Consider the following 71,281-nt stretch of genomic DNA (forward strand, 5'->3'; position numbering starts at 1 on the left):
TCTTCAACGCCAGTTCTTTCAAGACATGTTTTTTCCAGCCGCCTCGCCATTGATGGAAGCAGACGAAGTAATGGAGTTATACGATTCTTTCTAGTTCGAGCTCCGGATCTTCAAGAAACAACCGGTTTCATCGAACCCATCAAATTTCGAAGAACACCCAGCTCATGAAATTGAAGAAAACCATCAAAGCCAGAGTTTTTACGGATTCCAACCAAGTACACCAGGTCCATGAGCAACGAGTTCAGCTCCAATACGAGCACTCTCTCGCTGGACTCTGTCCTCCACAGACCGAAGCTCTCCACAATTCTTTTCGGAAAAGAAGCCAGGGAAATCGGAAACTCGAAACAGATATATTCAGAAGAAGAACCACAGAAGAAAGTTGAAAGGAGGAGGAGAAGAAAGAAAAAGAGTGAGAGCAAGAGCTTGACGGACCTTCAGTTTGAAGAGCTAAAAGGGTTTATAGATCTTGGTTTTGTTTTCTCAGAGGAAAATAAAGATTCAAACTTGGTTTCAATCATTGCCAAGTTCAGAGCTGATGAGATGGCCAAGGCGAATGAGTTCATAAGGAAGCAACGGCAAAGAGATTGGGAAGTTGCTCAGCTTTCTCTCATTGAGGTGGGGAAAAAAATGTGGTGATTGATGACAAGTTCAGCACCGAGGGAGAATTTCACATATATGTTGATTTCTGGTGTTTCAATGACCATATGTCATCCGTTTAGGTACACTAGTTTCAAGTACATATATACAATCAACTTTGTCATGTTTCCCAATTGCAATGTTGCCGAATAAGTATTTGTGCTTTGTAACATTGTTTATTTATGTAGTATTGATTGATCGGTCGATCTTTAATTTAATTATTTGTGCTTCGTAACATTGTTTGCAAAATAAGAAGACAACCGCTCCCACTCTCGAGTACAGTTCCCTTCCCGGAACCGGAAAAACGGAGAGTTTGACTTCTATCTGTGAAAGTTTCAAGTTGGCTTTTCAGCAACTAGCTTGTTTATGAAACCATGTCAAGTTTACCATATCCATCAGCATTACTATATGGACTGTGCACCTGATAAAAAGAGAGTCATCACATTTAGATGAGGACCCAGTGAGAAATTTTTAATTGGTTGCCTGCTGAGTCTTTGTTTGAAGACTGCAAACAAAGTGTAGAAGATATGGATCAGGCCAGTCCTCTTTGACTTTCTCATCAGCCAGAACTTAACGATTTTATAATTCAAATCATATCGAAATTCTCACCGAGGTAGGTAATTTCTTACAGTTCGAGTAAGAATATATATTAAGATCAAGTTGATAAGTTTTTTGGTATGGAGATTAGAATATTTTACCTTTGGTAATCGTCGATGAATCTTTGCCCTATGAGAATTATTTGAGATTGTGGTAGTTCACACTAACGTGAAAAAAACTGGGATGAAAAAAAATGGCGTGGAAGAAGAAACGGGAGATTAAGCATATTGAACGGGGAACGAACGAGAAGATTTCTCGTATGCCACAATCATCATTTAATTCTAATTTTTTTTTAATTATTGATTTATTAAATGGTTTTTAATTTAAATTAAATTTTGATTAATTTAAATGATGTGTATGTCTATATCAGATACCATATAAAGTGATATATAAATGTGGTATAAAAACATGGTAAGAATATCATTACTGGCATTTTAAGTTCTTTTGAATTTGGTATCTAAACTAAAAGTCTTTTTAAATTTAGAATAAATTACACAAAACTACTTCAAGTATGGGTCGAACCACAAGCTAATATTTTATGTTTTAAACATTGCAATGTCATAACTCATTTTACAAATTCATTGCAATGTCCGACCTCGATTAATATTAAATTTGATTGTTAAATGATGAGATAACAGGTGCAAGACCTACGTCCTCCCCCAACTAAATAAAAAAATTAATTAAATATTAATAAATATAGAAAATCATTTTTAAAAATTATTTTAAAAAGCGGGACCCATATACTCACCCAACTATTTTAAAAATTAACTAAATATTAACAAAATAGAAAATCATTTAAAAAATTATGGAACCCACCCCCACCACCCAACTTTCCCCCACTCCATCCGTCCCCCTCCCTTTTCCCCTCGTTCTGTTCCAGAACCCCCGCACCATTTTTCCTCTGCAATTTTCCCTTGCAGCCCCAACCACAAAACCCACCCTGTTTTGAAAACGCCGTTGATGGCGAGGAGGGAACCTCATCAAACTTCAGTTGGTGTTGCGGGAAATGCCTTAGATTCGGGCCGGGTCGGGTTGTTTGGTGTACCTTCTGCATGCTCAGATCTGCAAACTCCAGTTGGTGTTGCAGATTCGGCAGATCAGACCTGAAATTGAACCGAGAAAAAGGTTCGCCTCGAGCCAGGGTGCACGGGTCAACGGAGGTGGAGTTCCAAGTGCTGATCTTGTTGGATGCGTTCTGCAAGTGAGAAACCAAGCTAGGTGGTGTTCGGCCATGGCTGCCATTTTTGTAAGTGAGAGCAGAGAGAGTGAGGAAGACAAGTGAGAGGCGAGAGAGAGAGTTAGGAAGAGGGTTCTTTTATTTTTTATTTAGAGAAAATTAATGAAAACTACTTGAAAACTTTGAATTTTAATGATAAGGATAAAATAAAGGGTAAAGTTAATAGTACCAGGATTGATTTTTTAGTGTAAAAATGTGATTTTTTTGTTAAAGTGAACAGTACCATGTACTTATCGTTAAAATTTCCTTTATTTAATGGTTAAATAAAGGTAATAATTTATTATTAATTAATTGTTTTTTCATTCTAGGCTAGGGAAGGAGTGGGTCTCGCTTCTGTATCATTATTTAATAACTAATTAACATAAAATTTAACGAAATTTTGATATTGCAACGAATTTATAAGTTAAAGTATAATATTGTAATGTTTAAAACATGAAATATGAAATTGTAGTTCAACGCATAATTGAGGTTAGTGAGTTCTCTGTCAAAACCCTAGATTAGAATAATTTATAATATCATTTTGTACAGCGATGACAACCCTGATAGATAGACATGACCGTTCACAAATCTAGTGAGTTCTCTTTCAAAACCGGGTATCATTGGGCTCCTTGCAAAGCTTTGTCCAAGGCTAGCTCCAACAAGCTATTCTTGTCTCCCAATCTTAATCTAGACATATGGCATACGATTTGGGGCTGGAACACTCCCTAAAATCAAGCTCTTTTTATGGCGATCGATTGATCTCAGGTGCACTCCCCAGTCCCACCCTGGACTGCCTATTTCGTAGGCAGCGAAGCCCCAATCCCTTGTGCCTTGAAACTTCAGCACATATGATCTTTCAGTGCCAAAGGGCTGAAAGGGTGTTAAAAAATAAAAGGCCATTATAAATAAATAAGAGTGGAGGAAAACAGGCCTTGTGCCTATCAAGCCCCCTTTGTATCACAAACAACCTGGGAGACCTAAAACTTGTAGAAAAAAGGAAGCTGATGAGATACCAAAAAAGGCAACAAAGTTGAGAAGATATGGCATTGTTATTAATTGCAACATTTGTGGTGTTGATGGTCATAACTCAGCAACTTGTCGCAACAATGAGCATGTATTTCTGATATTCTCAAATTTTGACTTGAACTTAATTTAGTTCTCATAGTTTCACACGCTTTTCATTGAAATTCCTAACTTTATTGCAGATGGATGGACAAGGAGGTAGAAGAGGAAGAGGAGCACGGGGAGGTAAGGGAGCAAGACGACAACGTGGAGAAGCAAGAGGACAACGTGGAGGAGCAAGAGGAGGCAGAGGAGCTCTAAACTTAATAGGGGTGATGAAAACCATCAATTTAAGTTTTTATTTTTATTTAAATTGGTAAATAAACTATTGTTAACATCATTGAATTACTTCAGGGTTTAGGAGGTAAGCAAGATCAAGGTGAAACTCATTCTCAAGTTCCAACTCAAGCTCATTCTGAATGTCCAATTCAATCTCAATCTCAAGCTCAAAGGACGACAAATTTTTCTGTAAGTACATCATTTTCTATTCTATAGGTATAAATGAAAATACAAGAGGAAGGTATGCATCTCAAGTGAAGTTTTTATATTTCAACTGATTTATATTAATGCTTTAACTGATATTTTTTTTTAGGTTACAAGAGAAGGGTATGTATCTCAAGCACAATGTGAAGCACAACCTCAAGTTGCTGCTTCTACATCACACCCTCAACCTTACTCAGCCATCAGTAATGAAAATAGGTTTAGGTACAAGATTCCAGCCAAACGAGGAAGGCCATGGAAAGTGTAGTTGATCTCCACGTGTCATGTGCATTTCGAGCAGAATGTTTGTGCTCTTGTTTTGATAACTAAAACCTTATTTTGCTTGTGTTTGGTTAAGTGGAATGCCCATGTTTTGTAATCGAGATTATATGGGTTATATACCTTATGGATGGTAAAATCTCTTATGTTTTCCAACTTCTTAAGGATCATTTTGTGGAATTGTATTGGGATTATGACATTATGAAAAGTATATAATTATCTTGAACATTTTTTATGAGTATTATGAACATCTTCCTATTAAACAAACAATTACAAAAGGTATAAAATATACTTACAGTACTTTGGACGATTCCCCCACTGTGCACCTCCAAAGGCATCTTCAACTCTCAAAACTTTTTGTAATCTCAATGATTTTGTCGAATCCACCATCAACAAACTATGAAGTCAATTCCCCCAAGTTTCAGTGAACACCCACCTTGCAAATCATGTGCAAACCCTAAATTTCTAAACAGCGACAGTGGAAAGGATATATTGTGTGAAAGTCTTGCTAAATGACTTTTCTGCCCTTAAAGAATTATCACATAACAGAAATATGGATGGAATATATGAAAAACTAACGGTAGGGGGCAAATTGGCTAAAAAAATTAGTTTGAGTCCTTAATTTTCCAATAGAAAAGTTCAGGGGGGAAATCGAAAGTGAGGTGAAAGTTCAGGGGGTAAATCGACAGTTTACTCCATTAAAAAAAAAGTAAATTACATTTTACCTCTTCAGGTTTGAGGTCCATTTTAATTTCTTACATCTTTAAAACATTTCAATTTCATACACTAACTTATCATTTTATTTCAATTTCATACATCCGTTAGAAAAATCCATTAAGTAAACCGTTAAGCAAACCTAAAGGGATAAAATGTAATTTACCCTTAAAAAAAAAAACAAATACCAAAAGCCTATGCGTCTTCTTCCCTTTCCAATTTTTTTTCCGACCACAAACATTTTCCACCATCAATTAACAACATATTATGTATTTACATTTGCAGTCCTCTTATTAGCTGGTTACTATAAAGATGTTGAATTTGATATTGATTGAACATTGGAGTCCTTTTAGTTGTAAATATCTTAATTTTACTTTGAGGTTTGATGACATGTTGAATTTTAGAATGGTTTGATGTACTAGGAAATGAAACCATCTTAAAATTGTTATTTTTTTCATTGTGCTCGCGCTAACATAGTCGAAAAATGCAAAAGAAAAAATAATTAAGTTTAGGCCCAAACCAACCGAACCGAACTAAATAGTACATTGTAATTTGTTTGGTCGCAATTTTGGGGTAAACTGGCCCATCGCCTGTCGTTCACATCCCTACTTCTAAGTGAGATTTCTCAAGTTCGACTCACAAAAATTGAGAGTTTGCTACCTAACTATTATGACTAGTTTTTATTTATTTATTTATTTATTTATTTTGTGAATTAAACCATATCCCCCTAAAGTAGATTATAGTTGCATAAAAAATTAATTAATTAAATTAAATTAAATTTAAAAAAAAAAAAAAAAAAAAAACTGACTTTGGTTACCCTAGTGAAATGAAAAGAGCTTTCTAGGTAAATATGGGAGAGTTGAAGGCCCCAAAATCACTTATGAGAAGAAACACCTCTCCATAAATCACTAAAAACTATTTTAAAATTAATTGTGTTTAAGTTGATTTTGATCACTATCTTCTCTTGTATGGAAATAATATTTTAGGATGAGGTAGCCAAATTCGAGACCATGTAATGGAAACCAGATATACCAAATTGATATTAGAGAATCTAAATATCTACAATGAAAGTAAACAAATGTAACACATACGAAGATGTTAATTACATGATTGCTAAGAATAATCCCTACACTGATGAGGGAAGATTATACCACCACACCTCGACGTCAAGAGCTCCAAAGCCTTCTAAATCTTGGAGGGGTGCAAAAGAAAAAGATGCGAGTGGGCAAAATAAAGATTTCTAAAATTCATTTCTTTTTCGAACATACTAACCCCTTACTGTAAAGACCCGCATGTATGTCAAAATCATACTATATATAAGTATGAAAAACAAAGCAGTAAAGTAATCAGGCCATGATAATATCTCAAATCACAAGTGTCACAAAATCATAATAACGCATCAAGCATTTCAAATACCAGAGTGAAGCACAGTGAAAAAAAATTTCAAAGAAAAGTTCACAATGCTCATAAATCACATCGTCGTCAACACATAAAGCATTTGCATAATCTAAGTAAAAGCAAAGTGAAGCATGATATAAAAGCATCATCAAACCAATTTGGAAAACATATAATATGATATAATTTAGAAGGAAAAGCCCACTCACACACCGTATGATCATAGTCGCCTTGCCGTGCACACTCTTTGTAATCCACGTGATCACGTTCCCAAAGTGAAAACAACCTTTACTTAGCAATGTAATTGAATATTTCATAGAGTATTGAAATACAGAGCTTGAAATACCATATTCAGTGTCCGAAAACATACCTCTACCGCCATACGCCATCATAAGCTATCATGCGTCGATAGGAAGTTGGCATGCGGCGGCACACGCCTTCACTCATCGGCACGTGCTGTCACAGGCTTCTACACGCCGGTGGCTGAGGCGATCGCCGAAATTGGAATATTCCGTCACCGACAAAGGAATATTCTGTGACCAAACGAAATATTCTTTTTGTATTAAAGAAAATATTGTGAAGAATATGCCTTCGAATATTTTGACCTCGAGTCGAAAATGGGTTGGGTCGTCGGGTCAAAATGGTTAGGAACAGATAGTCAAGTCGATCGGGTTGTCGGATTCGAATTGTCAGGTTGGCGGATTTGGACTGAGGTTCAGGTCGGGTTGATTCGATTCAAGGTGCCGCTGCAACCCGCCAGAAATTGGAGATTTTGGCTGGATTCACGTTTCTGCTTGCTGCGGCACCATTGTTGCTTCGATGTCTGATCCTAGGACATATTCCGACTCCAGGTATCAATACGAACACAGTGGTAGCAACAAACACATGGTGATTCTGGCCGTCACATCGTCGGCCTTCGGTTTTCTCATCGAAAATTGAGAAATTTTTCCCTCGTTGATCTGCATTTTTCCAACCAAATCACTTATGCAATACATCATGCTTCATCTGCTCGACGAGAGAAATCTAATGGTCATAGTTAGAGGCCTTACCTTGGCTAGAATTGGCGAGAAAGTCACTGGGAAAGTTGCTCCGTGTTAGAGCTAGTTGAATCAATATCTCGAGTTTGAATCTTGAGGAACAGGTACTATGGTTGGGTTTGTGGGTAGGGGAGAGTACAATGGTGGTGTTGGGTGAACTAATTCACTAGAGAACAAAGGTTATGTTCCCTTGTGGTTTGTGTGGTTTGCTTGGAAAACGTAGGCCTGACAAACGGATCGTATTTGTCGTGTTCGTGTTATTTTTGTGTAACATTTGTTATCTTAATGGTTGTGTCGTGTCACATCCGTTATCTTAATGGGTCCTTAACAGGTCGGGTCACTTTACCCAACAGATAAAGTAACCCGACCCGTTAAGAAAAATATTTTCTTTTCTTAAATTTGCACATACCACACATTGCCACATAAATATTACTTAAAAGCATTAAAAATACATTTGTCGTTTAAGTACTCCATCTACACTCGAAATAAGTGCCTAATAAAAAAATAATACATACACTACTAATCAATTACAAATATTAAATGTGCAAGGAATGCAAAATGAAAAAGTTTTTTGTTTTGAAGGTTATGAAGTCTTTCTCAAAAGTTTAAACCTTAATTTACAAAATCATCGATTTACATCGATCATCATGAAATTATATTGGAACTTTAGCTTAATCTCAACTGATCAAATGGTAATCAATTTTTTAAATTTAATTTAATATATATATATATATATATAATTATATTATATAATTATTATAGTTTTTAGGGGTATAAAATTGATAAATTAATATATATAATTATTATAGTTTATTCATACTTTTATTAAGTATAACATAAGATTTTATGATATCCACTAATGTAAATATTTTAAATTGAAGATCGAATTCATTCTTTGTAATCATATAGGGTCAAGGAGTGTAGCTGTAAAAAATCATTAAAATCAAAGTTAAAATAACCGTTAAATCGTGAATTTTCAATTATATTCATATAATTGAAACTAGTTTCGTAGAATGAGTATCCCATCAAAACAATATATTCACTAATACTTAAGAGTTTATTCTTACTTTCATTAAGTATAACATAAGATTTTGTGGTATCCACTATTGTAAATATTTTAAATTGAAGATCGAATTCATTCATTGTATTCATATATTCATATAGGGTCAAGGAGTGTAGCTGTAAAAAATCATCAAAATCGGAGTTAAAATACCCATAAAATCGTGATTTTTCGTTTATAACCGTTGAAAAGTTTTGTCCCGTTACTTTATCTCTGAATATTTGTTTTTTGCAATTTTTGGCGTATGCGATATCGAAGTATATAAAAACATGTTTGATGGTTGGATCATTGAAACTAGTTTCGTAGAATGGGTATCCCATCAAAACAATAGATTCACTAATACTTAAGAGTTTATTCATACTTTCATTAAGTATAACATATGATTTTGTGGTATCCACTATTGTAAATATTTTTAAATTGAAGATCGAATTCATTCATTGTATTCATATAGGGTCAAGTAGTGTAGCTGTAAAAAATCATCAAAATCGGAGTTAAAATAACCGTTAATCGTGATTTTTCGTTTATAAGCGTCGAAAAGTTTTGTCCCTTTACTTTGTCTCTGAATGTCCGTTTTTTCCAATTTTTGGCGTATGCGATCTCGAAGTATATACAAACATGTTTGATGGTTGGATCATTGAAACTAGTTTCGTAGAATAAGTATTCTATCAAAACAATATATTCACTAATACTTAAGAGTTTATTCATACTTTCATTAAGTATAACATAAGAATTTGTGGTATCCACTATTGTAAATATTTTAAATTGAAGATCGAATTCATTCATTGTATTTATATATTCATATAGGGTCAAGGAGTGTAGCTGTAAAAAATCATCAAAATCGAAGTTAAAAAAACCGTTAAATCGTGATTTTTCGTTTATAACCGTTGAAAGTTTTGTCCCGTTACTTGATATCTGAATGTTTGTTTTTTGCAATTTTTGGCGTATGTGTCGAAGTATATACAAACATGTTTGATGGTTGGATCATTGAAACTAGTTTCGTAGAATGAGTATCTCATCAAAACAATAGATTCACTAATACTTAAGAGTTTATTCATACTTTCATTAAGTATAATATAAGATTTTGTGGTATCGACTAGTGTAAATATTTTAAATTGAAGATCAAATTCATTCATTGTATTCATATAGGATTAAGGAGTGTAGCTATAAAAAATAATCAAAATCGGAGTTAAAATAACTGTTAAATCGTGATTTTTTGTTTTATAACCATCGAAAAGTTTTGTTCGGTTACTTGATCTATGAATGTTTGTTTTTTGCGATTTTTTGCTAATACGATCTCGAAGCATATACAAACAAGTTTAACGGTTGGATCGTTGAAATTAGTTTTGTATAATTCGTATCCCATCAAGTTCAATGATATATATATATATATATATGTTTATTAAGTAGATTTAAATCTATTTATTTTGTACGTATAATTGACTGGTACATGGAGTAGTACATCACGTGTCATTATAAAAATAGTGGGATATGTCATATGTGTGATAAAAAGTTAATAACTTAAAAAAAAAAAAATTTCTCACCCCTTTTATTAATTTTCATTTTTCCCTCTCTTTTTTGTTTCCTTTTCAACTTTTCTTATAATTTTCATTTTTCCCTCCCTTCAGCAACCTACCCATCTTTCCCTTTCTTTTTTTGTTTCATTTTCAGCTTTTCTTATAATTTTCATTTTCCCTTCCTTTTTCTTCAAAGGGTGCGCCATGAATGAAATGAAATTATGGAATCAATTGATGCATATTAATTAATAATTATTATAGTTTTTATAAAATTTAAATTTAAAATTTAATATATATATATATAATTATTATAGTTAATATTTTGGGGGTATAATTATTATAGTATATATAATTATTATAATTATTATAGTATTTTTTTAGGGTTATAAAATTATAAAATTAATATTCTGCTTGTCGTGTATTGTGTTACCCACGCGTGTTGTGTCGTGTCAGGTTATCGGATCGTGTTAGGAATTGACAGGCCTAGGAAAACAAGGAGAGAGACATGTCATCAAGTACTATAAGAATATGTTAAAATGATAGGTCATAGGTGTTACAGCCCAAAAGGTCAACCAAAGTCAACATTTTCACCTTTTAGGAACATTTTGGTCATTTCCCACCTTCAAGAATTAAAATAGAATAATTTTCGGAACGAGTTGTAACAAATTTCATGAAGTATAATTCTTTGGAAAATCAAGAACATTTTACTCAGTATTTGACATATTCTAAATTAGATTCCACATTTATTTGTTTAGTGTATTTATCATGAAGTGGTCACTCTATTCAATATTTGTCCTCTTTAATAAAAAAAAGAAGACCATGATTTGACAAACTTAATAATTATCGTGGCCATTATTGCATGTGGTAAAGTAATTCACTAATTTTCATACCGTAATTGCTCCCAATTTTAATACGTATCATTTTAGGATTCGATAAGTTCTAAAAGAGTTTTTATCAATAATGACCAAAATTTAACACCTAATTTTTTAAATGTCAATTTTTATAACATCTTTAAAAAATAACAAAAAACCCACTTAAATAGACTCAACCTTTGGTATGGGAAGGTTTTAGTGCATATCCTAGGGTTTTATTTCACCACAATTTCAGTTGGATGCATGATTTCTAATGAAGAACAAGTGGAGTGAGTAAAACTCCACAATCATGGTGGTTGCCTCTTAATGAAGGGTGGGTGAAACTAAATGTGGATGGAGCCATAAGGACAACGGACGGGACAGGAGGTGCAATTCTATTCTTCTCAGAGTTAGAACAACTCAAAATTTGGAGCGGTTGAGTGGCTTACTCACAACTCCCATCAAAATTCCATTGACCTCCCCTTTTCTATGTAAATGAGTTTTGAATTTTGAGGATATTTAAGTTTATTCGTGTGAGTTTTCTTTTATATTAATTTTTTTTATTTATAAAAAATGACATTTATGAATTAAAATATTAAATATTGACTATTAATGATAAATACTCGTTCTAAAAAAAGTAAAAGAAAATTAGAAAGGAAAAGAACAGGAACATTGGTAAAGAAAACAGTACAAGGAAAAGATGATAGCAAACAATCTAACGGCTGGACGTCTGTCGCACAATATCTAAATTGCCTAGCTTAGTAAGCAATGCGAATCCAAAGGGGACAAATGTCCTGTCCTAGTAATGTTCAATCCAAGCCACCCTTTGATTCCAATTTCTTCAGCTCTGTAGTAAGTAACCACTTCACATTCACCCAAACATATTGCTGAACAATCCGACTAATAAGTAGGCTATCTCAAACCGAAGGCTCGCCCCTCGTTTAAGTCCCTTTAAGATATTAATATTTTAATAAACAGTACATGATCATATTTGCCTTCATCCCCAACAGAGGACCAAAGGGCCAGAGGGCTCGTTTTAGCTCTATCACAAAAAATCATCTTCAATTGAGAGCTAAAAGGCTATAGTATGAAATGTGAAGAATTGAAATAAAATAAGGTAAGACAGTATGAAATGGTGAAAAATATGTGAGAAATGGTATTGGAAAAAATTAGAAATTAAATAAAAAAAACATCAAAAAAAAAATAAAAAATCAAAAAGGGCTATTAAAAAAAAAAAGTGAGCTAGGACAAAAAAAGTTCAGAAGTCCTAAACCTAAAGTGGGCTGAAAGAACAGAAAAAAAAAAAAAAAGAAAAAAAGAAACTGGGTTGGGCAAGTGGAAAAGAAAAAAGAAAAAAAAAACAAAATGGGCTAGCCAGTGGGATGGCTGATTGGCTAAAGATGGTCAGCTGGTTGGCCCTCTGGCCCGTTTTATCATGTGGGGCCCACGAGTCTTTTGACCTAGCCCTCGGTTGGAGACGGTTTTCAGGCTATTTTTGGCTTTCTGACCCTCTGGACTCTTCGGTTGGAGATGGTTTAATATCGTCTTCGTATCCCCCACTCAAACACGGAAAATTTGGAAAAATAGCCAAAATTTTAACTATGAATAGAATTTTAACCAACCATTATAAATTTTTACAATTCTAACCAAAACTTGGCATAAAAATACTATAATGCCCTCTAGTGTGTAGTTCACACCCATTTGCTTTGCTAGAGGTCGCACCATTTGTGAGGTTGTTTGGGCCCAAAATATTAGGTTGGGCCGAGTATAGAATTAGTCTGGCCTAGAAGGCCTTACAACAGGATTTGATTAGGTCGTGGGCTTCCAAATCCGGGTCGATTATGCCATACCGCAAGGCGAGTCGAATCCTGATGTAATGAGGAGTCCCGGCAAGATCAATAACCCGGAAACGAATCCGGCTTGATAAAGGACTAGGTTCACAATTATAGTGAAAGTAGGACTGGTCGAGTTGGTATTTGATCAGGAGAAGAAGACCTAGTCCGGGTAGGGTTTTAACTCGGCTTCAAACGTATCCAGTGCTATAAATAGAGGAGGCTGTGCATCATTCAAGCCCCTCCAATTCAACACACAAACTGCCCTGCGCAAACTCTCTCAACAACTTTGAGATTTTTATTTTCCCTTTTCGCTGACACATCTTCCGTTGGCATCAACAGCACTGTGAAAGCAACCGGTGATATCTTAAGTCGGCATAGATAGCTCTGTCATCGTAGAATCAGCCGATCTTGCAGTATCTTCCATTGGCATCGACAACACTACGTCGAGGACGGTTAGTTACCTATCCAAGTCTCGGTTGAGAAGGATTTTTGGATCCTTATTGATTGAGGTCATCTCATTAGCATTCTCGGCGAAGTGAGGTGTTAAAGTTTATTGAGCTCGACGTATTGCACGCCGAGTTATTTTATGATTGGGTACTCCCAAGTGGGATTTAGAGTTTGGCATTCAGACGGCCGAACCACGTTCACTATTAAGACTTATATTCGCTTTGAGCATTTGTGCCCTTACACTTTGGTGTTGATTCGGCGAGAGTTTACTTTGACGAATAACATCACTGTGACCGAATCCGACGACGGTGATTCGTGAACTTCGTAAGAATAGTAACCTTATCTTCAGGTTCGAGAGCCCAAGAGGTCGAGACGTGTTCCTTTCTCGGCCGCAATCGCAGGACGCAGAAGTCAGTCGCGCACCTAACGCAACATCAGCAAATTTACTCCTCGGTCGAGCTCGGCCGACGAGTTGGCACGCCCCGCATTCATCGAAGGACGTAGTTAGCTTATAGATTACTCGGCCTGCGTGCCACGTAGGCTTGGTAGTTTTTAGGGTCAACATTTTGGCACGCCTAGTGGGACACAGTGCTAAACTACGAAGTTCATGCCAATTGAAACACGATCGGTAAAAAAGAAAAGAGCTATGGGAAAATCAACAACCGATTTACCAACTCAGAATATAGGACACAGTGTGCCACAGACGCAGAATCCCATCAGCGCTGTAACACTTGAGTCCACGAGGGCGACTCGCCGAGAAAGGGAAGTTAATCTCGACGGTCAGTTTCGTAGCCTTGAAATCCCCAACAGGAACACCTGCGTTCTTAATGAAGGGATAATAGAGGAATGTGACGAGGATGGTGGCGAAGGATCTGATCCACCAACAAGGTCGTTTCTTCGAAAACGGCTTGACGAGCAATCTCGGATGATTGAATAGACGTTTAGTTGAGGAATCGATAAACTCCATGACATGATACGCAATACCAGTGAGGCACAAACCAGATTACTCGAAATACTGGTTAATAAGGTTAGCGACGGTAGGACTTTCGATCTTGCTCAACATTTGCCACCGAGAAATAATCTAGCACCAAGTGCGTCGGCTGAGTTAATCCCTGTTCGGCTCAAACCAATTAACTTGGAGAGAGGAGGATGATCGAATAGTAGGTCAGATGGATCCGACCAGAGAGTGGAAGTAACACCCGTCGATATGACCGAGGTCCAACGGATGATCGATTCGGCCATGAAGAAAGGGCCGAAGTTCCCTAAATTTATACATCCGTATCCGGCTTATGTGGAACAGTTCAAATACCCTAGAGGTTTCAAAATCCTGGATTTTAGCCTTTTCGTCGGAGAATCATCCTTGTCCTTGTTGGAACATGTGGCCCGTTTCACCGCGCAATGTGGAGATGTCAATAGCGACTTTCACAAGCTGCGACTGTTCAATTTTTCGCTGACCGGTTCAACATTTGCTTGGTATATCAACCTTCCATCGAAATTTGTCCAGAGCTGGGAAGAGTTGGTCGAGAAATTTCATGAGCAGTTTTATCGGCCAGGAATAGAAGTGTCAGTATCCTCGTTAGCAAGGATGGCTCAAGCATCCGACGAATCACCAATGGATTATCTTACCAGATTTAAATCAGCCAGGAATTGGTGCCGAGTATCTCTCCCTGAAGTCGAGTTCGTCAGACTTGCTCTGAATGGTCTTGACGTAGAATATAAAAAGAAATTCTTGGGGGCAAATTTTCAGGATATGTATGAACTAGCCCAGCATGTCGAGCAATATGATTATTTACTTCTTGAAGAGAAGATCTCGAAAGCTCCGTCCAGAGGGACAATTTACAAAAATCCCACTGTCAGTTATGCATCGGCCGAAGGTGAATGTGTTAGCGTGGATGCAGCCGAGATAATCATAGATAAGCCATACGTTTGCAAGGCACTGACTCAAATTGACTCCAATGAAGCCAAAACCCGCTCGGCCCCTGAAGAAACAATGAAAACATCAAAGGTCTATACTTTTGATATTACAAAAGCCGATGCAATTTTTGATCAATTGCTATCAGCGAAGATCATCAAACTTCGGCCTGGGCATAACATTCCCAAGGCCGAAGAGCTTAAAGGAAAGATATATTGCAAATACCATAATTCCAACAAACATACGACAAATAATTGCGTCGTGTTTCGAGACAACGTCCAGAGCTGGATTGATAATGGCAAACTGAGATTTCCAGAGAAGAAGATGAGCGTTGATATTGACCCTTTCCCCATGGCAACAGTAAATATGGTAGATGCATGCCTACCTAAGGACAAAGGAAAAGGGAAGGCCGAAGCTGTTGCGACGTAACGCTTTCGGAATCAGAACTCTTGGCCACGTTTCATGGCTGATTTTCGTTCAAACGAACCACTTACAGCTTTAACGGGACCTGCTATTGTCAAGCCCATGACAGATTACAACATTGATGAAGACAGTGGGACGGCGGTTTTATGCAGTAAATGTAAAGCAAAGGTCAACATCGAGCCAAAGGAAAAGTCCTTTCCGCCTATAAAGGAACAACCTATAGCCGCAACCCAGCAAAAGGTGACCAACGCAGGCCAACATCAAGGGGTTTTTGATAGGCTCGGTCCTAAAGTGAGGATGGAAGAGACACCTTCAGTCAGACGACGCCTCGATTTTGACGCTCCGTTTTATGACGATGACTACTATGTACGTAACTCTAGCAGCTCGGAATCATCGCAGAGCCAAAAAACCTTCAAACCTCTCGAACCTAGAGACCAACGTTGGTATACATATCACTCTTCGAAAGGCGTCTACACCGCACTGTCCAAATCCCAGAAATGTCGGCACTAAAGAATAGATTGCATGGCCCGTCGACGGGCAGCCCAAGAAACTTCCATCCCTAAATGGCAGCCGAAGGACACAATTGCCACCGACGATGAACGACCACCTCCAACGATTATGACAGAGTTGGTTCAAGGGAAACGGCTGGTCAATCAAGATATCGAAACCACATTCGAAGAGGCTGATAAACGGATCAAACTTCTTCTTCGGCCCGGGGAGATGAAGGCACGTCTCGAGCATTTCAGGCTAGAAGCTGAAAGCAAATTAACCCCGCCAGCCACACGAGAACCTTTGATCAAAATTCGACGGAATTTACATCCACCATTCCTCGAGGAAGCCTTGGAATATATGCGAGAGTTCCATAAGAAACATTCGGCCAACGATCTGTTTGGTTTGCCGAAAGCATGTCAAGACACAATCGATCTGGTTCTAACTTACCTGGATGCCGAGCGAATCATTCAGAAGACCTCAGACCCAGGATTGAAAGCTAGGTTCCAGCACATACGAGAAGCTCGTGTCCTTGGTTTTGAAGTCGACCCATATACTGATATCGATGCAATTGACCTTCCTTTCTCAATGGAGGACCTTCAGTATTTACGATATCACTTCGAAGTATTTTCGGCTGTTTCTCTCTTCGACCTTACGACCGATGAAATAACACGTGTCGCACGGCTAGATGCCTATCTCGACATCAGGGATGCCCGTATACACTACCAGGAACAAGTTCGGATCTTGGCTCCAAGCACACTATCGATCTCAGACTCACTTGAAACACTTACGCAGAACCAACAGGCTGCCGCATAGACACCGCAGGACCAAACCATTGAAGAAGGAGAAGAAGAGTCTCTTCGTCCAACTCTAACGGAAGCGGATGCCACAATCGCCGACCAGGAAAGAGACGAGGCTAGCGAAGAGGATCATAACCCGATGGGCCCGTCAGTCCTGGATAACATGGAAATCAGTATGGTCCATGTTTTACCCGCTGATTTTCAATCAAGCACAGCTCAACCGAATTTCCTCGATGGTGATGTAGTTGCCGAGGAAGCCGGTCATATCGATTTTGTACCTATTGCTGAAGTCGAGTCAACAACAAAAGATGATAGTCTGAAAGCAGCTTTGGCCGAATTGTTTCCTCGTTCATCATCGGCCAAACTTCATCATTTGAAGCCATTGTATGTAACGGCCCATATCGAAGGGTATCCAGTCTCTAAAGTTTTTGTCGACTGTGGTGCCACCGTCAATATCATGCCTGTAAACATCATGAAGGCCTTACGTCGCTCCAATAACGAACTTATTCCGTTTGGGATCACGATGAGTAGTTTCGTCGGAGACAAATCCCAAACCAAAGGGGTACTTCTGTTATCAGTAAATATTGCCGGGCGTACTCACATGACCGCTTTTTTCATTGTCGACTCCAAGACCGAGTATAATGCACTGCTCGATCGCGACTGGATTCATCAAACCAGCTGTATTCCTTCATCATTATATCAAATGCTCGTCTTTTAGGATGGTAAATCGGTCACCGTTCACCCGACTGATAGCCAACCCTTTGAAGCTAACATGATCCAAGCACGATATTATGATGACCATGTTGGCTACATCACCCTACAAGGCTTCAATGATGAAAGACGGCCGACTCAGATTTCTGTTCAGAAAGCTATCGAGGTTGGCACCGAGACTGTCTACCAGGATTCGACGAGACTCGGGTTAGCTAACTTCCTCCCCGACCCCGATGTTTGACACCGATCGGGAACAACGTCAGGCCGCGGTTTCTTATACTATGGAACGACTGCTGGCCCATTGGTAAACTATCTCTAAGCAACCACATTCGGGCGTCAACCTCGTCGAGTTCCTCGCTGAAGGAGATAATGGTCCTGTCTTATCTCTTGATAAAATTCAAATTGCTCCGGCCGAGCTTGAAGACAATCGGCCCCAAGTTAAGGACCCCTTGGAAGAAATTAATGTTGGGACGGCCGATGACCCACGGCCTTTGTTTATTAGCACTTTACTTTCCCAACCTATGAAAGCCGAACTTCGTGCCCTGCTTGAGGAGTTCAAAGATTGTTTTGCTTGGAGCTACCATGAAATGCATGTCTTAGATCGTACTCTCGTCGAGCATGAGTTACGTATTAAGCCTGGATGTAAACCTTTCCGTCAACACCTCGCCGATTTTCGACCGAAGTGCAACTCGGTATCAAGGACGAACTGGTTCAGCTTTTGAACACCGGGTTCATTCGGAGAGCTCGGTACGTTGAATGGTTGGCCAATATCGTTCATGTTTTAAAGAAAAATGGTGCATTGCGCATTTGCATCGACTTCAGAAATCTGAATCTGGCAACTCCCAAAGATGAGTATACAATGCCGATTTCGGATTTGTTAATAGATACTGCGGTAAATCATGCCATCTTATCTTTTATGGATGGCCATGCCAGGTACAACCAAATTTTCATTGCCGAAGCTGATGTGCACAAAACTGCTTTTCGCTGCCCGGGGGCACTCGGCACTTACGAATGGGTTGTCATGCCATTCGGCCTAAAAAACGCCAGCGCCACATACCAACGGGCAATGACTACCATATTTCATGATTTAATTGGAACCATCGTCGAAGTCTATATCGACGATGTTGTAATTAAATCCAAACACCGGCAGACACATCTCGATGATCTCCGCCAGGCTTTCCTCCGTATGCGTCAACACAACCTCAAAATGAATCCTGCTAAATGTGCATTCGATGTGTCAGCCGGTAATTTTCTCGGCTTCCTAGTGCATCACTGTGGGATTGAAGTGGACGAAAATAAAGCACGCGCAATCATCAGTGCTCCACCCTTGACGACGAAGAACAACTACAGTCCTTACTCAGTAAGATAAATTTTCTCCGTCGATTTATAGCTAACTCGGCAGGTAAAATGAAAGCGTTCTCTACGCTTTTGAAACTTAAGGACTCAGATAAATTTGAGTGGACAGACGAGCATCAGGCAGCGTTTACACAAATCAAAGTCTCCCTCACGACACTACCTGTCATTGTTCCACCCCGGCGCGGTAAACCTTTCAAACTATATATCTCGGCGGCTGAAGAGTCCATCGGCTGCCTCTTCGCCCAAGATAACAATGCCGGGCGGGAGCATGCTATTTTTTACCTCAGTCGAAATCTTAATCAACCAGAAATCAATTATTCTGCCGTTGAGAATCTCTGTCTCGCCGTGTTCTTCGCCGCCTCCAAGCTTTGGCATTACATGCTTCCGTCGGTCACACAAGTCATTGCCTAGATCGACGTCATCCGGTACATGCTTACCCGGCCAATCGTAAAAGGCCGAATTGGGAAATGGACAATGGCGTTGTCCGAGTTTAGCTTGCAATACGTGCCCTAGAAAGCTGTCAAAAGCCAGGCATTGGTAGACTTCCTTGCTCAACACCCTTCCCCCTACGGTTTTGGGGACACTGAGGTCGAAATCGGCATGGTTGAAACGCGCGATAACTACTGGATGATGTATTTTGACGGTTCAAGTACTTCATCATCGACCAACGTTGGCATTTTCATTCAATCTCCTAACCATGATCGTTGGTATTTTTCGCTCAAGCTGGATTTCGACTGCACCAATAATCAGGCTGAATACGAAGCCCTTATCATCAGCCTTGGCATCCTTCATGACTTGCGGGCCACCCGTGCCCTCATCCTCGGCGACTCTGAACTTATGATTAACCAACTTAATGGGTATTTCCGCTGCATGAGTTGTACCCTGGCACCCTACCACATGGTTGCCAGCTATTTGGCCGAATCCTTCGCCGGTATTACTTTCGAGCATATTTCCCAGACCCATAATACCGCCGCGGACGAGTTGGCTCAAATCGCCTCCGGTGCATATCTCATGGGGGGCAAGTTAGGCCCTAGAAATACCGGTGTTACGACAGCTATACCCGGCCTTGGTTAACCAGCAAATCCTCCGACGCGACGACGTGATACGCACCAGAGTCATGTCCTTACCTTCGTTGCTAGACCGACAAGACCCTATAGAGGTTTGTGCCATCGAGGCAATGCCAGATGATTGGAGAAAGCCTATTATGCAGTACCTTGACAATCCCAATGGAAAACATAGTCGCAAGACACGAGTTCACGCCACGAACTATGTCACGTACCAAAACGAGTTATACCGAAAGGGTGAGAATGGTCTATTACTGTTATGCCTCGACCCCCAAGAGAGTGCTTAAGCAATCATAGAAGTCCATGAGGGGGTGTGCGGAGCTCATCAGTCCGGACGTAAAATGCGGTGGTTGCTTCAGTGGCACGATTATTTTTAGCCAAGAATATTGAAGGATTGTATCAAATTCGCACGAGGGTGCATATAATGTCAGATTCATGGTCCTATACAGCGGGTCCTGGCCGAGTCATTACATTCGGTCACTAAACCATGGTCGTTTAGAGGATGGGCTATGGACGTAATCAGCAAAATCACACCATCTTCCGGGGCTACCAAGCACGCATGGATACTCGTTACAACCTATTACTTCACTAAGTGGGTCGAAGCTAAATCGTATGCCGAGCTAACGTCTAAAGAAGTTTGCGACTTTGTGGAAGAACATATTGTGACTAGATTCGGTGTACCAGAAACGATTATAATTGATAATGGCACAATCTTTACAGCCGAGAGGCTTAGAGAATATACGGCAACTTTGAAAATTCGGCTTGAACAGTTTACACCGTATTATCCACAAGCAAATGGGTAGGCCGAGGCAAGTAACAAAATAGTGATCGGCATTCTCGAGAAAATAATAAAAGAAAGGCCTGGCATGTGGCATTTAAAGTTAAACGAGGCTTTATGGGCATATCGAACATCGCTCCGATCGGCGACTGGGACAACCCCGTATGCACTAACCTACGGACACGACGCAGTGTTACCAGTCGAGTTAAGCATAAATTCGTTATGAATAATTGAACAAAGTAGTTTGTTCAGCGCCGAATATAATCAGTCCATGAGATAGGAGTTGGAAGACTTGGAAGAAGCGCGACTCGATGCCTATAACTTGTTGGTAGCACAAAAACAGATTGCCGAGCGAGCATACAATCAAAAGGTCCGACATAAAACATTTGGCGAAGGTGAATTAGTTTGGCAAACGGTGTTGCCCACAGGAATTAAAGACCCTAGGTTCGGCAAATGGTCGCCAACTTGGGAAGGTCATTTCGTCGTACATAAGGTTCTCGGCAAAGACGCGTATCATCTTAGAGACCGGACTGGTTTAGTTCACAAATTAGCAATCAATGGGAAGTTTTTAAAGAAGTACTATCTAGTCACATGGGAGATGCAGGAATAAAAATTCATTTCATTAAGGCCGATGAAAAAATACACATTGAGGTAATCGATCAGTTTACATTTAAGGTGAAGAAGGAAGAAGAGTGCCGAGAAGAGCCTTCAACTCCAGCCACCGCACCTCGCCCATTATGACCTCGGCCTGCTGGTTCTTCTTGTCCATTTTTAATTGCTCGACTCATTTTGTGCTGGCCGCATACTCGATTAAACAAGCTTTACCGCCCGACTCGAAATCCTTAGCAAGCTCGGAAGCAATGGTCGACCTTCGTTTCTCTAATTCGGCCATTTGACGGTTGAGGTCAGCCAAGGCCTCTCCTTTTGCCTTCAAAGCATCAATATTTGGACGGAGAGTATCTTGGACGGCTGTGGCAGCTTGCAGGTCTTGTTCAGCTTTCAGAGTGTTCTCAAAGATACTAAAGGTCTTTCGAACCCGCTCCAAGGCAGACGACGCCTGAACGATAGCCTCGCCGCTCAGTTGACCATCAGCTCCGAGGTCGTTTAAACAAGCACCGAGCAAATTAAGACCTTTACGTTCGAGTACTTGCGACGCCGAAAGAGACAAGACCTCTCGCAACCGAGCTAGAGCAGTTGAATCAACAGCTTCAGTTGTGGTGGCCGAAGGACCAGCCTCTCTAGTAATGCTGGACAAGAGGGCTTTAAATTCGACTTCCCATGAGGCCTGCACACAAAATCAGGGTGAGCTCAAGGAAATTATAAAAGATAACAAGAAGGTTTTGTTCTGTAAACCTGACGAGATGAGACTTCGGCCATGTCTTCAAGATCGTTGCTCGAACCTAAAGAACTTAATGGTCGAGCCCAATATCTTAGATTGCTTCTCAGCTCACACGGCCGATGGAGGTTATCTACGTTCGATGGCCACTGAGGCGGCCAAGAGACATAGTTAACACCCTTCGGTGCATAGAATTTTCGATGAAAAGAGTGTACAGGCACCTGACAGTTAGTACTTTCCTGGTTTAGAGCTCTATAATAGAAAAATAATCAAGGAAAGACGGTATAAGGTACTTATGAAGGCCGAAGTGGCTTCCTGCGGAGGAATATCGAGGTCCTGGTCCTGAGGATGAACGGACGTTTCCACCGTCGCCTCTGGTTCTCCAGCAGGTCGTTTGCCACGGTTGGTCATAGAAGGGCCGATTGGGACAGCCGCTTCGGACGCAGAGTCGAGGTCTGGTCCTATGGAGGAGCGGGCATTTTTATCGCTGCTGCTGGCTCTTCGGTCGGTCGTTTGCCACGGTCGGCCATAGAATGGCCGACTTGGGCGGCCACTTCGAACATAGGAGGAGGTTGACGGCGGGAACGAGGGCGATTCGCCAGTGGAACTTCGTCGTTCCCCTCACTATCTTCCAAGACGAAGACCGAGGGTTTTGGATTCGTAGGGGAAGTTCTCTTGGTCGCAGGGACTGCCTTTTCCAGGACAGGTGCAGCCTCGACCGGTGGAACATCAACTAGTTTACCAACCTTAGAAATAGGTCGTGCTTGGATTGTTGCTTCGGCTGGAATTGACCGTTTTTCGACCAAGGCTTGGGCGATGGGGGGAGAAGGGGAAACGCTGGGAGTCGTCTCTCATTTCTTCGCTAGCTTTTTGATCCGTTTGGCGGGCCGAGAAGGTTTGGTGGTCGGCTCGGCTTCTTGACGAGGCCGTTTGCTCAACAAGGCCTGCGCAGCAGTCTTTGCTTTCTTAGAAACAATCGATTTTCTCTCGGCTGCAGCCGCAGCAACCACCACCACTTTTTTCGATGATCGGCTACCTGAGAAAGTAAAAGCAAATCAGCAAAGCAGATCAGTAGTTTAAGGTTGAAGGAAAAAGGCAAAGTAAACCGTTACCTTGGGCTTGGGGGGCAGAAGCCTTCTTAAGTCGACCATCGAAGAGGTTATTCAAAACGGTTTCGACCGGAACATTAAAAAACTGCTCGGTATACTGTTCCCACCAATCACCGAAGGTGTCTGGACAACCTTGGAGATAGCCAAGTTGCCGAGCAAGGAAGTTGGGATGATACACTTCCCAACTCGCTCGGAGACCCTCACAGTCGAGAGGCAGGTTGCGGGCAAGCATGAAAGACCCCCAGGATTGACGAAGGTTAGCATCTTCGTCTGCACCCCATGCTGTTGTAGGAAGTCTGATCGATGAAGGGTACTCTCGACGACGACAGATCAAGAACTCATCATTATAAAGGTCGTCGAGAGCAAAGAAGTACCTGAACACTTATTCGGCTTGGTGAGGGGGGATTGGCCGAAAAGCCAGTTGAGGGCCAAGTGCTTCAGTAGGCGAGAAGTGAGCAATCGTCAGCCGAAGAAGAGTAAAGTAGACCTGCAGCCAGAGTTGGAAGACTTAGAGGGGACTATTCTGCTGCGGATCGACCTTATCCAGGGTCGTCTCGGCCAAGCAGCGTAGAAGGTGGGCAAGAATGTCCGGGCTGAGTGCTAGAGTATGACCGCTAGCTAAGGTTTCGGGCACTGGCATATTCTCCACCAAACACTTGTTAGATTTGGTACAACAAATAAATTTGTTGTACCAATAGAAGAGGAACGCCTCGTGTTCTCCTTCTCGCAGGGCCTCTTCTCATCGGCTGGCAAAATGGAGGTAGAGGGTGTTGTAGTTGAAGAAGTTCTTGTGAAGCTTATGGAACTCCTCCTTCGAGGGTGTTTGGCCTTCATGGCTTAGCGTCTCAAGGGCCCGTTTGTCGAAGAGCGCCTTCAAATTAAGATTCGACGGGTACCCAGGGAGGGCAGAGTCGACTAGGATTCCAGTCGGGGAAGTCCCCAAGATGGCAGTAAGGTCGATGATGGTGGGGCCAGTGGGGCCCGAGAGGGAGGACCATGGTGTTAGTGGCCAAACACCAGAAGCATAAAGCCGCTAGGAGGAGCTCCATGTCCAGAATAACCTCCATGGATGAAAGGTGAATGGCGTCGTAGATGCCTAGGGTTTTCCATTGCTCGCCGAAGAGTTTTTCCATTCTTACAACCCAGGCGGCCCAGGTTGTAGTAGTCGAGGGCCAAGAACCTTGAGGCCTCGCCACATCCCACTTCAACCAGTCGAACCCTTGTAGCAAGGGTGATAGGCGGTGCTCTTGGAGAAGTCCAGTGATGGTCGATGGCACCGCCGCCTTGAAGAGAGGACCCAAGATTTGATGAGGGGTGCTTATATCGCTCTCAAATCGGATGGTTTTGATTGAACTCCAATCGATGATTTTCTGGCATTGGTCACACTCCTTAGAAAGCTTAGAGATAAAGGAGGCCATGGTGAAACAAGAAAAGAACTTTATGGGTTAAAGATTGAAGAACGAAGACCCGGAAAGAAGAAATGCACTGGAGAATGATGGCGAGAAATTTCAGAAAATTTAAAAGCGTGAAAGAACAAATGAGATAATTTCGGTATTTATAGAACTGGGGAAGGAAGGGCAATCGTTCAAAATTCAAAATAAAGGGTAAAATCGACTGGAAAAAAATCGCTAATCATTATGAACATTCAGGAAATGCAGTTGAGAAGCCTGAGGGTCTCAGGTTTTGGGAGCGCACGATTGCGTGTGGCGACGAGATTTAGGGCAAAGGACGTTTTGGCGTCTGCACGATGACGAAAGGCTCGCGGATTGAGGTAGCACGGTCATGTTCAGCACTAATGTCACGATGGCACTACGATTCAGGGAGCCGCACGCCTTAGACGTCATTATTGGGGATTGGCCGTGTTAAAGGATGCCACGTGGTGTTTTGGTCAACAGGATCAAGATCGTGCAATCATGCTCAATAAATGCGCCTCGGAAATGGAGGACTTGGGCTCTGAGTGTAAGATTCGCTGCTTAGTGTAAGATTCGCTTCTTCAAGGTCAAAACTCGACCAAAGAATTCAGGCCAAGGACCTCAGAAGCGAGGGGGCAATGTTTGGGCCCAAAATATTAGGTTGGCCGAGTATAGAATTAGTCTCGGCCCAAAAGGCCTTACAACAGGATTCGATTAGGTCGTGGGCTTCCAAATCCGGGTCGATTATGCCATACCGCAAGGCGAGTTGAATCCTGATGCAATGAGGAGTCCCGGCAAGATCAATAACCCGGAAACGAATCCGACTTGATAAAGGACTAGGTTCACAATTATAGTGAAAGTAGGACTAGTCGAGTTGGTGTTTGATCAGGAGAAGAAGACTTAGTCCAAGTAGGGTTTTAACTCGGCTTCAAATGTATCCAATGCTATAAATAGAGGAGGCTGTGCATCATTCAAGCCCCTCCAATTCAACACACAAACTGCCCTGCACAAACTCTCTCAACAACTTTGAGATTTTTATTTTCCCTTTTCGCTGACACATCTTCCGTTGGCATCAACAACACTGTGGGAGCAACCGGTGATATCTTAAGTCGGCATAGATAGCTCTGTCATCGTAGAATCAGCCGGTTTCGCAGTATCTTCCGTTGGCATCGACAGCACTGCGGCGAGGACGGTTGGTTACCTATCCAAGTCTCAGTCGAGAAGGATTTTCGGATCCTTATTGATTGAGGTCATCTCATTAGCCTTCTCGGCGAAGTGAGGTGTTACAGTTTATTGAGCTCGGCGCATTGCACGCCGAGTTATTTTATGATTGGGTACTCCCAAGTGAGATTTAGAGTTCGGCATTCAGACGGCCGAACCACGTTCATTATTAAGACTTATATTCTCTTTGAGTATTTATGCCCTTACACTTTGGTGTCGATTCGGAGAGAGTTTACTTTGACGAATAACATCACTGTGACCGAATCCGACGATGGCGATTTGTGAACTTCGTAAGAATAGTAACCTTATCTTTAGGTTCGAGAGCCCAAGAGGTCGAGACGTGTTCCTTTCTCGGCCGCAATCGCAGGACGCAGAAGTCAGTCGCGTACCCAACGCAACATCAGCAAATTTACTCCTCGGTCGAGCTCAACCGACGAGTTGGCACGCCCCGCATTCATCGAAGGATGTAGTTAGCTTATAGATTACTCGGCCTGCGTGCCACGTAGGCTTGGTAGTTTTTAGGGTCAACAGAGGTTGTCAACCATTAAAGCTTCTAACCTAAATGTAGCTTTTCGTAAAGAGCCGGAATTTCCAACGGAGCTCTGAATATTTTCAATTTCTGGAGCTTTAGAGTGCTGTGCTGAGCCGTGCTGATTCTGAGACTGGGTCTTGCAGCTTCGATGGTTTGTGACTGAAATTGCAGTGAAGGAAACTGAGTCTTGGGGGTGTTAATTGGAGTTATTGTATGAATTGGTATTGTCCGTTGGGCACCCTCGCATCTTCGATGGTTTTAACTTACCCAGGGCCAAAGAACTGCCTTCCTTCTCTCCAGCCCCTACCCCCGCCAAGATATTTTGTCTTTAAATTTTCCAATTGTATGTTTTTCTTATACAATGTGATGCAACTACAATCATGTTTTCTAATGATCCTTTGCTCGTCTGTGACTACTTATTCAGCAGCAGTAGCAGCAGCCAACCATGCCCGGTCTCTTCGAAGTAAAATATGGGTTTTGAAAATAAACATGGTGTATTTGCTTACAGGTTCTCGACTAAAATTGCAGTGAAGGAAAACTGAGTCTGGGGGTGTTAATTGTAGAGCTTCTGAGTTGGAAATTAGTTGGGGAAGAAGAAGGGAGAGAGCGGGAGGGAGTTTGGGGGTTGTGGAAGAAAGATGAAGGTGAAGAGCACAAGTGACAACCCATTTTCTTTCCCTGTAATTGTGTTTAACTTAGTTTTGCCTTTTGTTCATAATTTTCCAAAGCAATTGCATAAAAAGCAAGGAAAATAAGGAAATGAGAAAAATGGGGAAGGGTTTTTACTTGAAAAAGGGTAAGGCAGAGAACAAGGAACGGTGAACTCCAGTAAAGTAAAGGGTATTATGATATTTTCATGTCAAGTTTTAAATAGAATTATAAATATTTATAATAGTGGTTAAAATTCAATTTATAGTCAAAACTAGGTATAATGCCCGCGCGTTGCCGCGGGTTTAAAAACAGTGTAACAGAATATTAATACCATTGATAACAAAAATATTAGAAACACTATAGAGATAAACAGTTAAATATGCACAACTTCATTGGTAAATATTACATCCATTTGTCATAGTTTAGTAGTTATAGCTATCATTCTACTGAAACCAGCACTTGGATACAAAAAATTACAAAATGCTGGTCTATGTACATGCAAAAAATATTACATTCATCTAACAGTCTGGTAGTTGTAGTTGTTTTTAACCAGAACCAGCAATGATATACAAAATATTAATAAGTGCTGGTGTATGAACATGCAAAAATATTGATAAGTTTCGAGTAAAAAGAGTTATTTGCATGCCATAAAACATCCGGAAGAGTTTTTTACATATGCTGATGAACCATACTGTATATTTTTTAGGGCACCAGATGAAGTTTTGGTTCTCCACTGTCAAAACAACCTAGTTGCAGAAAATAAAACAAACTATATTTAAATAACTTGTTTGGTAACTGTTGTTGGTCAACTAATCTTTGATTCAGTACTAAATCTTTACATGGCACACCAAAAAGCTTTTCACCAGATTTTCCAATTATGAGAGCATTGATTTCATTGGTGTGATGCTCAAGAACCAAATTGACTTTATACCTAGATTAAAAAAAAACAAAACTGCTTAAGGGAAAATAATCTTGAATTCAACTTATACAAATAAATATAAAACAGAAGAAAGCATTGATAAAACCACAAAAATCAATGTTTGTTTTTAAACTTAAATCTACAACGAAATTCATGGTTATTAAGTTAATTAATAGTTTGGATTTATGATAGCCATATTGGTTATGGTCTTCACATGTACTCAAGTGTAAACAAAAAGAAGCAGATTGTAGTCACTAAGTAATGAAGATAACATGGTCAAAAGTGCAAAAGCTATACCAATTTTGTACAAAAAGGGTAAATATGTGCTGCAATGAGTATGTTTTGAACAATGATTTAATTGTTGACCACATAGTATTTGAAAGTTGTTTAAATAACGTGAAAGCAGGAAAGGTTGGAATTTTTTGTTTAACATCACAAAATTTAAGCTAAGTATCACTCTAACAAAGTTTTGGATAACAGCTGCAGAAAAACAGCGAGAAAAATAATCAAGGAGGGTGAGGATATCTGACCTGATTTCATTCTTGATAAATGTATTCAAACCATGTGCATACAAATATGAGAAAAAATGTGAAAAAACAGATTTGGTAAATGTTAGATTATATAAAGAAAGAATAAAAGATAAGGATAACAAATATTTAAGACAAAGTTTGAGGAATGCATGTTAAACATTACCAAGGAGTTGGAATTTGGTTTGGATGCTTTTGGCAGATCAGCTGTCCAGTTGTCAAGTCTTTATGCATTTGTTTTACACAGTTGGCATACGCACTATACCACCATTGATAACGTGTGTCAAAACACTTGACACACACTTTACAGAAAAACGTATCATTCTGCAAAACAGTTTGTAATAGTTTTGTATAAGGAATACTAATTATGTAGACAATGTTTATTAAAAATGTAAAAGTGCAATCATATGTTTTTAAGATGAGTTAAAAACATGTAATTAGATTTTATACCTTGTGTAAATCAAGATCTAGAAAAGCGACTTCATCAATTGTGAACATCTTGGTTGTACGTAAAATTTCAGCCTCATTTACTTGTCTGGAGAAGGGGGCCAATATTTTCACAGGCTCGTTACAATTTGCAAACCTGTATGATTGAAAATGTAAAACTGTTTGAATAATTTTATGAAACTAATATTTCTTTTGCTTTTACAACAGTGAAAAGAGTTTAATTGTGTTAAAAGCTATAGAAATACTTACACCGACTTGTATGCATTAACTTCTGGGATGTTTGGATCAAAAAGGAGAAGTGAGCAATCAGTACTGTTCATCACAATTTTATCTGTGCATTGAAAATAATGATAAGAAAGTTGAAAGAAAATATTGATAAATGGTTTTACTGACACAGGCCAAGTATCAGAATGATATGATACAATCACTTACTGCACCATGACTTTAATTTAAATGGACGAAGTTTTAAAAAGCTGAAAATAAAAGAGAAAGTTAATTAATAACAGTGATTGACAATCAATTTATTAAGATATTTAAAAATTAATTAATCAAGTATAAAACAAAGATATATGATAAGTCACACGAAGTGAATATGATAAAATTATGTCATCAGAAAAGATTTGAACAATTTACACAAAGCTGTGTTAAAAAATAATAATAAATAAAGATACGAAAGATTGCTTCTAATTAAGTTAAGTACCTAGATAAAGCTTCACTTTTAAGCTTGTAAAAATGACAACAATTGGGAGAGGCAGTGCTTGGACAGATGAAGAACAAAATTCTTCAGCGACGTCTCCCCATAGTGTAACAGTGAGTTGTTGCCTTCTGTAGATATATTAAATCAGAAACAAATATATACATGTTTTTCAATATAAAGCAAATTATGAAGATAATCTATAATGAGAGTGATAAGAAAAAAGGAATAACCTGACATTTTGAATGTGTATATCACACTTGTATGCTACCCTTTGATTAATCTGTTTTGGCTCTAAATGTTGTATTGCAGTGAGATGACCAATGACATCTTCCAATTTAAAAGGTAAATATAAGCATGTTGTGAAAAATAATTTGGCAAAAATAAACTTTAGTGTTTTTAATCTCTATATATAGATACATATATAATATTATTACCTGTAAGAATGTCAACTTTGTTCAAGTGGGGATAAAGAGTGTTGTAATCCTGTAGGAAAAACCGGTGTCGAGGAATAGGTGGAAACACATTTTGAGAGCTTTTTGAAATTTGTTTTACCATTGAATATAAGCTGAGTCTCATGCGGCACCACATTGTACTGGCCCTTCATTCTAGTGGTCCGAAAATTTGTGATTTCATAGCTACCACCAGGTTCAATTTTTAAGCTGTAGTCTCGTAGTCAATGTCCGATGTGGAGCCTTGAACCGCATGTTTCTTTACTATTGGTTATGCATATAAAGTGAATCCAAAAAAAAAAGGGGGAAAAAAACGAACAAAGTTAAAAAGGAGATTAATAAACGGAAAAAAATAGATATTATTCATCAGTATGCATATATTAAATTGTTAACATGGAGAGATTATTCATCGCTAAGTCTTAAAAGAAATGATTAAATAAGTAAAAATATTAATTTCTCAGACATCAGTTATATAACAATACTATCTTGTGCAAGTAATGTAGATAAATAAGGAAAGATAAGCTAACTTAAATCAAAATTTGATAACTATGCAGGAGTAAAGACTTAAACAAAATATTGATTAAGAAAAATTCAATGACTTATGAAAGTTCAAAAAGACACAGAAAAAAAAAATTGAATAGCCGTCATTGGTTCAAAGAATATAACTGAGCTCATACTATTATCCAACTACAGTTATCCATATCATAAACTGGGGGAGAAACAACATTTAGAAATCATTCAAATCAAGAAATACCTAATAACCCAAATTAAATTTTAATCAAACAAATGAAAACATACCAGCCAAATCAACAAAACCATAAAACACTTCACTCAAAAATCAATTAAGACTTAAACTTGAGATTTCATTAGAGAGTAAGTGTACCTAAAGCTGTGTTCTTTATAGTTGCTAGAGCGCAGGACGACAATCATCGCTTTCTGAAAATAAAAAAGAACTAAATCAAATGACACAACCCAACAAAAAAAAATTAAAAGTTAAAAATGCACGCTAAAAAAGAAGGGAAAAATAACCAATAAGAACTTGTAAGACCTGAGAGGTTTCAAACAAAAGGAATCTGGAGCAGTGCAACACTTCTCAGCCACCTAAAATTTAATCAAATTGCTATATCAGAACCATCATAAACATAAGAGGCAACCAAATTGATATAAACATAAGAGGCAACCGCATTGGTATATCAAAATAAAACGCAGCTTATAATTTGGAGAACCTAAAATTTAATCGAACTGCTATATCAGAATCAGAACCATCATAAACATAAGAGCCAACCAAATTGATATATGAGAATAAAACATAACTTATAATTTGGACAACATAAAATTTAATCCAATTTAAACATGACAAATGAACAGATAAAGATGCTCCCAAATTTTTCGATCACAAATGGACCAAACAACTGATGACAACTTTAAGATTAACTACGTAACAAAGTAAACCTCACCCTCGACTGAAAACAGACAGTGCACCAGCCAAGTTACCGTCTTCTCTGTACAAACAAAACCTGCAAAACCAATCATGAACCAAAAAAAAAAACAAATTATATACCATAAGCTTGAAAAACGTTGAGAAAGGAAATTCCAGAAAGAGAAAACAGATGGAAGGCAAAGACTCTTCAATTTTAAACCAAAAAAAAAACAACATATTGTGTAGACAAATTGCTGGGTTCAACAGCCCGTAATTAACAAAACCAAACAAAACCCCAAATTGATTTCAAAAAAAAAGAAAAAAATTAATAGAAAACATTCCACGCCGTTTATATCTTGCATCCCTTCTATAATTGTTTCCATCTGAGACCACATAAAAACCTCCATATTCAATTTAACCACCCATGAAAATCCATAAGAGAAACTGGGTTTAAAAATTCACCCAAATAAAGATTTAACTTTTGTATTCTTTCGAATCTATCAAAATCAAACTTCCCAGTTTCAAACAAAAGAAAAATTAAAAGTTGAAAACCCTTACACTGATATGGTGTTGAGTGAAGAAACGAAGAGCTGAAAAGGACACAGACCGAGATTTGAAAGGGACGACCGAAGGCGACAATGGAAAGAGGAAGAGGAAAACGCACAGCTTACAAAACGATAGAAATGCATAATTTGGTATGGGAAACTGAACAAAAAGCAAAGTGGGTATAAACTAAAAACCAAACCTCACGATGACCGACACGTGGGCTAGGTAAAAAAATCACTGACACGGCATGGAGAAGGAACCACAGATAATGGACAGGTGGATAAAAACGGCAGACCCGATGAATCACTACAAAATGGAAAGAATCACACTGCAAAGACTAACATGAGGGGCATTTCAGTCAGTTAACTGTACCAAGCAGATAAGACAACGTAAAACAAAGAAGAAACAAAAGGGCATTTAAGCCATTACACTGCTCGTGAACAGTGTTTTCCACCGGGTTTTAGTATATAGATAATTTTGGCTATTTTTCTAAATTTCCCCTCAAACACCCCAATTTTGTCCCATCCAGTATCCCATATCCCAAACACATGAAAATTAGAAAAACCCCTATACAATAATTTTCAAAATTTCCCCAATTTCAAAACTTTGACAATAAATTTATTCGATTCTTTGCTGTTTTATTCTCAATTACTTCATTTTTCGTTCTGGGTTTTGTTCAAATTCTGTTCTTTTATTGTAATTTATCGAAATGGCGCTCGAGTCTTGTGTTCTGGCTCCGAATATGTTCGTTTCCGGGTCGAAATCATGGAGTCTCTTGTGTTGCAATCGGCAAATAAAGTTTCCGGTAAAGGTTTTGCTGCAAAATAATCGGTACCCGTTTCGATTCGGGCCGAATTGTATCGGTAGTAGCGGTGTGAAGAGGTTCTTAGCTCCAAGGTTTGAAGGAGTTGACTTGCTGGTTAATAGAGCTCCGTTGAAAGCTTTAGGTGAAGATAGGGAGAGTGTGGGTGGTACGAATGCTGTTTCGGGTTCGAAGTTTGATTTTGTTGAGGAATTGGTGAAGTGTGGTGTAGTTTTGGCAGCTGTGGTTTGTGGGGTTTTGATTTATGGCTGTAGGAGAGCTTTTGCTGTGGAGGGTGTGGTCAATGCAGGTTATGGGGTAATTGGGCAGAGCATATTGTTGCTCAGGAATGCCTGGCCCAAGACTTTGCAGGTACTGCAGGTGTTCAAAGAGCAGGGTTTGATTTTGGCGGCGCTTTTGGGTCTCTCGGCGTTTTTCTCGATGGCGGAGACTTCAATTACGACCCTCTGGCCCTGGAAGGTATGAGCATGCTATGTTACGTGAATGCTTATATCATCGGTATTGTCAAGGAATGTATATTTGTTTGGATGCTGAACTTGTACCCAACTGGACACTGTACCATTTTGACTTCATTTTGTAATGTTACTTTGTATCCTGGTACGTAATATGAATGAACATTGTAGAAGAGTGTATTGTTAGTCTATGCTAAAGTTTATCGTTCAGTTGTATGTTTTCGCTAGTTTCCATTTCTGGTTTGATATCTTGTCACATGACGTAATATAGTTAGGCTCTGCCCTCCCTAGAGTGTATTTTGTACCTTTGAACTAATACTGCAAAGGATCTTTGCCTAAACGTTGCAATTAGTCAATAATAACTTGATTTCATATATGAGAGTTAGCGTTATCTGTGGTTAGCTTCATTCTTAACGAGACAATTCTTTTAAATGGCATTTAGAAGCTCAATATATTATGGTGTTCTTCTTTTTTGGTCCTTTTGTGCTGATATATTTGTGAGTTTGAAATACTTGTACCCGTTTTACAGTGAATGATCTTCCTATTAGAATAATGAATGAAAGTGAATGATCCGACACACTAGGATCTTGAAATAACATTAGTTAACTGATATTAATAATGTGTCAGATTCGTGAGTTGGCTGAGAAAGAGTCTGAAAATGGCGTCTTCAAATTGCTTCGCAACGATGTTACACGGTTCTTGACAACCATACTTATTGGCACAACGTACTTTCCTTCTCGTTTCTTGCTGGCATTAATTTTTATTTATTTATTTTTATCGTGAAGTTGAACATTTCTTTCTTATTGTAGAATTTACTTATTTACTCAGTGTTGTCAATATTGGAGCAACTGCTTTAGTTACAGATGCCGCAACAGCAATATTTGGTGAAGCTGGTGTCACTGCAGCAACGGGCATAATGACTGTATGTCTCATTTTCATTGCTTGATCAATTTATAAACATAGACATGAGAGAGAGAGAGAGAGTCTAATTATTTTATTAAAGAGAATGATACGTCTACTACATAGATGCTGATTTTTGCTGAAAAAAGCTATTTTTAGAAGTAAAGTGTAAAAGAAGTGTTGTGTTTTCTTGTTTCCTAACTTCTTATAAAAGGCTAGAGGCTGCATATACACAAATAATATAAGGAATCAATGTACTAGACTACTAGTGGATTTGATAATAAATACTGTTTGTTTTTCTTGATGATTCAAGGTTGCTATTTTGCTTCTCACCGAAATAACTCCGAAAAGTGTTGCTGTTCACAATCCCACAGAGGTTGCAAGGTTTGTGGTATGTTAGAAATCTCTGTAACTTCAACTAAAACCGCCTATGACCACTAGTTTTACATCTTTCTCTTTTGTTTTAAACTTTGAGTTGTTTGCTGGTTTTGCCTTAACTGATGTTACCTACTTCTTTTGAATGTTGGGTGTGATGCCCCTAGGTTAGGCCAGTGGCGTGGCTTTCATTGGTACTATATCCGGTGGGGAGAATTGTTACATATCTATCGATGGGGATGCTAAAAATACTTGGGTTAAAAGGAAGAAGGTTTGCTTTTTTGATAACCCAAGTTTGAATTCTCCCTGATTTTCATTTTGTCGTGGCTTATAGACATAATAGTACATACAGTAACTTAAAGAAATTGTTTGCCAAAGGAGTAGGAAAGATGACAAAGTCAGATTATGGGTAGGTTGGAAGTATCTTTAAGTGTTAATCAAAACATCTGTTGCTGATTGTATTTATAAATAGTTAGTGGGGATTGTTGAAAAACCAGATTATATGTTTTACCATCTAATGAAAATTCCTTCGTTGTTTTATTAGGAGGTCAGTTATCTGCCTGTAAATTGTGCACATTTTATCTCTTTCCAACATCAACTGAAAAGCCTCTTCCTTTACTAACTCCTTTACTCCCATTTTTTTCCCTCTCCTAAGTGTCCTGACTAGTCTTCTCAGTTAAAAGACTAGCTGTAGACATTTCTATAAAGGAGAGTGGCATAGGAAGACTAGTCACATAAATACTGTATTTCATAAATTTGATAGTATGAATTTAGTATGACCATTCAATAATATGATTTCTCTATTTCTGTTCATGTTATCTCTTATACATCATATTATGATATAATGTATAATTGAGTTTTTAAACACATTGGCTATGTGGCTAGAGACAAACTCTAGGCCACTTTCTAGTTAGCAATTTTCTTTCTCCCTATTAGAATGTGGCATACACTTTGTTCTGTTAGGTGTGCGTTGGAAATCTCTACCCAAGAGCTATACGTATTCAGCTGATGTGCCATATGGCTTAAGTTAAGCTTCTCAAGTAATAAAAAGAAAAGAAAAAAAGGAAGCATCTTCAGTATTCAACAGCTCCTAACGGCTTATGTTTATGGGAGAATTTTAAACCAATGGACTTTATCATAGCATCTTCAATATTCACATGCCAACCCCAACAACTACAAATGCTCCATATGTCCCAACATAATTAATCCACGTGTTTGGGTCAGTCTGACTAATCGAAAATTATGAGCCTTGCATTATAACAAATTATATGATCCAGGATCTCCATGTAGCCAATTAGTTGTGGATTAGACGTCTAAGTTTAACAATATATTAGGATTCTTATCTCATTTGTTTGTTGACAGCAAGCAGAACATCTATCATTCTAGAATATTATTGAGGATATCTTCTTTTATTTAACCTGACTATATTTTCTGGTGTACCTTAATTTGGTTATTTTTTATGCGTACCTTCACTTTATGGATAATAAAGAATTACATCTGTGGAATATTCAAGTTGTATCTATTAATGTTGTTTACTTAGGAAATTATGCCCTTAATTTACATGATTTTTCTTTTATCAGTGAACCGTATGTTACTGAAGAGGAGTTAAAACTGATGCTGCGGGGGGCAGAGTTGAGTGGGGCAATAGAGGAGGAAGAACAGGTATTGGAACAGGGCTTTTTATTTTTCACTTTTGTTGAAAATATCTTTTGGTTTTGATTACTTGCAAGATGAAAAACTAATACTTTGTTTTTGAATAGTTATAATAAATAGAGATGTTATACTCCTTGACACGTCGAGGGCCTTTTGTATCTGGAGAGAAGAGAGTGGGATGTGTTGGGGATTTAAGTTTATTAGTTGTCAAGCTTTCTGATATACGGTCTTTATCTGAGATGCACTTTTTTTATGGGAAAATAACTCCTTTTCCAGGATATGATTGAAAATGTGTTGGAGATCAAAGATACACATGTTAGGGAGGTGATGACACCTCTCGTAGACGTAGTTGCCATCGATGCCAGTGCAACGCTAGTTGATTTTCACGACCTGTGGGTAACTCATCAATATTCAAGGTAATCCAAAATTTTAGTGGTACACTGAATAGTTTTTTCATGCCTTCTGGTGATAATATCTTGGAACATTCTTCTAGGGTACCTGTATTTGAGCAGCGTGTTGACAATATAGTAGGAATAGCATATGCAATGGATCTACTGGATTATGTTCAGAAGGTGAGACAGTTTGTACTTGTTTTTTTCCCTCTATGAAATCCTTATTCTTTATTTATTAATTGAATAAGCGATCTCATAGTGCAGAACTGTAAATTTGTTTGATTTTGAAGGGTGAGCTACTAGAAAGTACTACTGTGGGGGATATGGCTCAAAAACCTGCTTACTTTGTGCCTGGTAATCATCATTGACAAAAATCTATGGGTTCAGGACTCTGAACTAATGTCACTACATGATACTAGGTCAATTCACTTGTAAAGCTTTAACAACATTACTTTTAAAAATCTAATTTTGTTATTGTGCATAGTATCAAGTTGGGATAGCTCTTTAAGAAATTATATGCTGTTCATGGTAAAAGTTGTCTGGAACGTGTTTGCCATCTGGTTTGAAATATGTTTTATTTTTGGACTCATATGGAGTATGGTCCATATTGCAGATTCAATGTCTGTTTGGAATCTTCTTAGGGAGTTCCGCATTCGAAAGGTTCACATGGCCGTGGTTCTTAACGAATACGGTGGAACTGTGGGGGTGTGTTCTTCATTCATTATTGAATTTAATGTCCAATGTTTCTGTTAAAAATTCACCAAGTTGTGCAGCATCTCTCTAACTTGTTTTGTGATGAAACAGATAGTAACCCTGGAAGATGTGGTTGAGGAAATTGTTGGTGAAATATTTGACGAAAATGATTCAAAAGTAATTCTCACTACCACTGTTTGTGCTCCTTGACCAATTTTTTTGTAATATGTAATGTAGCAAAAGCACTATGGGGGCACACCCATTTGCACAAGTAGTATCAGTCGAAATCTATCACATTAAAAAGCTACAAAATCAAATAAAGTCAAGCAACGGAAAGAAAATTTCCTTGTCCCAAATTTTTTTATGCATGAGATATGTAGCTCTACACATACAGGGAAGCACAACTTTTGTTTAACCATAAACACACAAACTATGCTTCTCAATATGATGATAACGTATTTCTCAAGAAATAAAATAAAATAATTATTGATGATAACATCTGACTGAAATTATTGATGCTGAAACAGGAGGAGATTCAGAAAAAAACTGGCTACGTTGTGATGCGTGCAGAGGGGATATTCGATGTAGATGCAAACACATCTATTGACCAGCTCTCTGAAGATCTAAATGTCAAGATGCCAGAGGTATCTTTGAAAGTTTTGAATTCTAAATGTTGCTCTTGAAATTTATATTTTAAGTGATCATACCATACCCATCCTCCCCGATCTTTTGTCATTGAGCATTAGGTCATTGTCGTCTTTTCTGCATAATTGCTTGTTCATTATTGCAGTGTAATACAACTAAGACCATATGATGTAGTTCTATTTTTCTGATGCGTAAAAATATATTAGAAAGCACCTAGGTCTTAAGGGCCACAACCCTAGTGTCCAACCCACATACACGCAAAGGGAATTAAGAATTTAGTGAAATAAAATAAAATAAGAAACGGGAATTAAAGAGTTTGGCTCCTACTCAGTCCACTAGTCCTGTACTAGACTGAATGTTTGAGCCATCAAAGGCTCTTTGGTTCCACTCAAACCAAGGGCTCGTTGTGACCTAATGCCTAGCCTTCCACACTTAATGTCTAGGAAGCAAAATTTGCACCGGCACATGGATAACACAACGGATACCGTTGAACTCTTGCATGAGAAACGACTATTACCAAGAAACTGGCTCTGTTTCATATTATAGTTTCATTTAAAATCGTCTGATGAACAGCTGTCCACATTGGAAGTAGCACTTCTCATGCACGGTTAATTTACAGAGATGGTCTTTCCTTGTTTTGAATTTGAGGGCACGTTATGGGTATGCATATGTCCTCCCTTTAATTACAGACATATTAACACTCAAACACTCTACAAATAAAAAATCCTGAATCATTCTTGTGCTCACCTAATACTTATGAGTGTGATTTGAGAGCTGAACTCTAATACCTTACAAGAGCTCATTAGTTTCCGCTCATTATCGATTATCAAAGAACAAAGTCATGCTAAAATAATTATTTTCCAAATGGTTCTGTTTTCCTTTTCAATGAAGACAATTTTAAAAAGTATCAGCGATGTGCATTGGATGTTTGACATATTTTCCAATTTCACTTGTACATTGATCTGACTTTTACCTGTTTACAGGGTCATCAATATGAGACAGTATCAGGTTTTATATGCGAGGCATTTGGATATATCCCAAGGACGGGTGAGAGCATCAAAGTTGTTCTTGAAAATGAAAATGAAGAGGAGATTGAAGAGAGCAAGTCTGAAAACCAGGATAAAAAAGAAAAGCACCAAATTTTTAAACTTGAGGTATGATGTTTAATATTTTGCTGCATACAGTTCTTTGAAAATTCCGTACTTTTAGCATAATTAGGTCTCCATATTAATGCTTGCGCGTATTATTTTTTGGATGATTTGGTCAATCATATATTTGGTGGTGGTGGGGGTAGATTGGGTTTGCCTTGGATTAACTAGTATTAAAAGAGTTTTCGCTTACTTGGACCGAGTAATATCTTTGTTAGTATTGTTTTTCTTTTTGGGCCAGATACTAGCAGGAAATGCCAGAAAGGTTGGTGCTGTTCGATTTGAAAGGATAGAGAATGATCCTGCTACATTGGAGACCAAAGAGGTGACCCGCTTGGTTCCCAAAATCATGAAAAGAAAGTGGAATGGTGATCAGGACTCGGATGGTACAGACTACGACGAAGATTCATTTCAGAAGAGACCACAGAACACCATATCTGATGAACATGAAGACACTGTTGATAATGTCAGTAGACATTAGTTGCATTTCGCGCGATTCCATTTTTGACGGAATCATACAAGAGGTAAAAATTGAGAAGAAAATAACAAGAAGAATCAGGAAGGAATACTGTAAAAAGATTCAAATATTTGGGTACCAAGATTTGAAATTTTCACAGTAACCTATTGAACTTGAAATGGGCAGGATTTATCATTTTGAATTCATTGGTTGACAGAGAGGTCATCTTTTTCCTGATAAAAATAGTGCAGATTATGTAAGATTCGATTTCTATCTTTCTATATGTCGATAGTTTTGTGTGCCATCACTGGTCACTGGGTTATAATCCAACTCACAAGTTGTGTGTCATCTATGGACTCTGATTCGGCCCACATCGAAAGATTCGATATGATGGCCTAGTTGACTTAACTGACTGCGCCCAAGGAACATCTTCTTCGCGTAGGTTCTTCACAGCCTTGGATGGAGAATCGAACATAAGAATTAACAAGAAACTAAGGGAAGTGAAGGTGCATAGAAATTAGAAAGTGAATAATACTTGTTCATACTGACTTTGTCAATGCAAAATTACTTTAACTATAAAAGGTTTATCAAGTTTTTACAAAAATTTCTATGTTTGAAATATTACAGGACCAGCTTGAGGTTTAATTCACTTTCACAACACGCCCATAAAGACAAATTTACCCTTTTATTTGCTTATTTAACATTAAAAACTTTTATAAATCAAATAAAAAAACCAAACTATTCCCTATTCATCATCTCAAACGAAACCCTAACCAAAGCACGGATGCCTCTCTCTCTCTCTCTCTCTCTCTCTCAACCGAAGCCACCCTTGTCTCAGTCTCCCATTATCATTTCTTTCAACCACGGATGAAGATATTGAATTCAGATTTTCCAAGGTTCTAAAAGGCGCTAGATAACAGTAGGGCGGCGGGAAAGGGCATCGTGCCTAGATGCCTAGGAGGGGCCTACGTGGTTTTTATTTTTTATTTTTTTTAATTCAATTAAACTTATTGTATAACATATAAATAAATGTCTACTTACACTTGTACATAATTGTATAGGGATACATCAATTGCAAAATATAAACTATGAAGTACTAGAATAAGAAAAAGAGAAGCCGGCCGGTTGTGTTTTAGAGATTCTCTATGTAAGATGTTCATCCGTTAAAAAACCTCAACAAAGTTGAGTGGTGGTGAGGTTTTCTCAAAGCTCCCTTTAACGCCTACACAGAACCAAACTTTTTATGATATATTGTCCATGTTACAAATATTTCCCCTCTTTTCATCTAAGATGCTTCATTTTTGCGTCCCACCAAATGATATGTAGATGTGATCAAACCATACAGAATATGATTGGGATTCATTTGTACACTGACCAGATCACAGACTGGACTCGGAAAGGAACATAAGACACTGCTTCTGATCATCCTGGTACATATTATAATTACATTGTTAATGCTTCCCCAATATAACTAATAGATCTCACTAGAACAATATATTCAACAATAACATTACAAAGCGATGAACCATCAGTACGTAGAAGTAGCTTCACAGGCGAAGAGAAGTGTCGACATCTGAATCATCAAAATTGTCTGTTCTGCACATGACTGGAACTGAACTTGAACCTCCGTTCCCCATATCCCGAGTCTCATCAGAAACCTTCAGGTAACTAGATTGCTTGCTCTGCAAGTTAGGTTGGAGGTACATTGAGTACTGGGGTTGGTGAGGTGGTGGCTTACAGTTGTGAGAAACTGTCAATCCAGATTGGAGAAACAACCCAGTTGGCTCGTAATATGTGGCCGGAGTACAAGTCCTGTCTGATTCAGAAAGTATCTGCCTCAAGAGCTCTCTCTCCTGCCTAATCTCCTTTGCTCTCTGCAATTGTCGAAACCTCTCTTGCAATAAGGCAATGGAAGAATGAACTGCTGTGCCATCTTTGCCTTGCCTAGCCATAAAGAGGGGCTGTAATTATATTTCAATTGCCTTTTGAGGTGACCTTGTTGGGGTTGTATACCTATATATATAGATATATTGTTGGAAAATGTTAGTATTTGGGTTTTGCTTGTTAGTTTAGGATTTGGCCCTAGCCCATCCGAGTTAGGGTTTTTTTGGTTTAGTTTTCTATAAATATTGCTTGTAATTTAATTTGAGAAATAAGTCAGTCATAATGTAACCTCTTAGGGTTTTGTAGCCATTTCGGCATTCTCAGTTTGTTTAATAATATCTTTATTCTTGTTAGTCTGGTTCATCGCGCACTTTGATATTCAACTTGGTATCAGAGTAGGTTTCATCTTCAGGATTTAATTTTCTTTGGGTTGGTATCCATTTGCTTGTGTCCGTTTGTCGTTCATGTTCAGATTGTCTAGTTGTGTTTGATAGTTTGCAGGAAAAAAAACAAGTGTGTTTAATTTTTTCAGTTGTGTTGATGGCCATCTGCTCCTTCCCCGCCGTTCGTATTCGTCTCTGGTCACCTGCACGTTTTGATGAAGCTCCGACTCGAGAAACACTCGGATCGAGTTCGTCTCCACTTGAACTCCTGCAAATCAGATTTGATAACTACACCGAAACCTGATCTTTTCCATCAACAACTTGATGACTCGCATCGTACCCGCACTCGATTCCTATGAGTCGGATCCGTCGCAGCTCGTATGGAGTCCCCTTCTGCAATTTGACTTTGCACTGGAGTTGTTTTGTTGGCTGCAATCCCTTTTTCTTTTGTTCGACTTGGTTGCTGCATGAGCAAAGCAGGAGTGGAGAAGAATAAGAAGGAAAATAATAATAATAAAATAAAAATGGTTAGGTTTTTTAGGCCCACACGGGCAAGGAGAAAAAGTTGGTTTTTTTTTTTAAGTCGATAGGGCCCACACAAGGGTTTAGTTTGAATGATTTGGTTGCTCGTTTGGTCATCGCTCGCTTGAATTGTTTGAAGTCTGTTATTGTTGCTCACCGCAACGATCGTTTGAGTATTTGGATTAGTAAACCACTTGAGTGACATTGGGGACAGAGTAAATTGGATTTTTTTGATTGTTTGTTTGGAATTTGCATTGCCATGGAAATCTTGCATTGACATCGACATCGGTATCGGCATTGGCATCAGCATTGGTATTGGCATTGGCATTGACGTTGGAATTTAGAGGCTTGCATCCACATTTGCTTGTTTGCAAACTCATGTCGTTAACTGCCATGAGTTTGACCCGGGGGTCGGTGTTTGGAAAATATTAGTATTTAGGTTTATTTTAGTATTTGGGTTTTGCTTGTTAGTTTAGGATTTGGGCCTAACCCATCCGAGTTAGGGTTTCTTAGGTTTAGTTCTCTATAAATATTGCTTGTAATTTAGTTTGAGAAACAAGTCAGTCACAATGTAGCCTCTTAGGGTTTTGTAGCCGTTCCGGCATTCTTAGTTTGTTTAATAATATTCTTATTCTTGTTAGTTTTGTTCATCGTGTACTTTGATATTCAACTATATATATATATATATATATATATATAGTGCATGATGAGTAATTAGGAAAATGTTTATTTATTTATTTTATTAAACTTAGGCTGCTATCCATCAGATTCTAATGATGTGAACAAAGAAGAAGTATCTGCATCCTTGATGCAAAGTCCAAGAAGGCAAAGCTTGGTAGCTAAATATTCTCTGAAGTTGGGGTTAGTGAATGGGAGGATAGGCCGCAGTAAGCCTTGATAGGGAGAAAATGGTGGGGAAAAGAGTCCAAATGGTATGTAAGGTAGCTTTTGGAAATCTCTTTGGAGGAATATATGGAGGGGATGAAGTTTTGTCGACTTGTCTCCAAGAGTTGATGTCGCTAGCTTTGGAGATGATGTTGCCTCTCTGGGTGAGGCTTTGGTGGGATCTTCTTATTATTCTTTTGGAAAATTATCTTACTGTTTATGGGTATGGAGTCAGTCTTCCTCACGAACAAATTACATTTTGATACACGTGCAACTATTAATCCATTATAGGCTTACATAAACATAATTTCAATCTTATTTAGCAAAAAAACTGTTCTTTTTTGTGAACAGGAAAACCCCCAAATCACCCTTTTCTTGCTTTTTGCTTTAATGAGAAATCCCTTTTGAGAAGATAACTAGTAAAAATGAGAGTGGGAATTAGAAACCCTTTTCTTGCATGACTTGCGTTTAGGTCTATTTCGAACTTTTTAACTTCTAAGTTAAGAAGGTTGAAATATACCTAAATACAAGTTACGTACAAGAAACATACGTTACTTGGATGAAAAGTTTGATAAAGTTATTGTAAGATGAAAATTACGAATTGAGAAAAAATTGAGTTCACAATTCACTTAAAATTTTAGTTGAAAAGACAAATTAAGAAGAAAAACAAAGTGTAAATTCATATGACATTCCAAAAAAAATTCTAGAAAATAATGTAGAGGATGAGGATGAAGAAAGTTGAGGTTCTACCATAAAACTAATTGGCAATATGGAGAATAGTCCAACTAATTATAAGCACATGCAAGATTCCTCCTCTCATCAATATATGATTCATTCTTATCGGACGATATATATGGGGGGCATGACATGATGACAACTGACAAGAGTCGAAGGAAATTTGATTGTTTTGGAATGAGGATCCTCTTCGGATCCTCTTTGTGAGGATCCCTGGGATCCTCCAATCACGTCCGTTCATCGTACATCGTGCGGTCAGTTTTCGTCAGATACTATTATATTCAATTTTAAATAAAAAAGTTTACAATGATTTCTGACCGCACGATGTATGATGAACAAACGTGATTGGAGGATCCCCGAGATCCTCACAAAGAGAATCCGGAGAGAATCTTCATTCATTGTTTTGTACCTTTTTATAGAAATGAGAGAAAGAGAACCTACCAAAAGCACAATTAAATCTAAACATGTCCCTCCAATTAGAGTGGGAAAGGCTCTTTTTTTTTCTCTCTTTACTTTCTTGTTTGTTTTCAAGTTGTTGGATGAAAATGCATCATGGTTGGTTCTAGTTTGATGCTTCTGTTTAACGCCACAAATCCATTTGTTAGTCGTTATAGGGGTAAAACAAATGAAATAACTAAAGAGCCAATTTATTACAAGTGGAGCATGCCAAGAAAGCAAAGTTAGCTATACCTATGATTATATTTAAATGTAGGTAAATATATGCTATGATTTTGTATAGTATGTTAGTACATAAACATAATCTTGTACAATCTCAAGGTGACCAAACAGAAAAACATTCCTCCAATTTCTTATCTAAAACTTTGCGAATATGTATAAAAAGTTGCAAAACAACGCTTTTGAATGAGTTTTTCTTGTCAATACAATATAGAGAAATGTTATGGAGACTTTCTAAAATATTGGACTTTCCATGAACTCTTTGTCACCTTATGTTTTTGGCACAATGTTTTATAATGTTAGCACGATAATTGACGTTAAACTATGAGATGACAGAGAGTTCATACAAAGTCTCACTTTAAGGGTCTCCTTAGTATTTCTCTAAAATATATTAGGGTTAGATTAATTAATAACATGAATACGCATGACCATTTGGGATTGCAACATGTTGTGTTCGTTCAAAAATCAAACCCCACCAGTGAAATTGTTGTGTGCAAGTAAGGCTTAACACCTTGTGCGATTATTCACCACCAAAAATAAAACGCAGGCTGATAAGCCCTTGCAGTTCGATCGACAATTTGTGTAGTAATGTAGAAAATCTAAAAAGTACAAAACTCGAGTCCCTCTCCCAATATCATTTGTATTAAATTTTTTATCTTAAGAAATAGAAAAGAAGTAACCACTTGCGACCACCTGCAAACAAACAACGAAGAAACGGTAGAGACAAACATTGTCTAATCGGCCACATTTCTAGCTTCGTTCTTCACGACAGCAAGCTTCACACACAGTCAATTCGTTGGTTTCACATACACACTTTTTTTTTTCAATATCAATGACAACTAAACATACTGATCCAAACTAGGCAAACAAACAACAAAGAAGCAGGAGAGGCGAAGAACGACATACAGACTGAGTAGATCAAACTCCGAAAGATCAAACCTGCTATGATATCAAGTTGAATAACAGAGTAACCAATCAGGAATAACAAACTAACAAACCTAATACCAAATCGATTACAAACATATATAATTTTATTAACTGTAAATAAAGATTTGCCATAACGGTTACATAACTCAAAGGGACTAAATTGTGACTAACTTATTTCTCAATCTAAATTACAAGCTATATTAATAGTGACATAAACCTAAGAAAACTAAAAATACCCTAATACAAAATCAAATCGTATCTCTAATTAATTTGCTAAATAAATTAATAAATTCCTAAAAATATAGCGGCACTAAATAGTGTATGAGTACTACACAATTACTATTGTGACAAACAAGTACTAATCATATAGTAATGAACAATAAAGCCTTAGAAGATAAACATGAGGAAATAATAAATACTGAAAACATGACTTTAGTCTCTGAAATTTAATTTTTTTTTACATAAAATCCGACATAAATTTTTTACTCAAATAAAACTCATTGACTAGAATCCTCATAAGCAAGTTCATTAATTATGTTTGACTTTACACATTTAAAATTTTCAGATGCCTAAAATACCCTTATTTGAATGGCTAAAGTACACAATTAATTCCATATGGATTGTAAAGGAGAATTAATGATTTTACAAAATCAATATTTACATATGCACATGTAGGGACTTGTTGGTTTGGATCATTTATATCAATTTGATAATCATTTTTCAATTGGCACAAAGTTAGGGATTTGTTGGTTCAATCTCCCCCCCCCCCCTCCCTTTTTTTTTTCTATTTTTTTCTTCTTTTGAAAAAGGAGAAAAGCCTATAGTTTTGACATACTCGAACTCCACCATTACAATGTGTCCATATCATATAGGGGAAACTTAATATATGAGTCCAATTTTATGAGCCATTATTAGTTATAGTCCAATTTTGTTTAATTTTTGGGTTAGATCCAGTGATTCATTGTCCACATAAGTTTATTTGTATTCTCTTGCCAAATTTACCCTTAAATTGACCAATTCAGTAATTACTGTTTTTTAAGTTTGTGATTAATGTTAATCTTATCCTTAATTATATGATTAGCGATTTAAATCTCCTTTTTTTCTTCTCCTTCCCCAAACCGTTCATTTCTCTTTTCTTGTTTCTCCCTCACAATATCTTTCTCTTCCTGCGTTAATTTGCCCAGTAATCTTCTTCCATAATATTCTTCTTCTCCTCCTCCTTCCATAAGGATGATCAATATACATTTGATTGGTTTAAAAAAAAAAAATTGCATTAGTCAATTTTGTATTTTGGGTTCTTCGTCTCATCTTTTTTATTTATTTATATATATATATATATATATATTTTTTTTTTAACTTGAGGTTCCATCGAATTAGCATTTTCTCTAGTGTTTCCTCCCTCAATATCATTTTTCTTCACGATTTTTTTTTGGTTTTTATCTACCTATATCACTTGTCCTTTTCTTTTTTTTTTAATTTTATCTTTTTATATTATACTGTGCCTGTATCATGAATAATTATATTTATCTACCTATATATATTACATATTTTGTTAATAATCTATCTAAGATTAATTGTGTTTATCTACCTATATATCACAAATTAGTTGTGTTATCTACCTATACAATATGTTTTTGTTCATAGTCTATCTGTACCACAGATTATTTTGTATTATCTATCTATACAATAGGTTTTTGTTCATAGTCTACCTCTATGTTTCTTTTAATTTTTGAGAAACTTATAAGATTTGTAATAATGTGTTTTTAATTAGAAAACGGGTAGATAAAGGTATTTGAAGATTCAAATTTTAAAAATTCAAATTTAAAGAATTAAAAAAAAATATTTTCAAGGGGCAAAACAAGTGTAATAGAAAATCAAATAAAATTGGACCCCATTAAAAAACAACTGAATTTTTTGGACCTAGGTCAAAGTGCCCCTTATATATATAGTTAAATCATTGTACTATAAAAATAGGTTTTTTTATTAGCACCCCATATAATGTTGAATGCACCCCACATTAAAATTTAATATTAAGTGGCTTATGTAACCTATTATGTAATGACAATTTCGACCTTATGAGGTTTAAAGAAAATAAGAAATTTCTAAATACACCTCAAATTACTTTTAACGTATTATTTATCTTCTTCAACTATCAAAAACCCTCTCACCCTCCACCCCATGTCTAACTATTGAAACTATAAACACGTTGATTGAGAAAAAATTTAATGAATGGAACACAATATCAATATTTCGGAAATTTCACATGAGGTAAAATTTCGTATTTGTTATTGTTTTAATTATTCAATGACATTGGTAATTATTTAAGCTTGCTTTTGCTTTCCATACTACCCAATTTCATAGGAGGCTAACCCAATAACGCCTTTTCCATTCTTATTCATCTTATAGGGTTTATTTTTGCTCTTTTAGGTTCCTCCAAGTTGCCATTTTTTTTAGCATAAATCCTCTTTTTTGTTAGCAAAAGTCTTAAGAGACAAAGAAACAGAGATTGGCCGTGATGACCCAATGAAATTCAAGCTCAACATATTGGATTGTAGACTTCTCTTTTTAGAGAATGTTAGGGTTTTAATCCTAAGTAAATTTAATTTATAAAAAATGAAAATGAGTATTATAAGGTTTAAAGAATGTGGGGGTGTATAGAAAGTGTGGGGTGTATGTGGAAAATATTAGGTGTATGAGAATGTGGGATGTAAGGGTATTATGAGAAAGTATGTGGGGTGTATTAAGATAAATTTTAATTGAAATTTTGAGGCTTTCAGTATGGCTGATGACAGGTTTTTGACTTGCTGTAAATATGCATTTCTTCTTCTTCTTCTACTAATACCATATCATATCTAAAATCTTCAAACTCATCTAAGGCAAACATTTGGATCCCTCCAAATTTTAGAATACTTTTGTATGAATGAGTCCACCTGTGTGGAGAGATAGGGGATAGTCTAAAGGATTCTTCATTAATCATGGCTATGTGCCTAGCTTTCTCCTTATGCATATGTACGTACCAATCTGGAGGGCTACTAATAAAACTTATGCAAATTTCTTTCCACTTTTCTAGATAATCTTCTGCTACTTTGATAAGTTTTCCAGGAAATGATTCTAGTTGGGAAATATGGTTAATGTATATTTTATCAAGATAGCCAAACTGTAATAGTAAGGCCGGGGTAACTTCTACCAAATTATGCTTTTTCTGATGCTCATAACTAAAATGCCATGGTCTAAAATATCTCATGTTAATCTGGCCACAACTATGCTAACCTCTGGTTTACAAATACAATTCTCTGTACTATCACACATACATGGTGAATACATCTTTGTAACAATATCGATTCCTGGTTTTGGATCAAAGATAGACTGATACAAAACATATTGTAATTGTAATTGTAATTCTTTCATGGACTGTGATGCTCTGCTCAAGATTTCATTTTGCATATCTGGTGGCATTATCCTTAATTTTGATTTTGAAATTTCTTCTAATAGGATATAATCTATTATCAAGTCTAAAGATATATTCCTAAGAAATCTTTCATATTTTTCTTGTTTTTCATTGTCACTCAGATGCTGATGCTACTCATTATTTTTATGCTGCTCCATTTCAATGACTTCATCTAATAGCTCAATCTTAATCTCTTTTATGGGCTCACTAGCCTCTTGTTCTATTGATTTAATAATATATTTTCCTTTATTCTTATGCTGATCAGTTTCCAAACATATTTTTAATTCTCTTTTCAAAGTGTCATTTGCCTTCTGTTGCATTATAAGAGATTGGAGTTCTTGGTTCATTTTGGTAAACTTACCGAGAAAACTAAAAGAAGAAAAGAAAATGAAAATATATATATATATATATATATATAATTAAGGAAAAGAAAGGAAAGAACAAAACCTGGGCTTGAGGAAAAAAAAAAAATCATGGCGTGACATTAGATTCCCTTCTTGATAAATGGGATGCAGCTGGCATCCTATTTGACAAATGCCGTGCAGCTGTCATGCAGATGTTTTAAAAAAAATTGTCAGTCATGAAGGCCACGTAAAAGCATGCACCATTAATTGAAGACATTGGATTCCTGCAAATCTTGAGTACCGAGCCGAACGGCTCATCTCTTTTCACCTAGTCTAGAGCCAAACGACTCCATTTCAGAGTCATTTCAAAACCCCCTCTTGGCAGATAAAGGAAACGTTCAGATTTTGCACACGTGTCGTACATCCGGGGGATGAGTGCCTTAGGATTCCAACTGAAAAACGCCATTATGTTCCATTTGTCTCATAAACCATTTCTCTCTAAATTGAAAAGACCTCTGTTTCTCTCACAGTTTTCTCTCATTTCCCCATTTCATCTCCGCTCTCTCTCCTTCATTACTCCCAAAAACGCAAAAACATTCTCTATCTTGAGACAAACCAAATAGACTCTCTCGGATCTCTTCCCTCGCAGCCCTTTCATTTCTCAAATCTTCTCTGCCTGCAACTGAACAACGTACCTCCCCGCAATGTTGACTAGCCCATCCGTGGTAGAAATTGGAAAAACTGACAGCCAAAGGTAAAATGATCCTCCAATCTTTTGTTTTCATTTCTCAGATTCATTTATTTGAGGAAAATTTACAAAATCTAACACATGCATGTGGTGTTATCTGTGTGAGGACCCCCAATAATTTCAAATCCGAGACAACAACACAAGAACAACACCCTGAGTCGCCATCTCTTCTCAACCAAATCATGTGTCTCCCAAGCCTCAAGCCATCACAAATTCGAGTTCTAAGCATGCAGATCGAGACCATTTCGCACATGCAACGGTAATCATCTCCCACTTTGTTCAATATACATGTCTCTCAGCTTACAAAAAATCTCTCAAAGCTATCTTGTTGGGATGAGTCTACGTAGAAGCTTACAGTGATGTTCTTCTGTAGTAGGTACCCGAGATTTAGAAAGATACTGAAGAGACTAACTCAAAAAAAAAAAAATTCCCAAAGTCACGGATCTGCAAATTTTGAGGTAAAACCCGTAACCCTTTGGATTGATTGACGATGATCTGATATTTGAATAATAAAACTACTACTGGGACTGAAAAATGACACCCAAATCCAGTGTACAACCGAGAGAAAACAAGCTTAAGCTGCCGGTCTAATGGTCCCAGAAGGCAAAATAAACGGTAAATGTCTCGGCCGCTGCAAATCATGAAGGTAAAGATCTCGTTCTTCTGCAGTCGCTAAACTCAACATTTACATGTTCAACGACAGTTCCTTATAATGCCATATTTAACCTGTATGTACTCATATTTTTGCTCTTTATGTAGGGGTATACAGATCAATGATAGAGCCGAGGGAAAAGAAGTAAACGCACAAGCTCATCGAACAAAAACAGCCAAGGCCTCAAGACCCAGATCGATGCATCTGGGAGGTAAAATTCGAATCCCTGCAAGTTGAATTGTTGTAGATCTAGTAATAATTGCTGTACTCAGTTCTGTGGTGTATGGATCTGTGATTTAACTGTGTTTCCCCATGCATTGCAAAACTGAGCTGCAGAAATTTAACTGCTCAAAATTATGTCTATGTGCTGGATCTGCAACAATCACCCCCAAACTTGCATCTGTGAATGACTTTTATGTTGACTGCTTTAAATTTCCAGCATAGGACGCGCTTTATTTTTCACTTATTTTTCACGTTCGCAACCTGCAATTAACCAATATGCGTTAAAAAAAATTAAAATAAAATCAAATAAACTGGGTAAATAAAATCAACCTGCAATTTTCCATTTTTGAATTTTTCGTTTTTTTTATTGAAGAGAAAATCAAACGAAAATTAAAATTAGGAAAGAGTTTAGAAACATTGGGTTGCCTCCCAATAAGCGCTTTATTTTAAGTCTGTAGCTAGACGTTGCGGAAGTCCGGTGGCTAGATCACTGGTTCCTTCAGAGTTGATGACTTGCCTACACCAAATTTCTCTATGCATGGTTTTAGTTGATGTTTGGTCACCTTCAATGAGAAATCTGTGCCCTTAGCCTTAATGTCCACATTACCATTCTGAAAAACTTTAGTAACTAGAAAAGGGCCTTTCCATCGAGACTCTTGTTTTCCTGGAAATGACTTGAAATCTGAACTTAATAACCACACTTTTTTACCAGGCTGTATTTTCTTAAAATTTGGGTTGCTTGGCAAATTTTCATGTTTTTTCATAGTGTTAATTGGCTGGTCTTCATGTAGCACCCTTTGCTGCTGTGGTTTAAGACTTGTACAATCACGAGTTAAATTCGGGGGCTTTATGGACAGATGGTCAGTTGATGATCTGTTCATAAACTTGGCACTTGGTAAACCATCCAATGCATCAACACGCATGCATTCTTGCTTGTCACCTGAATGTATGCTTGCTTCAAACAACTTGAAAACAACAGTTTGATCTTCAACCTGGAATGTTAATGTTCCAGCTTCAACGTCAATAAGAGTCCGGGTTGTTGCCAGAAATGGGCGGCCCAAAATAATGGGCGTTGTCAAATCCTCATCCATGTCCAACACCATAAAATCAGCCGGTAAATATAAATTGTCAACCTTCACAATAACATCTTCAATGACTCCTCTAAGGTAGGTAATTGAACGGTCAGCCAATTGAATAATACTGGAGGTTGGCTTCAGCTCACCTTCACCTAAACGTTTGAAAACAGAATATGGCATTAAGTTTACACTAACACCTAAATCAATTAAAGCACTACTAAAATCACAATTTCCAATGGTGCAAGAGACAGTAAAACTCCCTGGATCTTTTTTCTTTGGAGGCAATTTATGCAATAAAACCGCACTGCACTGTTATGTTAGAATCACTTTTTCAGAATCCACAAGATTCTTTTTCTTTGTACAAACGTCCTTAAAAAACTTGGCATAAGATGGAATGTTCTTGATTGCATCAATTAATGGAAGATTAATTTGAACTTTAGCCAAAGTTTTCATGAAATCTGTCAACTGTTGATTTTTAGCTCTAGGCTTCAACCTTTCTGGATAAGGCATAGGAGGCTCATAAACATGTTCTGTAGTTTTTGTGGTAGCTTTTGCAGTATTTTCGGATCTGTCTTGGGACTGCCCAGAATCTGCAGAATTTTCAGAATCTGCAAAAATTGCAGATTTAGTTTAGGGTTGTTCTGCTGCCCACGAATTTCCAGCAGATTTTTCATGTTTGTTGTCATAACTTTTGCCAGACCGTAAAGTATGTACATCATTGCATTCTTCTCGTCCTCTTGGATTAGGTACTGTTTGACTAGCAAATATACCCGGTGCCCTTTCTGAAACTTGCAAAGCAATCTGCCCAATTTGTTTTTCCATATTTTTCATTGATGCATGCAGATTTTGGATTTCTTGACTGGTAGTATTTGCTAATTTTTCAATTGCAACTTCCCAAGCAGCCTTAGGTGCAGCATGTTGCTGTACCTGCTGTTGAAATTGAGGCCTAGAGTGTTGATCTTTGTCCCACTTTAAATTAGGATGATCTTTCCAACCTGGGTTGTAGAAATTTGAATACGGGTCATATCTGGGACGTTGAAAATTATTAAATGAATTAACCTGCTCCGCCATAAACTCCGGATAAGCATCTTTATGCGGACAGCTCAAAAAATCATGATTTGTCAAGCTGCAAATGCTGCAGGCAGCTTGTAAAGGCTGCTGTACAGCAACCTGTGAACCTGGTATTCTTTGTAATAACATGTCGAATTTTGCATCAAGTCTTTTCTCCATTTTTTCAATTTGTACTGTAACATATGGAGAACCGTTAGACATCTCAAAAATAGACCTAGATTGTGGCTGCTCAACTGCCCACTGTTGTGTATCTGCTGCCATTTTTTCAAATAACAAACAAGCCTCTTGTGCATTTTTATCCTTGCACGAACCTCCGCAAGATGCGTTGACAAGAGTTTTTGTAGTCATATTCAACCCTCTGAAAAATATATGCATTTGATCAGTAGTGTTAATACCCGAATGTGGACATTTTCTAATCAACTCTTTAAACCGCTCCCACGCCTCGTGAAACTCTTCATTTGGTTTTTGGGCAAACGATAAAATTTGAGTTCTCATATCAAGAGTCTTAGAAGCTGGATAATACTTGTTTAAAAAATTTTCACTGAGTTGGGCCCAAGTGCTAATGCTTCCAGATGGGAGTGTGAGGAGCCATCTCCTTGCTTGATCTTTCAGAGTGTAAGGAAATAAATAGAGCTTAATAGATTCGGCTGAAAATCCCCTCACCAAAATATTTTTGCACCCCATTAAAAATTCTGCAATGTGCATGTTAGGATCATCAGATGATAACCCATGAAACGTAGGCAGAATGTTCAACATGTGCTGCTTTATTTCAAATGCAGACCCTTCCTCCACTGCCGGATAAGTAATGCAACTTGGTATATTTGTGGTATGGGCTGTCAGTGAATCACCCAGGGGCAGACTAGCTTCTGGAATTACAAATGCCATTTTTTTCTTTGCTGTGCAGGTCTTCAGAATTTAAAGACTGTAGAAAAGTTCCCTGCAGAGGAGGAACCCGCTGCAAATTTTGCTCTCTGCGTCTCCTCCTTAGATTCTGCTCAAGTTCTGGATCAAGTGGAATCAATTTCTGCACTGCTGAACGGGTGCTGACCATGCACAGATTTATGAAATCTGTACTGCTGTACTATTGTAATCTGTAAAAATAAAATAAAAACGAAAATTAAATTATTATTTTTTATATGTATGAACAGCAATAACTAATTGAAAATCTGATTAGTAGGGATTATTTTAAATAATCCCCGACAACGGCGCCATTTTCTTGATAGGATTTTTACTACTCATGTGAACGGGCTTAAATCTCCTATTTTACTTGCAAGAATCACAAGGTTATTGTAGTATAAACAGATTTCGCAAGGTCGTCTCCACAAGGATTATTAAATAATTCAAAACTAATCAGATTCCATTAAATTATTGTAAAGTAGAAGTTTAGGTGATTGATTTTATAACCTAATTAAAAAAAACGAAATTAATGAATTAAAATAAACAATCTGCAATATTAGAGCTAGAGAGAATAAAACAGTTTTGGGAGAATAAAATTAAGAAAGCACTAGGGTTCCACCATCACCTAGCAATCCTATGAATTTTTACCAATTACTTATAATCTACACATGCCACTTTGAAGGTTAGATTTTTCTAATTCATATTCTACTTGGAACCTCCAACATAGAACGTATATCTAACATGCAACCCGTCCGGACGTTTGGATCAAATCTAAACATGAAAGACTCATTATGCTTTATGAAAATCCTTTGAAAAACCATGCAATCCTTAAGACGTGATATTCATCCTAAGAGAAATTACAATTATTAATCACAAGAAGCTAGCGTCAATTTCAGGGAACCTTCCGACCAAAATTGCATCAAATTACTTTTCTAAAGATCCTAATGGTGATCAGGCATTACGACAATTAGATAGTTTTTATCCCGTTGATTAACAATTCAAAGTACGCATGCAATCGATCATAAGCAATTAAATAAAAATCACATATTTATGCTAAGGCTTAAGGCTTCGCCCTAGCAAAAGAAATTAGTTCCGCATATTCATAATTGAAATCATAGAAAATATATTCAAGAAAAGAATTGAAAGCACCTTCAAGTAAAAAGTCTTCAAAACCCTAACAATTTGAAAGCACCTTCAAGTAAAAAGTCTTCAAAACCCTAACAATTCTCTGTCTCCAAAATTGCATAAAGGAAAGTGTCCCTAAAACTGTAGACGGCTAAGCAATATATTTGCCAAGCCACCACACCAACCCTAGGAAACTAAAATTAATCAAAAAAACCTCCCACAAACTTAGGAAACATAACCCTAAATTAAATGATAAAATTAGTCTAAAATCTGAACAGCCACGTTTTGACCCATAAGCTGCTCCAAAACTGGCCCAATATAGCTGGATTTAATTTTTGGAATATTCTGAACACTTTTCCAGAAGGCCACGAACCCATCTGAGGTCATCTTGGGCTCCAAAAACGCAATTTAAGCCCAAAAACGTCATTTTCCAGCACTGTGCACTGCTTCTTTATTTCATCGTCAGAAAATAACCGCTTGGTGGAAAAATCCCAATTTTTGATATGATCAAGCTAAGTGACTCACGAACGTCCTCCAACTGGAATTACTCCAAAATTCGTCCATTTGGTCCTGTTTTTCTCCAGAGGAAATCGAAAGTCCTATATTGAAAATACAATTCAAAGTATCAAAATTCTTCCAAAATATTAACCAAAGTATACTAAGATTAGGGTAAAATATATAATATAAAATCTACTCATCAGCTCCCTCCTGTTTGCTTTTTTTTTTTTTTTTTGACTGATGTAAAATGTACATTTATGTAAATTTATTAATAATGAATAAATAAAAGCATTCTGATCGAATAAAACCGACAAAAAATATATTAATAATAAAAAAAATATAAACCACTTTTTGAATCATTTCTTTCCCTTTCAAGTTGGTTTCCCCTACATTCACTGCATTTTCCATATTCAACCTATGTTTCAAATCCTTCATCTTTGATGACAACATGTTTGACATGGGAAGAATTTGTATGGGCACACCAAAACTGTCACGATTACTAGAATTCGAACTAATAGATTTCCTCGTTGGATCACTTGAATCCTCCGAGCCAATAACTTCCTGAGCTTCCTGGGTAAGTTCTAGTGTTCAGTTTTTATTTTTTATTTTTTATTTTTTTTATTTTTTATTTTTATGCTTTCAGTGGTGCTTACACTTATTTCTTAACAAATGATGGCTAATCATTTTTTTTTTTTTTTGTTTATTATCTCTTTTGGATGGTGCCTGATGCACCCAGATCCCACCCTATATTTTTTTCTTCTTTTCAGAATGGTGTTGATCCACCACCCCAAAACACTTTATATTATATATATATATATATATATATATATTTTATTTTTTTTCTTTTATTTCTGTCGTGCACTATTCATTATATAGACATTTTTTTTAGGGTAGTGGCTGTCACCATCATTTTTTTTAATTTTTTTTAATTTTTATTTTTTCGCTTTTGGTGCCGGGTGCACCATGTCTCCTCTTTTCCTTTTTTTTTTATATTATAATTAAAATTTTTTTTTTTCATGCACACATACATACATATACATATATATATATATATATATATATATATATATATATGGTGCGGGATAGGAGCTTGGAGGAGGAAGAAGGAGGAGCACGGAGGAGGGAGAAGGAAGAAGTGCTGGTGGATTTTATCAATTCTATCAATTCAGACTATTCAGTCTCCGCTGTTTATCTCTTTCTCTTTATTCTGTATATTTATATGTGAAAATTTACACTTTTTGAGTTCTTTGCAATTGTGTTAATATTTCTCTCTTCCATCACTTGTCCAGATCGTTGGGTGGTCATTTGAGATCCTCATTGACACTTCTTCAGACTTTTGGTGACACACCTCGACCCGAATAACACAAGTTACGAGGCTGCGATGTGCTGGCGGACACTAAATTGACCATATGACCCCATTCGGAGATGATGTCACAAGCCAACATAATGATGAAGCCATATCAAGATACTTATGATGTGTAATAATTTGAACCAAAGATGTTCGTTAAATAATAAATCCCAAGCTGCTACAAGAAAAGTACTTATTATCCTCCCAACTTGGAGACACAAGTTATTCCCGGTTTAACCTCGTTATTATCATATCATGTTTGAGCAGCTAGAAGTTTCACATAACAGTAAATACAACAAAGTGCAATGTTATGCATAATCAAAAGTACGATCATGCAAATATTATTACAACTAAGATAAAACTGCAGTAAAGGAGCCATCACCCAAAGTCCAGAGGATGAAAGCTTCACTGCCAAGCCTACTTGTCCCCACCAATGTTCTCCTTAATCTCATTACATCCTAAAGGGGTCGATAAAACAAAATGTGAGTAGACTAGTTTTATCACAGTTATAAAATCATCGTTAAACATAATAACCCCTGTTTTAAAAACATATATAGCTAAAAACTATATAATATAATACTACCATAATAGTAAAATCTCATTCGTCAATATCATAAAAAAACAATCAAGTCAAGTCTAGAAATCATACATTTCGTCAATCAATCATGCTAGCATCCACTAACATAACAGTATAGTAAGCAGGAAATATACTAGCATCAACTAGCTAATCTCAATATCAGTAATAATCATTAACCTTAGCGTCTACCAGGACAAATATCACCTACAAATAAATCTACGACCAAAGATAGCTATACAACATATCACATGATAACCATGTGGTGAAAATAGATCACGGATGATCTAAAGATATAATCATATGATCACAAGTCTCGTGAGAGACTAACATATTAATATGCATCCACATATTAAGCATGCATATATATATATATATATATAACGTAAAACCGTTTTAGTTTTTTGAAGGGGTCAACTCACAAGTAAGCAGAGTGTCCCTTGCAAATACGCTCCTTGCCTGAATCCTTTTGATCCTCTAACAGTCTTGTGATAATCAACATAAGCTAACATAAGCCTAAAACATCAATTTAATGGAACATTGTGGAAGAAGATCAACAGACAGAAATTAACAAGAGGTGTGTGAGAAGTAATTTGGGGTGTGTGGAACTCAACAAAGTTATACTGGCAGCCACAGTGATCATCACTAAATAGTGAGGCTACATAAAATTATCGCAGTAGGGCCAAACCACATCAAGTCATTGTTGACATACGTTACCACATAACTCATCGCTCAAAGTGGAAGACCAAATCTTCCATCACGACAGCACGACCACGGCACTCTCAAGGCGAGTAAAACACAACTGCACTACTGCGAGAAATGAACCACTGGTCAGCTCATCTCAACAAAGACAAGGACATTCATGCCAAGGCCCCTTGCAACTTCACCGCTCTAATGAGATTCTGGTTTCCACTGATCAGCTCGTGTTAGTGAAGGACAAGGACACGCAAGCCATGACCCCCTGCAACTTCACCGCTCTAGTAAGATTTTGGTTTCCATGCATCAAGCACCCTACGATCTAGTCGCATAAGGCAGGAGACGCCAAATCCGAATCTAACAACGAAGAGGAGTTGCCAAATCTGAGTGCATAAGTCGGTGCAGCAACAAAATCAGTCGAGGTAGCAGGCTAGGTTTTTTCTTTTTGAAAGGGGGGAGAGAGATGGCTCGGAAAGAGAGATTTATTTTATTTTATTTTATTATTTTTTGACAAAATGATTATGACTTCCAAACAAACAAAATAGTCGGTGTTACAAATCTAGTACGTACTACATTTAAAATACGATTATGACTTCCAAACAAACAGTCCTTTCCCTGAAAATGATACAAGTTCCCCTACAAAATGGTGCAAGCACTCATTGGTGGTGACTCATTGATGTAGAATTCCAACTGGTGAGGGTGGTGACAGAAAGTTTTTCTCTTGTATCATATGCATGCACGATTTTGTTTTCTTCTTAAGGTTCACTTTACTTCTACACTCAGCAAGTCTGCATAGCCAAGCTTCTTCCTCAATGACTTGGCCAACCCTGCTGCATCAACTCCGTCTCCAGTAATCACCAGTTGATCTCTATTGGCCCCCTTAAAGGCCACTGATGTTACACCTGCAACATTATATATAATTGAAAAACATATTATCATACAAAATTTAACAAATTTGATTAATTAGCGTGCAATAGTTTTCTTTCGTTTTGTACTTTGTCGATCAAATTAACATGAACACATATACTTTAAAGAGTACCAAACACACCGTCTTCTGCCTAGTTCCATGGCCTTGGACCGACATTTTGCACATCTTAACTGCGCCTCAATGGTTATGGTTTGCTGTAGTAGATCATGCAGCCAACCAAACAAACATGTCAGAATCAAGTTACGAATATCAACCATATGAACTAAAGATGTAAACTTTCAAGGGATTTAGATCATTAAACCTTTCAAACGAAAATGGAGAAAGGGTTAATTTTTTCCGAGAAAATAATACTAGTTATGAAGTAAAAACAAAATTGTTTGTTTCGGGAGTAGTGTATATACGTACCTTCATATTCTCCACTAGTATTAGTACTGAACAAAACCAATATTTTGGGTTTTCCGAGAAGATCAAATCGTATGGATGGATGTTCTTATTCTGTAAGAAAACGAGTGGAGAAAACTGATCAGTGTAGGTTTTTTATAGAGTTCACCATTCTTTCATCTGATGAATGCACATTGACGAACAAATCGATCCAAGTCTTGTGGCTTGAACATACACTGGTGACCTTTCAGACTATGCCACGCGTTTTTGCTTACTCATTTTCTGTAATTTGATAAAGCGACTTCGAAAGTCAATTGAAACAGGGGTGTGATATCCACACACCTCTTTTTACTTCTCTCACACCTTTTTTATTTTCGGCCGTCGGATCGGATAAATTGAAAAAGATCAACGAACAGAAATTAATAAGGGATATGTGAGAAGTAAAAAATGGTGTGTGGATAGCACATCCCTTGAAACAAGTCAATTAGGAACTTAGCAATATAAGTAACAAGTCAACACAGCTATTGTACAAAGAATAAAAGGTAAAATACTAGGAAAAACCATCACATGTTAGGAAATTAGTATAATCAATGTGTTGCAATGCGGTTTAATACCTAGTGGAAAGAGTGTTGAATTTCTACCCATGAGTTCCTAATTTAAATCTCCTCATTTTTCTAAATTATTATAATAATTTTAAACTTTCCCACTCTCTTTAATCATAATAATTATTTTTGTGAAAAAAAGTGTATAAACAAATGTGTACTAGCCCAAATATTTTTGCCGCTCAATGCGGTGGCTTGGGTGGTCGATGAGAACCCATGTCATTAATGAATGGAATTTGTGACGCAAGGTGCTGCAGGAAAGTTTGAGTTTTAATAGGTGATAATTGGACAGGTGCAAATTTTATTTTATCATTTATTTTAGATTTTTATTACAAATGATCTATGAATTGAGCTAAGTTTTCATTTTAGTTCGCTAATTTCTAAATAAATTATTTGTCCGAGAAGTTGGTTGGCGCAACTCAATTGGGTCATTCTGATACGATTCTGTTTATTATATTAACGTGGCACAAATGTAGGGTCTATGAATCAAATAGTAGTATTTGTTGACCCTAAAAATTACAAAGCCTACACAGCGCATATGCGAACTAACTATGAGCTAATTATGTATTTCTTATGAATGCGGGTGTGCCAACTAGCGATCGAGTTCGGCCGGGCTAGTGGAATAGATATGGTGTTGGTGGTGTCGAATGCGTTGCTGACTTCTGCACTCAAGCAATTACGGCCAGGGAATGAACACATGGTTTGGTAGACTCGACAATATTCGTTAGAATACAAGTGCACCGAATCGGTATCAAGCTATAGGGACACATGTATTCAAAGGAGATGAGCGTTTTGATGGTGAACATAGTTCGGCCATTAGAATGTCAAACTGCAAAAGGCACTTGAGAGTAACCAATCATAGAACACTCTATTTCACTGGGAAGCTAATCAAATAAATTGGCTAAGATTGTGGACTATGAAGAACCTACACTACTACGAAACCATTTATTAGTGTTGCTGAGATAACAGACAAGAAACATATATTACTGTCGGATTTTAAGCAAAAACTGATAGAAAATGGATGTAACGGCGGATATAATAAGCGACAAAATTACCAGCATCAGGAAATGAATTTTCCGACAGAAAATACTCTAAAACTGACAAAAATTGTGTCGGATATAACCGACAGAGAATATATTAATAATGAATAAATAAGAGCATTCTCTGTCAGCTAAAACCGATAGAACTTATATCGGATATAACTGACAGAGAATTTATTAATAATGAATAAATAAAAGCATTCTGATCGAATAAAACCGACAAAAAATATATTAATAATAAAAAAAATATAAACCACTTTCTGAATCATTTCTTTCCCTTTCAAGTTGGTTTCCCCTACATTCACTGCATTTTCCATATTCAACATATGTTTCAAATCCTTTATCTTTGATGACAACATGTTTGACATGAGAAGAATTTGTATGGGCACACCAAAACTGTCACGATTACTAGAATTCGAACTAATAGATTTCCTCGTTGGATCACTTGAATCCCCCGAGCCAATAACTTCCTGAGCTTCCTGGGTAAGTTCTAGTGTTCAATTTTTATACAAGAAGTGAAAATTGGACAAAATTGAATTAAAACCCTAAATCTTGCATAGCAACTAATTCGACAAAATTGAACTACATAAAGCACAAAAAATCCCAAAATTGAAAGTAATCCAAAACCCTAGAAAAATACCTTTAGTAATTGCTGAGCTGCCCACTTGAGTTCCAGAGCTCTCTAGCGATCAAATTACACGAAATTTTCTGCGCGATGACAAATCGAGGTCGAGAACACTTCAGAGCAATGAGACGCAGAAACTGCGAAGGGTGGAGAGTGCAGAGTGCAGTGTGGAAAGTGTAAGTGTTGAACTGGAAGTAAATGAGGAGAGAAGAGAAGGAAAAGGAAATGAGGAGAGGAGAAAAGGGGGAAGGGAAAAGGCACCGGCGCAAGGAAGAGATGGAGGGGTTTTATTTTGAAAAATTTTCATTACTGTCAGTTAAAATTGATAGAAATTTTTTATTACTGTCGGTTATAACCGACAGAAAAAAAAATGGCAGTAACAATCCCCCCAAAATTCATTCCCAAAATTTTGTTACGATTTAAAAAAATAAAATAATAATTGTTTTGTTTAATAAATAAATAAATAATATGTATTTAAATAGAATACGTTTTTAAAAATTAAATAAATAATTGTTTGGTTTAATAGATAATAACCCAAATAAAATATGCAATAAAGAAACAAAAAGATAATTGTACAATGAAAATATCATCACACAAACTAAATATTGTCTAATCAATACTTGAAAAACATAAATAAAAATTTAGCACAAATTACTTTTCTCACTTCAAAATTTAGGCAAATTTAACGGAGATAGGCATTCTACGAAACTAGTTTCAATGATTTAACCGTCAAACTTGTTTGCAGATACTACAAGATCGCATATACGTAAAAACATTCAGAGATTAGGTAATGGAGCAAAAGTTTTTGACGGTTATAAACAAAAACTCACAATTTAACGGTTATTTTAGCTCCGGTTTGGATGATTTTTTACAGCTACACTCCTTGACCCTATAAGAATGCAATGAACGAATTTGATCTTCAATTTAAAATATTTGCACTAGTGGATACCACAAAATCTTATTTTATACTTAATGGAAGTATAATATTAACTTTAAGTGTTTGTTTTATCTACCGTTTTGATGCGATATGCATTCTACGAAACTTTTTTCAACGATCCAACCGTCAAACTTATTTGTACACACTCCGAGATTCCATAAGTAAAAAATCGTAAAAAAAAACATTTAGAGATTATGTAACGAAACAAAAGTTTTCGACAGTTATAAACAAAAAATCACAATTTAACAGTTATTTTAGCTCCGATTTTAATGATTTTTTACAACTACACTCCTCAACCCTATAAGAATGCAATGAATAAATTTGATCTTCAATTTAAAATATGGGAAATTTTATTTAAACCCATCTAACCTATTTCTACACTCAACTTACTCTTTGCACCCATTTAATTTTTAACTAAACTATTAATATCTTTTTAAACCCAAATTTAATACCTAATATACCCTCATAAACCCAATTCAATATGTGGATTTATTTTTACACCCATTTGATTTTTAAAAGATTGAGAGACAGCCTAAAGGCCTTCCTGGTTCCTTGCCGGCCTCAACAAATTCATCACCTCACTTCTCTAACATCTTTGGAGATATATTCTATTAAGGGGGTGGAGTCCTTGCCAGAATGGTTGGGTAACCCTTACATCCATTGCACAACTGACGATTTTGTCTTGCGAGAATCTGATGAATTTACCAAGTCTCCAAGCTATGCAACGCCTCACCAAATTACAATATCTCCTTATTTATGGATATCATCCCCTTCTAAAGGAAAGATGCAGGAAGGACAACGGCACAGATTGGCAACAAGAAGAAAAACCATGTTAAAATGAAAGAATTAATATCTGCAAGTAAGACTTTTTTGGGTTGCAGACTTTGTATTTGGACTTTTAGTTTGCGCCAATAATGATGCCATGAAAAAATAGAGAGAAAGATGCAATTCAATAAAAAAAAGGTGAGCAAGATTTGGTACCTGGGTTCTTCTTCTTTTCTTCTATCTTCTACAAAACGTGCAAGCACTGGGGAAGAAAAGAGACACTGGCTTCATCTTCTTCGGTTTTCTAGGGTTTTAGCTATTAGGATTTAATTATAATGTTTGGGTTTATTGATAAATTTTAGTTTTATTATTAATTTCATTTTGTACTTAATAGTAATTATGTAATAGAGTAAAATAGACAATTAATGTAACATCCCACATCGCCCAGGAGAGTGATCCTTAAATGTATATTCACATCCCTACCTAGCACGAGGCCTTTTGGGAGCTCATTGGCTTCTGGTTCCGTAGGAACTCCGAAGTTAAGCGAGAAGGAGGCCAGAGCACTTCCAGGATGGGTGACCCACTGGGAAGTTGCTCGTGAGTTCTCAAAAACAAAACCGCAAGGGCTTGGTAAGCCCAAAGCGGACAATATCGTGCTACGGTGGTGGAGCGGGCCCGGGATGTGGTGGACCCAGGCCGGGATGTGATAATTAACATTCAAAATTTTAAGTTGGGTGTAAAAAGAGGTTGTATGGGTTTAAATAAAATTACCCTTAAAATATTTATACATGTGGATACCACAAAATCTTATTTTATACTTAATGGAGGTATAACATTAACTCTTAAGTGTTTATTTAATCTACCGTTTTCACGCAATACACATTCTACGAAAAAAATTTCAATGATCTAACCGTCAAACTTGTTTGTACACACTCTGAGATCGCATACATAAAAAATCACAAAAAAAAAACATTCAGAGATTAGGTAACAGAACAAAAGTTTTCGACGGTTATAAACAAAAAATCACAATTTAACGATTATTTTACCTCTGATTTTGATGATTTTTTACAGCTACACTCCTTGACCCTATAAGAATACATTGAATGAATCCAATCTTCAATTTAAAATATTTACACTAGTGGATACCACAAAATCTTATTTTATACTTGATGGGGAAGTATAACATTAACTCTAAGTGTTTATTGAATCTACCATTTTGATGCGATACGCATTCTACGAAACGTTTTTCAACGATCCAACCGTCAAACTTGTTTGTACACACTCCGAGATCATATATGTAAAAAATCACAAAAAACAAGCATTCAGATATTAGGTAACGGAATAAAAGTTTTCGATGGTTATAAACGAAAAATCTTAATTTAACGGTTATTTTAGCTCCGATTTTGATGATTTTTTACAACTACACTCCTCAACCCTATAAGAATGCAATGAATGAATTCAATCTTCAATTTAAAATATTTAGACACTTAATGGAAGTATAACATTGACTATTTTACTATTTTATTATTTTAAAATGTTATATTGATTAAAAATAAATAAATTAATAAACACATGGTTTAAATATTTTTTTTTCACTCATGGCCCTGTCCGATATAATCCACACGAACAAAGCAAAATTTTGGGCGCCACAAGAACAATCTCTTAATTTTTTTTTCACTCATGGTCCCATTACCTAATCTTTGAATGTTTGTTTTTTTTTTGTGATTTTTTACACATGCTATCTCGGAGTATATACAAACATATTTGATGGTTGGATCATTGAAACTAAGAACGTATATCCTATCAAATTGATAGATTTAACAAATATATTTTTTTAATCAATATAACATTTTAAAATAATAAAATATTTATTTATTTTTAATCAATATAACATTTTAAAATAATAAAATAGTAAAATAGTCAATTTCTATCAGTTATAACCGCCGAAATATGTTAAAAATATATATTTTTAAAAGAATTAAAAAATAATGGTAGTTATAGTAATTTTATGGCAATTGCATCTGACACTAAATATCTACTAGGAATTTATGTTGGATATAACCGACAAGATTTCATTGTTATCCGACACTAACTGAATGATGTGTCAGATATCTTTTATCCGACATAATGGCTTATTAAACCGCCACCATCATCCGACACCTAAAGCTAATATTGTAGTAGTGCTAAGGATTTTAGAAATGCTGCAACTAATTCTCATTGGCAACAAGCGAAGTAGGAAGAGTTTGATGCTTTAAAAACACAAGAGACATGGATTTTAGTACCTCTACCTAAAGAGTTTGATGCCTTAAAAACACAAGAGACATGGATTTTAGTACCTCTACCTAAAGAGTTTGATGATTTAAAAACTCAAGGGATATGGGTTTAGTACCTCTACCTACTGATAGATCTGTGGTTGGGAGCAAATGGGTTTATAAAGTTAAAAAGAACCCAGATAGAAGTGTTGCTAGATATAAAGCTAGGTTGGTAGCTGAATGATATACATAAGAGCATGGTTTGGACTATTCTCAAACATTTAGTCTAGTAGTGATGCATACCACAGTGAGGTTGATTCTTGACCTTGCTACATGTCACAAATAAGAGCTTAGGCAATTGGATATAAAGAATGCTTTTCTTTGTGGTGAGTTGCAGGAAGACATCTTCATGAAAGAACCACAAGGTTTTTAGATCCAAAACGTCCCAATTATGTTTGTAAGTTGATTAAGTCACTGCATGGACTCTAACAAGCTCTAAGAGCTTGAAATTAAAGTTTACATAAGTATTGCCTTCCTTGGGATTTGTTGCCATTCAATCTGATAAAGCTTGTTTGTGAAGTTTGAAGGGGTTGATATTATCATTCTACTTTTTACTTGAAGGATATAGGCAAATTGACCTATTTGTTTGGGCTACAGGTGCAATATAAAGATAATGGTAACTTGTTTGTTAGTCAAGCTAAGTATATTAAGGAACTTCTAAGAAAGGTTGGTATGGAAACTTGTAAACCAACACCTACACCAACAAAACCTCATACTCAGCTGCTAGTGTTTGAAGGTGAACCTTTATCTGATCCTAGTGTTTATAGAAGTCTTACTGTAGCTCTTCAGTATGTAATATTTTCAAGATCTAACATAGCTCATTCATTCAATGTAGTATGTCAATACATGACTAATCCTATTGATGCTCATATGTTTCTTGTTAAAAGAACCCTTAGGTACTTGAAATGGACTATAGAATATGGCATTACTTATTCTTCTTCCTTTGGTACACATATTTCAACCTACTCAGATGCTGACTACACATCAGACATAAACACAAGTAGATCAATCACTGGATATGTGGTTTTTCTTGGTTCTAATCCAATTTCTTGGCAGTCTAAAAAGTAGTTATCTATTACTAGGAGCTCTGCAGAATATAAAGCATTGGCCAATTGTGCCGTTGATATATGTTGGATCATATTAGTTTTAAAAGATTTACATGAATTCTTGGAGTTTCCACGGTCTCTGCATTGTGACAATCTGTTTGCATTAGCTCTCAGCACTAATCCTGTTTTTCACTGAAGGAAAAAAACCACCTTGGCACTTGTTTGTACCATACTTAGGGCCTCCGTATTTAGATCTCGTATAAATACTCGGGGGACTCAAATGTAATTATGTAATAAATGAAGGGGCAAATATGTAATAAGTGAGGAGCCCTTATTCTATAAAAGGACTCCTCACTCTCCTCATTAGGGGAGGTCAAGTTTTAGGCCATGGGAAGAGAGCACACATAAAATAGGCTAGAGAGCACACTGCCTCTAGCCTTCTTGTATATTCACCATTCAGAGTGAAACAATATCAACATCAGTGTGGACGTAGCCCAAACATTAGGGTGAACCACGATACATCTTGTGTGCTTTACTTTCTTGCAGATTCACGGTCGGATTTACGTTGTTCCAAGACCTCTCTGGTTTTGTGCATCAACATTTTGGCGTCGTCTATGGGAAACAACATGAAAAGCTATGTCGATTCTCTTTCATTTTTTCATCTCACCGCCGTGAGACCTCACCACACTCCACCGTGAATTTGGACAACCCAAGACGACAATATCTCTCTCTCACTCATCCCTTAAACGACAGCTACAAAAGAGGAGAGAGAAAGTGGTGGCAGGAAGCATATGAGGTCCGCAGAAGGCTCGAATTTACCATGATACCTATCTCCCTGGCTGCTCCCGTCATCCTCCTCGTAGATACCCCTAACTGACTTGTCCCTGCGGAGTCGACCCACCCCCTCTCCTCATTCGGACACGACACCTCCCTTCCTTCCTTCATCCAAATTCCTCTTTCTCTCTCCACTGTCTTCTACTTTTATAAACTCTAATTTCTCACAGAATTTATAGATAATATTGTTCAATTGAATCAGAGCAACGCAATTTATGAAGATATGGCTTTTCAGTTGAAGTTCATAGTCCCCCTCATCCTCCTAGTTTTTCTCTCTTTCTCTGGTTACCCCTCTCATCCAAGCTAAGGACGTCAACTACTACATCAAATTTGATTTAGGTTCTTCTATTTTTTATGGAATCACAACAAGAAGGAATCTTTAATATGTATAAAAAGGCTGACTATGATGTCAAGGTTTCCGCGGTTGACATTACTCCTTACCCCGTGGCGAGAGGCAAGCCTGCCAGCTTCAGCATTTCTGCAACTATAAGTACATCAATCTTTGGAGGAAAATTGGTGATTGAGGTTTCGTACTTTGGTTGGCACATCCACATTGAAACTTATGACCTTTTCGCAGAAACATCTTGCTTCGACTGGTGATTTCGTGATTGCCACTCACAAGATTTACCCGGATATACTCCACCTGTAAGTCCTCATTTTAAGTTTTTCAGTGTTACTTTGCAAGGGCTGCAGGGAGAATTGCAGCATCAGGCCTTACTTACAATGGATTAAGAGCCCGGAGTCCTAAGCAAACACCACCGTCTTCCTCGCCAAGTTCTACGGTCGCATCGGACTCATGAACCTCATCAACGTCGGCCCCGAACATCTCTGCCCTGCAATCTTTCAGTCTTTGCTATACGATGTAATGCACAATTTGAGCAAAATGACGTATTTGTATGAACGAAAACAGGAATACAAGATTTTGAAGCAAGTTTATTGAGAATCTTGACTGATGGGTGACCCAATCTTTGATGCCAGACATCCTTAGAAGCTTTTGCAGAAGTTGTGAGTGCCTTATGATGACCATTTGCAGATGAGTGAAAATGAAAAGGATAAAACCCTTGCTGAACAGGGCCTTTAAAACGTATCATCCCTAAAGAAAGATCATTCACAGTGAAGTGAGAGGGATAAAGATGCAATGAACAGTGATTATCAATCAGAAATTGATTTACAGATAGAAGGTTATGTTTTAAGGCAGGCACATATAGTACTTTATTGAGTGTAAAAGCACTAGTAGAAATATTCAAAATAGTAGAACCAAAGTGAGTGATGGACAAACTTTTGCCATCACCAATGTACACTTGTTCTGGACCTGTGTATGTTTCAGGATTCTGCAGAGTTGCATAGGAGTTGGTCATGTGTGATGTGGCTTCAGAATTGACAATCCAAGTAAGATTGGATGAAAAAGTATTAGCAACCATTGCTGTAGGAGAGGATTTTCCACCATAAACCAGATTCAGGCGATGAGGACAATCACATGCTTCGTGATCAAACTAATGACAAATCTGATAGGGATTTTTCTTAGTGTAGGATTAAAAATTGTTGCGACCTCCACGATTATGACACTGACTATTACCACGACTATTAAAGAATCTCTGATTATTAAAAGATTTGTAATTTCCACGATTGAAATGACCTCGATTATGAGGGCGATCCATTCCACGACGTTGAATGCTAAAGGTAGAAGAAGATTGAGCCACAAAAGCCTGAGAGTTAGGATTGGATGCAGGAAAGGGAAAGATGCCTGTAGACGTGTTAAATGCCTGAAAAGATGATGCCTCAGATATGCTTTTTTTGCAATTGGCTAATTGAATCTCTTTGCTAAGGAGCAAGCCATGTAGTTCATCAATTGTTGTAGATCCGAGACAAAATTGAATAACATCAACAAATGAGTCATACTCTGGGGGAAGGCCATGAAGAGTGACAGAGATCAGATCGGAATCTTCAACCGGATAGCCGACACTGGCAAGGGCATCAGCAATTACCTCAATTTGCTGAAGGTATTAAGCAGCAGTTGAATTGCCTTTGGTAAGATTACAAAGGCAAGAGCGTAGCTTATGAATATGAGACTGAGAGGCCGTGGCAAGACATTATTCCAATTTCACCCAAAGATTACGAGCTAAATTCACACCAACAATATATAGAATTAGGGATTCAGAGAGCGTGGAGTTGAGTCAGATGAGAATATTTTGATCATTCTCATACCAAGAAACATAAGCAGGATTGAGAGTGCGATTTCCCGAAGAATCAAGAAGAAGGTGAGGCGGCGCCGTCATAGATCCATCAATGTGACCAGTAAGGTTGTAGAGGTGAAAAATCAAGGCAAAGAAAGTACTCCAAGTCAAGTAATTTGTGGTGGTGAGCTTGATTGGCACCATGGATCTAATGTTTTGGATCGTGATTGAGGTAGAATTTGAAGAATTAGGGTTTGAAGATTCAGTCGAAGGGGATAAATTGGAGAAGTCGATTCCGATGAAGGAGACGCCATTGTCAAATAGACGATGAAGGTAGATAGCATGATCAAGGATCTTGAACACGATCGAAGAATCGATTAAGAACATAGAGAGGATGAGCGCAGAGAGAAGCTGGAAAGGTAGGATCGAAGAGCGGGAGTCGTTAGACAGAGAAAGCGGTTGATACCATAATTGGTAAAATATATTTTCATTTCACACTCATAATGCTACAGCTTAGGTTTATATATATACAACAAACTATCAGATTATCTTAACCACTAAGATAACAACTAATAAGGTATAGTTACAATGTTGCCCTCTATAATCCTAACCACGCATGCATCAACGAAAATATGGGCATAAATTGGTACAAGGGCATAATAACTCTGCAACGTTCTTAACCAAAAGTTGAATCTCTTCTAGCTCAGTTATATTCTTAGTTGCTTAAGTGCCCAAGATCTCTGCATATATCACAACTGTGGGATTAAGATATTGCATGCTAAAAGTCCACCACAATGTCAAAATGATTCTCTTTTTTACAAGTAACAATAGAGTGGTATTTTATTATTCATCATAAGTAAATACAAGGGTGTCATTGGGTACATTATTCAAGTGACCAATAAATTGATCTGGAGTGAATTTCCATAATATTTAAACAAACACAAGTACTGATCTATCACAATAAACGGTAGACACAATAGAGTTATACTATCCACATTGGTCATCGCTGAATAGTGAGGCCACATAGTTATTGCAGTAGAGTCAGACCACATCAAGTCATCGTTGACATACGTTACCACATAACTAATCCCTCAAAGTAGAATACCAAATCTTCCATCACGACAACACGACCACGACACTAACAAGGCGAGTAAAACACAATTGCACAACTCTGAGAAAAGAACCACTGGTCAACTCATTTCCATAAAGGACAAGGACACTTATGCCAAGGCCCCTTGCAACTTCACCGCTCTAATGAGATTCTAGTTTCCACTAGTCAGCTCATGTTAGTGAAGGACAAGGACACTTATGCCAATACCCCCTGCAACTTCACCGATTTAGTGGATTTCACTTTCCACGCATCAAGTACCCTACAATCTAGTCGCATAAGGCAGCTAAGCTGCCAAATCCAATGGCACTAGCCCTAACCTTAAGATCTAGTCGCATAAGGCAGGAGACACCAGATCC

At 37.3% G+C, this 71,281-nt stretch overlaps 5 protein-coding genes, 4 long non-coding RNA genes and 1 other non-coding gene across 16 annotated transcripts; 4 read left to right on the top strand and 6 right to left on the bottom strand.

Annotated features, from left to right (window-relative positions):
- Positions 1-2,060: 2,060 nt before the first annotated feature.
- On the top strand, positions 2,061-4,504 carry LOC108174477 (uncharacterized). Its single transcript, XM_029088848.2, has 4 exons — positions 2,061-2,479; positions 3,655-3,783; positions 3,866-3,979; positions 4,104-4,504. The coding sequence occupies exons 1-4, from the start codon at positions 2,465-2,467 to the stop codon at positions 4,257-4,259; spliced, it is 414 nt and encodes a 137-aa protein (XP_028944681.1). The 5' UTR covers positions 2,061-2,464; the 3' UTR covers positions 4,260-4,504.
- A 1,493-nt stretch (positions 4,505-5,997) lies between these two features.
- LOC103448331 (uncharacterized) lies at positions 5,998-7,592 on the bottom strand. Its single transcript, XR_011573425.1, has 3 exons — positions 7,429-7,592; positions 6,750-7,338; positions 5,998-6,624 (listed from the first exon to the last, which is right to left on the bottom strand). It is a non-coding gene; the product is annotated as an uncharacterized lncRNA (long non-coding RNA).
- Positions 7,593-27,283: 19,691 nt separating this feature from the next.
- LOC103448330 (uncharacterized) lies at positions 27,284-32,071 on the bottom strand. Of its 7 annotated transcripts, none has more exons than XM_029088851.2 (12): positions 31,935-32,071; positions 31,414-31,473; positions 31,005-31,057; positions 30,840-30,892; positions 29,942-30,220; positions 29,738-29,834; positions 29,511-29,635; positions 29,060-29,141; positions 28,814-28,946; positions 28,530-28,687; positions 27,757-27,848; positions 27,284-27,663 (listed from the first exon to the last, which is right to left on the bottom strand). In XM_029088851.2, the coding sequence occupies exons 5-12, from the start codon at positions 30,093-30,095 to the stop codon at positions 27,620-27,622; spliced, it is 885 nt and encodes a 294-aa protein (XP_028944684.1). In that variant the 5' UTR covers positions 30,096-30,220; positions 30,840-30,892; positions 31,005-31,057; positions 31,414-31,473; positions 31,935-32,071; the 3' UTR covers positions 27,284-27,619. The 7 variants fall into 7 exon arrangements, with proteins under 7 accessions (XP_028944684.1, XP_028944687.1, XP_017190901.2 ...); XM_029088854.2 differs by lacking the exon at positions 27,757-27,848 and adding an exon at positions 28,367-28,377; XM_029088853.2 differs by lacking the exon at positions 27,284-27,663 and adding an exon at positions 28,367-28,377 and having other exon boundaries at positions 27,668-27,848.
- Positions 32,072-32,395: 324 nt separating this feature from the next.
- LOC103430067 (DUF21 domain-containing protein At1g55930, chloroplastic-like) lies at positions 32,396-39,720 on the top strand. Its single transcript, XM_008368199.4, has 14 exons — positions 32,396-33,204; positions 33,825-33,922; positions 34,026-34,119; positions 34,411-34,488; positions 34,640-34,743; positions 36,053-36,134; positions 36,402-36,541; positions 36,619-36,697; positions 36,808-36,871; positions 37,131-37,222; positions 37,322-37,387; positions 37,738-37,854; positions 38,839-39,009; positions 39,245-39,720. The coding sequence occupies exons 1-14, from the start codon at positions 32,632-32,634 to the stop codon at positions 39,482-39,484; spliced, it is 1,998 nt and encodes a 665-aa protein (XP_008366421.1). The 5' UTR covers positions 32,396-32,631; the 3' UTR covers positions 39,485-39,720.
- Positions 39,721-41,007: 1,287 nt separating this feature from the next.
- On the bottom strand, positions 41,008-41,412 carry LOC103430095 (uncharacterized). Its single transcript, XM_008368226.1, has one exon. The coding sequence runs from the start codon at positions 41,410-41,412 to the stop codon at positions 41,008-41,010; it is 405 nt and encodes a 134-aa protein (XP_008366448.1).
- Positions 41,413-49,814: 8,402 nt separating this feature from the next.
- LOC103448332 (uncharacterized) lies at positions 49,815-50,872 on the top strand. Its single transcript, XR_003766455.2, has 4 exons — positions 49,815-50,270; positions 50,388-50,469; positions 50,563-50,657; positions 50,771-50,872. It is a non-coding gene; the product is annotated as an uncharacterized lncRNA (long non-coding RNA).
- Positions 50,873-51,367: 495 nt separating this feature from the next.
- LOC139189513 (uncharacterized) lies at positions 51,368-53,917 on the bottom strand. The gene is made up of 3 exons (XM_070808476.1): positions 52,732-53,917; positions 52,324-52,551; positions 51,368-52,113 (listed from the first exon to the last, which is right to left on the bottom strand). The coding sequence occupies exons 1-3, from the start codon at positions 53,915-53,917 to the stop codon at positions 51,368-51,370; spliced, it is 2,160 nt and encodes a 719-aa protein (XP_070664577.1).
- LOC114819879 (small nucleolar RNA R71) lies at positions 53,426-53,530 on the top strand. Its single transcript, XR_003767177.1, has one exon. It is a non-coding gene; the product is annotated as a small nucleolar RNA R71 (small nucleolar RNA).
- A 3,104-nt stretch (positions 53,918-57,021) lies between the features above and the next one.
- Positions 57,022-58,627, bottom strand: LOC139189623 (uncharacterized). The gene is made up of 2 exons (XR_011573438.1): positions 57,897-58,627; positions 57,022-57,358 (listed from the first exon to the last, which is right to left on the bottom strand). It is a non-coding gene; the product is annotated as an uncharacterized lncRNA (long non-coding RNA).
- Positions 58,628-58,651: 24 nt separating this feature from the next.
- LOC139189624 (uncharacterized) lies at positions 58,652-59,609 on the bottom strand. The gene is made up of 3 exons (XR_011573439.1): positions 59,504-59,609; positions 59,219-59,292; positions 58,652-59,072 (listed from the first exon to the last, which is right to left on the bottom strand). It is a non-coding gene; the product is annotated as an uncharacterized lncRNA (long non-coding RNA).
- Positions 59,610-71,281: the final 11,672 nt, after the last annotated feature.

The sequence above is a fragment of the Malus domestica genome, chromosome 11, assembly GCF_042453785.1.
Source record: "Malus domestica chromosome 11, GDT2T_hap1".
Lineage (NCBI taxonomy): Eukaryota > Viridiplantae > Streptophyta > Magnoliopsida > Rosales > Rosaceae > Malus > Malus domestica.

Coding starts and splice junctions, on each gene's coding strand:
- LOC108174477 (XM_029088848.2), top strand. Junction 3,784..3,865: donor GAGCTCTAAACTTAATAGGG/GTGATGAAAACC, acceptor GAATTACTTCAG/GGTTTAGGAGGTAAGCAAGA. Junction 3,980..4,103: donor AAAGGACGACAAATTTTTCT/GTAAGTACATCA, acceptor ATTTTTTTTTAG/GTTACAAGAGAAGGGTATGT.
- LOC103448330 (XM_017335412.3), bottom strand. CDS start 30,095: ATGTGGTGCCGCATGAGACTCAGCTTATATTCAATGGTAAAACAAATT. Junction 29,835..29,941: donor CAAAGTTGACATTCTTACAG/GTAATAATATTA, acceptor TTAAATTGGAAG/ATGTCATTGGTCATCTCACT. Junction 29,636..29,737: donor ATACACATTCAAAATGTCAG/GTTATTCCTTTT, acceptor ATATATCTACAG/AAGGCAACAACTCACTGTTA.
- LOC103430067 (XM_008368199.4), top strand. CDS start 32,632: ATGGCGCTCGAGTCTTGTGTTCTGGCTCCGAATATGTTCGTTTCCGGG. Junction 36,542..36,618: donor GTAACTCATCAATATTCAAG/GTAATCCAAAAT, acceptor ACATTCTTCTAG/GGTACCTGTATTTGAGCAGC. Junction 37,855..38,838: donor TAAATGTCAAGATGCCAGAG/GTATCTTTGAAA, acceptor ACCTGTTTACAG/GGTCATCAATATGAGACAGT.
- LOC103430095 (XM_008368226.1), bottom strand. CDS start 41,412: ATGGCTAGGCAAGGCAAAGATGGCACAGCAGTTCATTCTTCCATTGCC.
- LOC139189513 (XM_070808476.1), bottom strand. CDS start 53,917: ATGGCATTTGTAATTCCAGAAGCTAGTCTGCCCCTGGGTGATTCACTG. Junction 52,552..52,731: donor AGTTTCAGAAAGGGCACCGG/GTATATTTGCTA, acceptor AAAATTCTGCAG/ATTCTGGGCAGTCCCAAGAC. Junction 52,114..52,323: donor CAAGTTTTTTAAGGACGTTT/GTACAAAGAAAA, acceptor TCAAACGTTTAG/GTGAAGGTGAGCTGAAGCCA.